Below are 51165 nucleotides of genomic sequence, written 5' to 3'. Positions count from 1 at the left end.
TTAACAGATTATTAGCTTAAAGTGGTTGAAATATTTCTCAAAGTACTTGGAAACGGAATTAGCAGTACAGAAAAGTTTGTTACTGGATATTGAGCCACACGTGGTTGAAGTTTAAAGATAATTGTGTTACAAATGATTTGTTGTTGTTACAGGGCTGAGTTTTGATATGCAGAAAGCTTCGTGGAATGTTTAACACTGTCCATGTTTTAGCAGCATTATCATCTCCTTTTCACACAAGTAGTGTTTGTTGTGTCATGCCACATACTGTCCTTAACCATGCTCCTCAAATTTTAGTAAAGCAAAAATAAATTCAATGACTACACAGATGTTTGAACTTGCAGCTTTAATGTTATCTAAAGTGTTATTTTAGGATGGATGTGTAAGCAATGACAGACATCTGTGATATTGACTTATGAAACTACATCCTTCATGCTTACTCTCTCTTGTTTCTTGTGTCTCATGTTTTTTTTACTCAGCACAGTTTATAAGAAACTTGACTGATTGCAAAAAACTATCATCCTGGTTTTCAGGATTAGTTGTACTTTTCCTGAACATAGTCCTTTGCATTAACTTTTGATTTGTAAACATATAACATGTAATATGCTCAGTGCTGAGAACTTCAGCTGAGTATTTGATATGAAAGGAAAGTTATTCAATCATACAATCTACTTTGACTGCGACATTTCCATAGCTGCAATGCAGGACTTGGGGTCATAAAAAGATAACTGTGCTGCTCATTTAACATGATACAACGGATACATGCAACGCAATATGCTGTTCATAATAAGGCTTGAATAGCATGCTTCAATAAATAACCACAGGAGCAGACAGTATCACAAAGTATACAACTTTTGGTCCACCTTATCTAACATTTTAATTCTTCTCCTACACTGCATTTGACACAAACACCTTTTAATGATTATACAGAGTACATACTGATACTTCCCTTGTCTGTCATATTGGAAGTTATCTAATTTCCTTAGCTTACATAAAAACCATAATAGATCTTATGTACTTACTGTTGTGAATGCTTGAAAGGTATGCTCCGTCTGCCCTCTGTCCTGTTAGACTTCTGTCTTTCTGGGAGATCTTCTCCTCCAGCAGTCACCTGGCACATGATGTCAGACTGACTTCATTTGACTAACTCAATAAGTTCTCTCCCTGGGCTGTCCATTTCAGCAAAAGAGCAAGCAAAGGCCAGAGACAGACAGACTATTCATCTTGTATGATCAAAGATGCACAGTTCATTTACAGTATGGTTTTCAGACACAGGTTTTTTTTTTTTTTGTGAAATGCCTTATCCTCTAGTACTGAATATTAATTAACAAAAAAAGAAAAGAAGTGCAAAAACAATAAAGAGAATGCAGAGGAAATGTTTTATTTCCATGATAAACATTAGACTGGACATCATTTTAACAAAATGTAAAAAAAAAAAAAAAAGAAAAAAGTGCATTACACATGAACAATTGCAATGTACAGTACAAAACACAAAAGGTAACCAAAAAAACAGTAAATGTAACAAAATCTTTCTCCCAGGTAGGTTTTTCATGTTCAACATTTTTCTATCATCTCCGCCTCACATGCTTTGGGGCAGACTTGTGCTCTTTAAATACACTCCATAAATGCATGAATCCCCACCTTTAAACTGCAATATGTTTAAGGTCTTCCTCTTCAATGGGATTGTCAGTTTGATGCCTGCCGTGAGCAAATAATACAAAAAAAATAATTCAATCAAAACCAAACTGAAGAGAGCATAAATTGGAGCTTATTATTTTTTGCTGTGGTACAAACACGAGAACTGAATTTACTCCAACACACAGTATCTGTATTAGTGCTTTTCTTTATATTGACCAAATCTGCAAGCTTATGTACTTCATATCAAATTGTAGAGGAAAAACTATATACAGACTGGTTGATTTCAAATATTTCACGTTTAAATGTAAATGATAGTTCTCATTCCAGCAGGTAAGGTTCTTCAGCCAGCTATTGAACCAATACAGTGTACCACAATATCAAACAAATACCATTTTATTATAGGCTATTGATAAATGGAAGTCTATCCAGTATGCATGTATCAGGGTAGAGGAGGCTGCTGTGCATGAGCTTGTGTTTGTTTGCATACATTATATTGTGTGCAGATTTATATATAGCAGGGAGCATGGTTATTATTGGGAGTTAGGGGGTGAGTAATGTACAAAAAAAAGCCAGACCATCAACAAACTCACAGAAACTTTGGAAGCCTGTGAAGCTTTATGATGGAGCTAAGGCCAAGGTTAAGGCACTTAAATTACAAAAAGATAAACAAGTTCAAAACATGAAGCAAACAAGCAAACGTAGTGCTGTGGTCTGGGACATAAATAGTTTAGTGCTTATTATTCACATACAGATCAGTCCAACCTGTCAGGTCTGCTAATAAACTTTGAACCACTGGTTTTGAATAGAATTGTACTAATGTATTAGGGGAATAGTTAAACGTGTTGAGAATGCTGCTCATTCATGTTCTTGCCAAGAGTTAGATGAAAACACTGAAAATCTATTGTCTTTCAGGTGATATAAAGCTACAACCGGTTAGCTTATGTCAACATTAAGACTAAAGAAAATATCCCACACACTACTCTTGCTAAGCATCACCAATTTATTTGAAAAAAATCACAAGGTTTTGGTCCCTCTGAACCTTTGTCAAGTGTGTTCAGAGGAACCGTAACGTTGTGATTTTTTTTTCTCATAAAGTTGGTGATGCTTAGAAAGATTAGTGTGTGGGATTTTTCTTTTCAAGTGACAGTTTGTTGGCCTACCCACCTACTTCATGAGATAGTTGGACGTGCCAACACCTCCTTAAAAGCATTAAGACAAAAAAAACAACATATTAAAGAACAGTGTAGTTGGAAGGTAAAAAAAAAAATCTGTCCAATTGCCCCTTTAATGCTTACAATTATAAATGTCAAAATAACAACCTGCTTGGGGGTCTAAGCTAAAGTAGCCAGTTTCGAGATCATTTCACTTTCGGCAACAAAGAAAATTAACATTTTCCCCCAAAGTTAAAACACCTCAGATGAGTCTTTAGCTAAATAACCAATTATAACACTTCATAATTCTTAAAGCTGCAAAAATGTATAAAACATGTCACTAATGTCTTTCAGTTTGTAATGGTTCAATGTCAACAACTTCATGTGCCTCAGTTACATCATTCTCAAACAACCACGAGGGTAAAGAATAGGTTGAAGGCTAACAAGATTCTTTAAATTAAACGACTGGAGCAAACCTGCAGCTCCCTACGTTCTAGTTTAGGTAGGGGAAGGAACAGAGGATTTATTGTTAATGTTCAAGATTCTTCTAATCTAACTAAAGAAAAAAAACAAGTAAAATCTACAAAAAATGACACAGTAATCCTGAAGCTTAAAGAGGATAACATAGTCTGCATGTATTCTTCGCACAGACTTCATTTTTCAGATCTTCAAACACAGTTTTAACACTACCATGTGCTTTTCCTGCTTATCAACACGCCCCATTCAGTACCATTCAGAACAACCAGTTAGCCAAAAACAGGAAGAACACAATGTAAATCAAACAGAAGAAAACCCTGTGGCACAGCAACTTTGGAATTCAGGGCACAACTTGAACAAAACAGGCCTCAAGTCTGATAATGTACAAAATGCTTCCAGTGCATTTTTACACAGTAAATATAAATATTTAATTTGATAATTTGAATGTCAGAATAGTAACAGCTGGACTTTTTCTTTTCATATTTCACAAAAGTATCTATTTTGGATGCTTTTTTTCTCCCTAAAGTTTCAGTTTTTGCCTTCTCAAATTATTGAAATATAAAAGCAACGTGAAATGTTTGTGCACTGTATGAATGGATACTAGAGTTGTGCTCAAGTGCTTAGTCTATAAATAAATAGTCTATACTATTCAAACTTTCTGGGTGTAGGGGAAAGGTAGCCTGCTTTTTTTTAAAAACTTTTGATCAAACTGCTAACTGAGCGTGAGGCCCTTGATAAAAAGCCCAGATGTAGTCAGTGTCAGAAAATAAAAGTGTGTGAAATGTATCAAAGAAAAGAGTTTGCAGTGATTAAGTGAACTTGGCAGCACGATATGGCTTTGTTACATCAGGAGTGATCTGACCAAGAAGAGAAAATGAAATGAAACTTGAGCCTCTGAATGTTTCTCGCCATCATAACACTTGATGTCTACGTTTTTTCTTGTATGTATCATTGTTTAAGGTAAAAAGCAGTTGGTTAAATTCATTCCGATTGAAATATCTTGTCATGAATCACTGCACCTTTTTTGACACTAAAACATTTAGCTGGATACCAAAAGTTTTTCGACTATAAAAAAAGGAAAGAATGACGACCTTCATATGTTTTCTGTCTAAGCACGTTGTAGATATGTTACATAATACTGCAAGTCATGCGTGAGCTAAAGTGAGCGCTTTAACTACATGATCACATTAAGTTTAACGGAGGAGGTCGAGTGAACTTAGCCACTGAGCGGAGACAACAAAACAGTCTTTGACCAAAACAGTCTTAGATGCTTATGGTCTGAGGTACGACGCTTTACACAGAGGCATCAAAATGGCTCACATATGCTTGCATCCTTTTAAAAACAGTTATGCATTCACATGAAATGCCCAAAAGCAGCTGCAGCATGAAAAATATCAGTGAAGGTAATTGACCAACCAGTTATCAGTGGTGTCATGAGGGAATACTGAATGCAACCAATCTGCAAACATTCACTGAGCTCTTTCAGAAATACTGTTGAAGAGTTGGATTAAAAACAAACAGTACACTGACAGAAGCATGTTACTCCAGGTTTTTTTTTTTCTTTACATCAACATCAAAGAAATAGCTTTTTCAGAAATTAGATAACACTTCTGTTCTTAAATGTGTTTTGGGGGGTGAAATGGCAGATTAACATCTTCACTAGACTGTGGGAAAGAGTGATGATCCTTGTATGTGGAGGACACAACAGAGTCTACAGTCCTTACCTGCATGGTCAAAACAAATGGCATCGCATGGATCCATGCCAGTAGATAATAGCAGGACTCTCTATATGCAGAGAGAGCTGTTGCAGCTGTGAGGCGGCACAGGTCTAGGCAGAGCTTTGTTTCTGGTACAGCACCAAAACAGCCGTCATCTAAAAAGCCCATAGCCAGAATAATTAACCTGTTGGAGGCAGTGTTTAACTTCCTCCTCCTCTGTCTTATCCTTCCCTGTGATCCTGTATTGAGGCACGGGCCCCACTAGAGTTGCCCCTCCATGGACAAATTTGGAAGCTTCTCCAGCTGCTCTGCCCTCTGTTGCATCAGTTCCAGACCAAATCCCATCCCCAGTCCTGGCATTTGCAGCTGGAGCTCCACTGCACCACCTGCTGTAGTCTCATGAATTGCCCCGATCCCCTTCCTTGATATCTGTTTTCCTATATCCTGTGCCTGGGGATCCTCCATGTCCTCTGTCTCCACTGAGCTACGGTCAAAAGAAGTGTCATCACAGCTCATGGGTGACACAACTTTCTGTCGGATGGTTAGTGGGACACCGGGGATGCAGGTGGCACAGCGGTACACGTGACTACAGGGCTGGACAAAGTTTTGGGGGATGACTGCAGCAGCCTGCAGAGAGTGCAGGATTGGGCTGGAGGCAAAGTGTGTCCCGGGTGGATCTATGCATATGGAAGGGACAGTGCAGTGGCGGGAGGGGTTAAGGCGATGAGATCGGCCTCCTGCTGGACGGTCACACCGCCGTGCTTGTGGTAGACGCAGGCAGTCTTTACAGGACTGGTATGAAGGCTTCACTTTTAAAGGGTTTCCTGTGCTTGCACTGTCCTACACGGGAGAAAGTTAGAACAGAGCACAATATATAGTCAGTGTGGTGCAGAATGTTTAAACAATCTTAAGTAAAAAAAAAAAAAAAGTCTGAAGCAATACCACACAAAAGGAGTGATTTCAAACCAGATATAAGCATGGCTGATAAACATAGCGTGCTGATAATCATAGCATGGCCATATACACTACATATCATATATTAGTTAAAATATCAACTTTATCCATTATTAGATACAACAACTAGTCAGTGTCTTCTCACTAAGACAGACCAGCTGCCTTGGTTTGTGTACATTTATCAGTGTACACAGTGAAAGAGCCCTAAGAAAGTTTCTTTTATGACAATGTCAACAATTAATGTAGAAGAAGACCCATTTGCTGTTAACATATTTAATACTATTCAAAAACCTGAAGCAAGAGATACACATAATGTAGTTAGAAATCCATGTGCTGTTGTACTCTGTATCAGCTCTCAGGAAATGCCTCTTGTCCAATCAGATTATTTTGTCAGAACTAAGGGCGCACTCACACCAAGTAATCCGTTCTGTGCCAAAGCATGTTTGACTCCAAAAGTCCAGTTTGTTTGACAGGTGTGAGCACAGAACACTGCTATGGCTCTGGCATGGTTGGAAGAGAGGGGCTTCGGCACAGTAGCTCGTGCAAGAGTGGAATCATGGGTATGTGACGGGGACATGACATATAGCCTAATTGATTCCGTTCCTCTCAACAATCACTTTAAACAATGGCAGCAAAGGACTCCCGTTGGTCTGATGCCATGGTCGAGTGTTTACTCAAAATTTGGGCAGATGCGAATATTAATAGTCAGCTGGACTCTGGGGTCTTTGGGAAAATCTTGGACTTTAGTATAACGATGTAATGACGTATGTGCAAGAGGTAACTGTGCTCAGGCTCGTTTGGTCCTGGATGCAAGTGCAGGCCAGCAGGGGACTGGGGAGGGGGACAATCGTGATTTGGCACAGTATACGACAACTGGGCATAGTGTGAGTGCACTCTAACTGTTGTATAAATATGCTTCTGAATTAAGGCTCTTTTAGATTTAAAAAAAGTTAAAATCAAAACTTAAAGCTAATTTTCCAAACTCACGTCAAAAGCTGCAGGGCAGCTGCGTTTGGCAGCCAGCCGGTTGCTGTTGTTGGTGTTCAGGTTGGCTAGGCCTATCTGGCTTTCCTCTGTTCTCTCCGCCTCCTTCCCATCTGAATTTCCAGGTGTTTGAGCCAAGGCTGCCATCTCTGCTTCCTCTTTCTTGGCCTCTTCCTCGTCCTCTTCCTCCAAAGTACTGAACTCTAGCCTCAGTCTCATGTCCTCCATCGGATCAAGTCGCCCACACGTTTGAGCTGCTGTACCCTCGCCTGGCAGAGCTAAATGAGCCATTGGGAAACCCTCATCCTCCAGCAGGGCATCCCGCTCCACGTCTTCAATCTCAATGAAAACTCTCTCCATACCCAGCAGAGGGGGGCCCCGCACTGGGGTTGAGGGCTCGCTGTCTAGCGCGGAGTCCGACAGACGTCTGAAGTAATAGTTGTAGTTAAGAGAGTCGAGTGGCTCCATCTCCAGACCCATACCCCTGCAGGGCGACGCCCCACAGCCTCCCCAGGCCTCCTCCCCTCTGAGTACCGGTGTCCCTTCCCCTCCTGTACTGTGGCCAGAGGCTTGCAAATCATCTGACCCCTCTTCATCTGTGTCTGGCCTCCACAGCTTGTTGTGGCGATGTTTACTGACAAGGCAAAATATAATAACAAAGCACCATTGCATTATTTAATTCCAGGAGCATTTATGTTGTTGAAACTACATTTGTAATTCAATCAAATATAAAACTGTTACTGGATGTCTAAATTAAAAAAAAAACACAGGGTTGCAGGCAACTTAGCAAAGTGCTAACCTGAGTGAAACTGTAGGCCTGCTTACCTGGCGTCAAGGATCCCCTCGTATTCTGCGAGCTGTCTCATGAAGGCAGCATTTGGCTGAGCTATACTCCGTTTCTGCTTGACAAAGTTGTAGGCCTTCTCCAGAGACCAGCCGTACTCCTTCATTGCATACGCAATAACTGTGGAGGCAGACCTGCTCACCCCCATCTTACAGTGCACCAGGCACTTGGAGTTGTTCTTCCTATGCACAGAAAATAATGACACATATGACAACACAATTACATCCCATTATGTTGACCTGGTTTGTGACAGTTAGGGTATTGTAGTAGTTTAAAGATCAATATGTCAACATATTAATTTGCAATTTTGGATTTGGTGGTTCTCAGGATTTCTGTATGAGTGCTCCATGTGTCATGAGAATGTTACCGACACAACTTCCAGCTTTGGCTTGCATTTAATTTAGGAAATAAAGTTAATGATGTGAGCCATTCAGACTGATAACTACTACTTGAACAGTTCTTTGCCTGATTTTCTTTCTTTACTCCCAACTCTAACAGCCACCCCCCCCCCCCCCCCCTTTCCGTCATAGCACCCAAAAAGCAGCGGCTTACTGATTCATTTTTGATCACACCTCAACTTTATCCAGAGTTTTTCCTGCAAACCCCCTTGTAACATTTCTGCGGAGTAAGCTGTTGTATGAACACAGCAGGTAATTTTTAGGAAAATTCACCTCGAGCAAGTAGAAAGAAGCAAACATGTTTATATCCCAGAACCAGTAACCAGGGCAATCTTTCTGCATATAATGAAACAGCAACATTGTTTTTTCTGCTCACCAGTTTGTTCTTCTACACTTTTTTTGTTTATACTGTGAATAAGTCCAGTTACATAGAAGGTAGCATAAAGGAAAAATATCCCATATCCCATTTATATCATAGATTGCCTCCTGAGCTCATCCCCCCCTCCTATTAGGACAGGGAAAACTACTCACTGTGAAATAATCAACTCAAGAAGATTTTAGGGGCAGGCTGTCTGAAATTTTCTCCAAATATTAAACGGTGCATGTGTGAAAACGACTGAAGTCTTACTTGGCCTTGACAATAAAGTTATAGGTTTCGTTCCAGTGGGCCAGCAGGTCTGTGGCCTCCTCATCATACACACGGACATTGTGATAAGAGAACAATCCTGGGAAGAAGTTGTCAATCTCTCTTGTAACGTTCAGGATGTAACCCACCCTATAAACAGAAAAAAGGGGGGGTAGGTTTTCTTACAAAACTCTATAGTTAATCAAAAGGTGGAAATAATTCTGTTACACAAAGAATCGAGCTAAATATTTAACATTGAACAAATGACTGACTGAAAGCCCTTCTGATGTGCTTATATTTATTATGATTAAGAGTGAGTTTTAAATTAAGGATACTTCTTTACCCAACAACAAAAGATCCCCATGTAAAGAGAACATTAGAGTACGTTTAAAGTTATTTATCTCATGTATTGTGTAGTAACAGATGTCCATTTGGAAATATGAGCTAAATAGGTACATCATCCAGAGTCAACTGGAGTTATCCAAGAGAGAAGGTGAAAAATACTTATTTAGATATAATCAGAAATTTAAGGCAATTATATACATGTAAATAAATGTAATCTAATCCTGGTCAGAATAAATATTTTTGGATAAAATCGAGAAACAACAGTGTGTATTTCAGCTCACCCGCAGTCTCGAAGTTCTTCTAGGTTGGAAGCATTCCACTCAGAGCCCTGCAGAAGCAAAACATAAACACAAACAAAACCAACTTCATCAGAATAAATGTTAATAATTACAGTAAAAGGAAATGTATTTCAATGCATGCGAGTTTAAACTCCACACTACGATACCACACACTGTTTTAAAAATATGATATACAAACAATTAAAAAGGTAGAAGAAAATACAAAATGCCAAAAAACAACAATCCTACCAAGTAAACATGGTCAAAGATGAGTGTGGCCTTGTCCATTTGACCGAGGATCAGCAGCATCTCGTTGTCTATGAACTCTTTGTACTCTGTGAGGTTACAGCTCATATGCTGCTCCAGCTCGTTACGGATCTGTGGACGAGGATAGGACAAGAAACTCTGAGAAGAACAACAAAGCACTTAAAAAGACTCAGTTTTAACTTATAAAAGAAGTATTCCCTGGTTCCACTCACTAATTTCTTTAAAAAGTCAACTAGTAATGGTTGAACTTTCATTCCTTTATAAATGCAAAAAAGTGTTTTTCAATCTTTCATGGCTTAAAATCTGTGCCAAAAACCCTTAAAAACAACTCCTTTCTAAACACTTCACATGAGCATTGTGCATTTTACTACACTACATAACCTTACATCTATTTTCACAGCATTCAAACTGTTAAATTAACAAAATGTGAGAATGTGTTGTGTCTTTTCCTCTCATCAGGCTGTTGCAGGATTCAGCTCATACCTCTTTGGAGGTGATGTTCTCCAGGTCTTGAAACGTCATGATGGTGCGTAGTTTGGCTTTAATGAGACACTCAGTTCTCTCGCGCTCAGTCGGCCTGCACATAATGAGTCAATGCGTTAGAGCTGCTGTCTGAAAATTAGCATAACAGCGTAACATGTTTTCACGGCTGAAACAAAGGACAGTGACAAAAGGACACCTGCTGGTGTCCAAAGTATTTAAGTCTATACTATGACTCAGGGTGTTCACACACCAGATGTGTTAGTCATCACCAGAGAGGGTTCTGGGTGGTTGTATAATGCTTTATATCATACTGCACTTTAATTTATTCAAACTGTGATATTAAAGAGTTAGCTGCATTTAGGGCCTCACCTGTCGACAAACATGGTGGGCGAGTCCGGCCGTGTTGTCTCCAAGTCGGTCATAGCGTTCCACTCATTGATGCAGCTTTGCTCAGAGGTGATGCAGCTCTCATAGAAGGCCATCCACGTGAGAGCAATGCCTCCTGGGAAGTAGTTGAACCGACGTGACACCTCGCATGCCTTGTGAAGGACCTGCAGGGCAGACCTGCAGAAGCAAACAGGAAACACTTCACTATCACAAATCATCAGCTAGATGGATGTGTGATGGCAGGAGCGAAAGTGAATATGAAACCTATTCCAAAGGGACAAGAAACAAGACAGATTTATTTTTGTCAATTCTGATAGGTGATCTGATAGGTGGCAGAACTATCAGAAGTATGTAGACAAGCATTGTTACAAACATTATATTTTAAATATTCTAATGTGTGAGGCTTAATGAGTCTATAGACTTTAAGGCGCCATCCAGCTTTACAAGGATAAATATAATTATTGTGGTCTGGTTCATGTATGTGAGCTGTTCAGACAAACTGCTGGATGTCTTTGGGAAAAGGGCTGCCACCAAGGCAGGAGAATTGTGTGCAGGATTAAACCGCCATCCTTGATGGATTGACAATACTATAAACATGTTGCAATTAAGCCTTTGATTAGGTCCCATTTTTTTATCCCACTTCATTAGAACAGAATGTCAGAAAGCCTTTTCAGAATAATAAAGTACCATGTGACATCTGATTTCTGATTTTGTGTTTTCTAAACATGAATATGTTAGAATGACACATTGCTAACATTTTATTTTTCAATTGTTTTGAACCAAAGTGTTATTTGTATGTTGACTTGTCCTACCACTCAAAATAAGAAAAGCCATCCAGGAGCCACTATATTGAACATTTTGATGACATTCTCACTGACTGGTGTATAGGGGATACAAAATCTAAATTCAGGGGAATTCAGACATTTTCTCAAAAGGACTCTATTTTTTAACATTTGAGGGTCTCCATGCTTAGCCACAAAAAGCTTTGCTCCAGCTGATTGCAGCCAGCAGCAATGTAAAAAAAAAAGACGTGACACATTAAATTGAGTATGCTATAAGTGCTTGTTTTGCCACTGACCGACTCAGATTGTTATTCTGAGTTTCGGACAAACCTTATAGAGACAGACCTTTTTGTTAAGGACAGTGTTTTGTTTTAAACAAAAAAGCAGTTCGGTCTCCATTAACTACCGCAATAATGTTAACTTGCAAATACATGTTTGCTGGATTACCCCTCCTTTGGTTGGATTGTCATTTGTTTGAATTTACAGGTTGTGTTTGGTCCGTCTGAAACACCAGACATCATCACACAACTTTACAAACAATTAGCTGGTCAAGGGAGAGGTTCACAATCAAGTCATACTGTGTTTGAGGTAGAATGGTGGTCTTTGTCATTATAATCCACTGCTTTTTCAAATTCAATTGAGCAGCTGGCTGTTATTAAATACAAAGCACATTTACCTAACAAAATGTTCGATCTTTCACTTTAAATACCAATTAGAGCCAGGCAAAACAAGCAGTTTTATTTTGAATTGAAAAGATTATATTAGAGCTATAAAAGCCTGTTTTGTGGCTGCCTGCTGAAGCAATCTATCAGAGCAGTTTCTAAAATACTGATACCTGTCAATCATTTAGTCGCCAAAATAAGTAAACAAAAATGGCGCCCAGGTATAAAATACTGACCACAATAGTTCATTTGTTTCAACGAGGTCAACCTAAAGGATCTACTCACCACATGGCCTGCACGGATACAGGCTTGAAGACATGTGACCGCCCTGCTGTGTTCACACTGAAGCCTCTGGTGAGGAAGAGGAGGAGAAAGGAGATCACTAAGAGTCTGGACAGAGAAGATGAGTAGGAGTGTTCATGGGAGATGTAAACACAGACTGGATACGGCTCGTTCATGGAACTATTCAGGTCCCTGACCAGTGGAACATTCCTCCAGCATACAGAGACAGAGTTAACAGGTCAGCAAGAACAGTACCCTCACTCACGCATACAGAGAAAAATGCCTGTCATTCACTCTTCTGACACTGGAGGGCAGTAAAGCCTAAAAGGCCAAACACACAACTTGAGGTCTGCATGTGTGATATGAAAAAGAGAAGTGCAGAATCTTTTGCTTGTGTTTTTTTTTTTTAATAATCAGACGATTTAAATTTAAAAAACAAATCCATCTTATACAAAAAGGAAAAACTTACCCGTCTCCATCTAGATGAATGTTGGTGTCACTCCACAGAGGCAGCACCATCCCAATAGAGCAATCTTTACTGCAAGACAAAAGAATTAAAAGAAACAATTAAACAAATCTAGTACTGAAGAAAACACTTAACATAACACTAACTTCAAGACTGCAGAGAAAGTACTTGCCTTTCTTTGTCTGTGATGTCCATTCCAAGGACAATATTTTCCTCTGTATCTTGATGGCCGCTGGTGTAGATAACGACCATGTAGCGCACTCGCTCTGACCATCCGCTTTCTAACCGTACAGCCTACAGAACAAAGGCCATAAAAGATATCCTGTTTACTCCTGGTTCCACGCAATAATTGTACAAAATAGTATATTAGTGCAATACAACCCTTAAATCTGAGATCAAACAAACAGACTGTAAAACAAAGCAAATGTATTCAAGTATTATACTGACCAGCTTTATGCGATCCTCAGACCGGAGGATCTTAAACATGACTTGCAGGTGTTGAGGTAAATCCCCTGAAAATGAAACACGCAATATCTTTTACACTTAATTTCTTCCTGACAAATTAGCCGGCTTGAGATAAACAGCACAAACACATCTCTATCCACACAAAATGTCCTGAAAGAGAAAAGGGTTGCAGTGAACAGAAACCTTATCTAAGTTAAACATAATTCAACATATAGGAAACACTACACAGCAAACTCCTCTGTAGATTTTCTTTCACCAGCTGATCATTCCTCCTCTGATGTGTGATCATTTAGGTTTTCTTTCTCATGCGAAGAAAACATGTTAAGAGATTACCCTAAATAAAGACACATCTATATCCTGTGGCTTTCCAGCTGTGAGCAACACCTCACGTAGAAAACCTGCTTCATTCTCATTCTGCTTCTGTCCTTAAACGACTTCAGGCTGAATGTGAACTCCACATCAGAACCTTGTGAGTAGTGAGTATCTACAAAAGAAAGCTCTTTGAAGGATGTTCAAACCCTTACATTACAATTTTTATTTTTAGATTGTGCACGATTGTTCCACATTTGAACGTCACTTTGATGTGCAGACCAACATCAGCAGCAGCCTGAGTGTGTAGTAACACTTTGCTAAATGTGCTGGAGTCAACAAAGAGAGTCGATCAGGCTGGAGCTCAGATAAGAAATAAATGTTGTACTTCAGGCAAAGTAAGTGTCAACGCATGCTCAGAGCAGGATGAAAACATCAGTGTCCTACAGGAAGGATGTTTTCTGAACCACAAATAACAAAGTGAATGTTCTTTATTTGTATGTTCTTCAGTATTCAACCCTTGATTTTGTTTCAAATAGAGCTGCATCTTGAAATCTATTACCTACATGTTTCTCAACATTTATACTTATATCTTAATTTTAAACTTCTATATAGTTATATAGTTAACATTGAACATGGATGAGTGATGCACTTGATTGTTAAATTAAAGTAGGGGAGACCTTTCTGACTTAAACATGTACAGCTAAGGTGAAATCAGCTAAGAGATAAGAGGCACTGTTTTGTCCACTGGTAGAGTCAAACTCTAACTGTTAGTTAAAGTTACTCTTCAGAGCTTTAACTGACATTATCATCCATTCTAAAAGCCTGAGGAAATTAGGTTAGCAAAATCAGTTTAGTAAATGAGATAAAGACATACTTTATTTATCCCGTGAGGGGAAATTCAATTTTAAACATACTTTCATGTAATTAATAGTTTGATTGAATCTAGTCCCAACTTCTATAATATCTTAATTTGTTATGCCTGTTTGATCTCTATTTTGGACTGTTGATGTTTTTGTTTTGTTTCAGTTATACTTAGATATTTTGCACAACACCCTTAATTTAATTTATAAAAACACTTAAAAACACAGTTAAAAACACTTTGAAACTTTTTTTTAAAGCTCTATTCAAATAAATGTATTTTTACTATCATTACTCATCAAGTGCCAAGTATTCAAATAGCTAGACAGTACAAATTACATCTGTATATTTCTTTGAAAACCTTAAAGAAAAGTCTAAAAACTTTCTTAAAGGATTTGTGATCATCCCGGGAGTTCAGCTTAGCAAGTTCCTCTTTTGTCTGGATCTCTTCTGTGGCAGTATAGAGAGTCTGAGCACAATGACGAGACACAAAGCTTCTTCTGTGTGCGTTTGTTCCTACCTGCATGTTTGTGATGGGTCGTGCTCTGTGGTCCTTGTGTGCTGCCGCCCTGCTGGAGGAAGAGGGCGGCTCCTTTGACCATGAAGAAGCTCTCACTGAGGCTGGGAAAAGCAGAGTTCAAATTCATAAAGCTTACAACTGCGCAATCATTTTACCTGACACAACTCTCACCCAGACTTTCACTCCTCCACACGTCTCAAACTTCTGACCTCTTCCATATCACTAAAACCTATCTGTTGTTTTATTGGCTGTATGAATGAAGAAAAAGGATAGGTAGGAACATAAAGCAGATGCTTAAAGAGATGCTGTACATAGCCAAAAATTCACTCAAGCGTTAAAAAAAACAAAACATTCTACAATAAAACTGCAGAAAAGAGGGCACATTTTCATTTAGAACAACTGGAAACATTGCAAAAGTTATGTTCTCTTATCCTAAAAGCAAAGCCCTACTTATCATCTTTGGCTTACCTCAATCAACAATGAACCTCTTGTTATCATTTTTTAAAAGGGACGGACAAAGTTAAAGACTAGGATGAGAAATGGCTGCAGCAAGGATGCTGTACATACAGTGTGCAGTTGTTGGCTGAGCACTTACTGAATCCTTATTGGTTCATTGAGCAGCACAGAGGACTCATCAGACTCTGAAAGTCAGCGAAGTCCTGATCCAAATGATTAACTGACTTTACATGACCTCTGGTGCATCGAGTGTTGCACACTGCAACGGTCCATATGTGATCAGGCTTTAGAACTCGCCCTCGTGTCCCACCTGTGTAGGACTCAGCACTCCTGGGTCATGACTTTGTAGCAGGAGGAGAGCTTTAGCGTCTTTTCTCTCACAGAACAGAGTGCGGCTTTGTTTCAGAGCACCACACTCCCATTCCCTGTTTAACCAACACTCACAAAGCCTGGTATGACTGAGTGGGACCACCACAAGGCCTTTTGTTAGCTTGTAAGCTCCAACTTCCATGTGATATCCTTTTTATAAATCAACATGGAAGACAGATGATTTGGAGAGAACTTGTACAAATTTTACTCTTAAAGCTTTAAGAGTTACTAATCTATCTCAAGACACGGAAATCAATCTAAGTTTTGGCCTCAGATACTGCCGTAAATACAGTCTCAGGTATTGGGCACTATTGGCAGGTATGCCGGTGAATTCACCAATCAGATACAATAACCAGTTAGCCCTCCAAAAATCAACTGGTTTCAGGTAAATATTCATACAACATGAAAAACAACAACAGTGTGCTGCTATCATAGAGTACAACTGATACGACGAGCAGCTGCAGACTATTCTAAGATTTAGGCTTGTGTGATATGGACCAAAACTCATATCGCCATATTGTTTAGCTGAATCGCAATACTCAAAATATTTATCAAAAAAAATTTCCACAAAAAATGATAAAAGCAAAGTTATTTTATAATGTGTTTCATTAATAGTCTGCTGCACAAAGTCAACACGTTCATGAAAAATGACATAAATATCAACAAAAATAGGTGAACTGGTGGCTCTACGAAAGACATGTGTAACATTATTTTAATGCAACATAAACCATATCGATATAAACAATATCGTCTTTCCCAATATCTTGTTTGAAAATATATCGATACATCGCCCAGCCCCACTGAGATTACTGTGAAGCCAGCAGATACCAATAAAGGACAAACGCTTCCCTTTCTTTAAATGATCATTATTTACAGTCAGACTAGCTACTGGTAAAGTGAAATTGGAGTTGGTGACAGAAAAGGATGTTTCGAGGGGGAATTTTTAGTTACACTTCCAGGAAGATTTCTCTTTAAAAACATTTATTTAAGCTTATTGGATGTTCGATAAATGCAGATGAATTTGGGATGCATTATGCCAGACTGCTTTCTGCCCCTTTTGCTTTCCGAAGGTCTGTTTTCCTATGTACATTTAATGCCAGCTGAAACACTAGAAGAACACTTTCAATACCCAAATCCTGTCCTACTTGTTCAGATGCTGCATTTCTTTTACTGAATCTATAGGCGCTCTGCTAGTGATTAGAAGACACTATAATGAAGACTTAAGCTGGAAAATGCTCAGCAATCAGTGTTCTTCAATAAAAAAGAGGTACTAAACTAAACTGCAATAGTATCAAAGCGGTACTCTGTATTGCAGAAGTGTTGTACCATCCCTTATAACAAAAAAAAACTCTCTTAGGAAAAGATACAAAATGTAAGAGTTACTGGACACTTAATTAAAATGGGACATTATGATACATTAAACGTTGAACCTTTCGTTCGTCCCTCAGTGAGAATCACATGGGTACTCGAGAACAACTGATAGACAACTCTAGGTGTAGACATTGAAATCAGGAAGCTTAAGAAAAGTATACAGTATATTAAAAATGTTGAGCTTAACACAGTCCTCTTAAACTGAACACACACTGTCACATTGGTTCTCAGCTAGTCTAGCCTCAGGAGCAACAACCAACCCTGTCATGAAAAATCACTGTCCAGATTTCTGATATTTTACAACCAATCAGATTTATTCACTGAAAGTGTGCGCGCTTTGGACCCCAGGCGGTACAAACCATGAAACTGAACAAAGAAACAGAACTAAACAAACATGTTTCAAAAGCACTTCAAAAGCAAAAAATTATTTCCAGGAACACATTCATGACCCACTGAAACAGCTCTACGACCCACTTTTGGGTCCTGACCCACCAGTTGAGAAACACTCTGAAATAATCATAATTGATTCAACTTAATAAACTTTGAACTTACATACGACAGATTTCCCTCTGATCAACAAAGTGAGGCAGCACAGAAAACACGGATTTATGTGAAGGTTTCACGACCAGATGCATCCTGTGATCAGTCAGTGGACTCCTAAGAAAAAAGAAACCTCCAGTTTTGTCTCCTCTTTTTGAGATCCTTCCATCAATATTCTACACCCGTGTATTCGTGTCCAATTTTTCGGTATTGGAGCCCTTTTCAGTTTTTCATAATGGCCTCTCTCGTTATGTTGCCGGTCTGAGAGGACCGCAGCTTTCTTCTCGTCTTTGTCCTGGAACCCCTTCTTCCTCACTTCCCTGTCCTCTCTGTATCTGCTCTCAAACTCCTCTTCACAACGTGTGCTTCTAAAATCAGCTCTCCCGATGCAACACTGCCACAATACCATCATTCATTCGAGTGTTGGGAGGCGTTGGAAATGCTACTTGGCGTCAAGCTCCAGTCTGACATGCAGAATCCTAAATTAAGACTCCACGCTGATGAATTACCGAGCGACAGAAACATGTAACTCATTTAGACAATCCCGACGTGACGTGACTTTTCAACTGTGAACAACCCACTTAAACAAATGGAACACACACACTCACACACAAAGAGTGAGAAAAAACACAGAGTCTGTGCCAAAGCTTTGCTGACAAAAATCATGACTTCTGTGACGTCGGGCGGATTAAAGAAAAGCTTTGTTAGCGCCCAGGAACAACAGTTGATTTATTCTCTGTTATGTAACTGAGTTAAGGGAAGCATTCAAAAAGCGTGCCACGTTAAAACAACTGTAATCCAAGCAGGTTTTTTCTCAACAACTTCAGAGTGTAAAAAAAACGTACCTACCTTATTCTGAACAAAAGCCAGATATGCCGAGATAACTAAATGTTTAGGACCGAGGACAAGACAACCAGTTTCATTTTAGAAAGTTCAGAAAGACTTTTAAAGGTAATTTGTGCTGACAATAACACATCAATCCTTTTTTGGGAAAAATAGTCAGTAAGTAGTTGTCATATCCTCGTCAAACTTGTGTTATTTTAACATTTGTTCAAATTACAAAACCATTAAATACTGAAACTGAATAATATATACAGTAATAAGCAGCCAGTTAACAAAACTAAGTGACATCTTAAAAGTACTATATTTCCTTTTCTTACTTTTGTACTATCCCTGTAAGGGTTCTAGATGGGAGCATGTGTGCAGTAGTTTATGTGTGAGTTTAAATTAATCTCACACACTACATGACCCATTCGTCTATATATTTTTAATGAATGTATATCCGCTTTCTCAAATGCCTCTCATGTTGGAAGTGCTTTTCAATCTTTAAATAACCTAGTTTATACTGCCATTGATTGATAATAACCTCACTCACTTATTGGCCACTAGGGGGGGGCACATAATTAGTTACAGCTTCAACTTCAGATATTGTTCTTCCCTTTGGACAATATTCTTAAAGCTATAGGTACAACATACAAGGTGAATACGATGTGTTGATGATTGTAACCTCACAGGGAAGAGTGTCACTACAGGGAAAATACTTTGACAGAACAACAGCTTCCTTACAACCAGGATGGCAACAAGATAAAAAAAAAAAAAAACAGAGCTAATCAATTTTGTATAATAACTTTGGCAGATTGTTACAGAATGAATATCAAATGTATTTACCACCTTCATTTCACCTCTGAAATTCAAGTTTATTATGTAAAGCACCTTTTACAGAACAAGGTAACAAAGTTCTTCACAAAATATAAACTTACAATAATTATAAAAACAATAAATGTACCAAATAATAGAAAAACTACAACTGTATAAATTACATCAGATGTTTGCAAGCCAATATGAAAAGATGTGTCTTGAGCTCCTTTTTGTAATCATCAGAAGATTCTGCCGAGCCTAATTGCAACAGAAGAGTGTTTTTAAGTGTCTCAGTCACAAACTCAAAGGTAAGCTCACCTTTAATTTTCAGACAGACCCAAAGGGACAACAAAAAGACCCTGGTCAGAAGACCTGAAGGATCTACTGGGATCGTACTGCAACACACTCAAGCTTGCATTACCTGCCCCAAAACCCACCTGACCATTGCACTCACAACAAAGTGTTCATTTTTACTGAACTGGACAAAAGCTTCCATCCATACTTTTACCTCCAGCTTGCCAATCCAGTAAAAGTTTTTTTATACCACTTTTTATATTAGTTTCAAACTGTGTTAAGATAATACCTCTATTCACCTCCCTTAATAAATTTGAGTGCTTTTTTTCAGCTGTCCTTGTATTCATACTGTCTTGGAAAATGTGTCTGTTGGATTTCCCCCCTGTTGCTACAACAAAGTCGGCTCGTTCCAGGTCGGAAAGTCCGCTGACCACAAAAAAAAAAAAATGAAGTGTGCAGCCAGAAATACTATACATCTATAAACCCTTTTAAAAAGGTGCCACAAGCAAGCTTCAAATACACAACTTATTGAGCCAAAAAGCTCTTACCTCTGATTGTTTTTCCGGTCATCATCACTCCCAAAGTCCTGAAAGACAAAAACAAAGTAGACATTATAAAAAAACTACAGAGTACTATGTTATGTTATGTAACTGCAGTTGTAGGCCTTCTGTGTCTGACCAGTGTTGAGGAAAGAAACAAAGTGTAATGTTTTTTTCGAAAATGTTCCACTTCCTCATGAATCTTATGTTGAACTGCAGTCCCACATAATGGGAGTGTTTTTAGTGTTTAATTTACATTTACATAGCCTACTGCACTGTAGGTCATCGTGAACATGAGACATCATTACAGGGTCAAAAAAACATCTGAGTGTGTGTTTGTAAGAGCTACAGATCCAAATGGTCAGAACATGTTCAGCGTCTGACTAGACCTTCTTTGAAACATTAAAACATCCCACTGGTTCACTTTTCACTACTGAAATGCACAAAAATGATACTGAAACCCAACTTCTCATCAGAGGAGGAATGTCGCTGCTTATTTTTGTGCCAAAGCTCAGTCAGCCTTTCAGAGTGCATAATCCACCCTCCTAAAACAAGAGCGTAGCGCACTAACACTGATGTTATGATTTCACTGGGCTCTGCTCCACATTTGAATGTTTGACTTAGTTTGCAGCTAAGATTTGCAAATGGGATTTAACATCTGCTACACACAAGCCTCAATCTTCCACAACATTAGCCTACTTATTGTCGGAAAGAGAAACTGACTGATGTTGTGCAACGCTACAAAATCAGATGGAAACTCTTTTTTTTTTTTTTTAATTCAAGACTATGAGTTGAATACCGACTAGTAAGATGTCTGAGGTCTACCTGGCAAAGACCCTACAGGCTGTCTTACATCACGTATTTTCTATCTCAGTGACATCACTTGGGGAGTGTTTTTCCTCACGTTTCTACAAGTTGATGAACGCCCTCCTCAGGGGCACACACTTCACAACTGTAACAGAAGTGTAGCCTGATTCCTCATTAAAGTCTCCTCCCCAAACACGATAGGTCGGCGTTAGGCTACTGCTGATTTAAAAAAAAAGAAAAAGAAAAGAAAAAAAAGCCCACTAACAAGGAAGGACAACCTGAGTTCAACGCAGCAAATGTTAGTGCAGCAGCAAAATGAGCACTTTGTTTTAACAGCTAAACACAGCAGTCTCCCCCTCCCCCCCGCGGGGCAGGATTTTGTTTACAAATCCGCAGCCACAAACAACTCTCTGCTGGTAACAATGAAACCATAAATCAAGTTTTCAACCTACAAAGAAATGACGGGAACGAGGTTAACCCTTCACATTTTAAAAGTCTGTACTGTGACGAACTCCGGAGCATTTTTCCCGTGCCGCGTACACAAAGACACCTCCCCGGCTTTTCGACCTACCTCCCCCGCGCTGCTGTTGGTCGTGCTGGCCGAGGATGCTGCACTCGGGGTGGGGGAGCGTTGCAGAGTCACCAGGGCCATGGTCGCTGTGCTGCAGCTTTGGAGGGCAGCAGAGGAGGAGGAGGAGGAGAGGATGAGAAAGGGAAAGGAGGGGAGGAGAGGGGGGGGGGGGGGGATGTGGGAAGATGCGCGGCTGAGGTTGTCTCTGTCACCGGGGAGAAAATGCCTAGTCAGACTCTCATCCAGCAGCACCTGACTCCACAGTCCACCGGTCCACGGGGTTCCTTTTCGGTCCTAAACCGTGCGTCCTCCGCGGTTACCGAGGTCCTCATTAGCGGAGAAATTTCCCGTTTTCAGCGAGTCAGCATAGACAGCACACCCCGCGAATTCATCCCTGGTACGCAGACAGACAAACAAAACACGGTGCAGGTTGCGAGTGGGGCAGAAATGACATGCAGCTTTGCCGGACGCCTGTGATTGGCTGGCCTAGTTCGCGTGCGCGCTGTCATTGGGCCAATGTTGTCAAGGTGACTGGCCAGACTAGGAACTCCCAAATACAAATGATGAAATTATTTTCTGCTCTTGTTGTGAAACACACTGAGGACATGATGTTGATTAAGCCATTCATGATATTCATATACGATTAATCTGCTCATAACCAGTGTGGTCTGAATGCCCACAATTCTGATTAAAAAAGCCATATAAAATCTTGTTTAGTTTCAGATGATGTCACCAATGTGTTGTCAATAAAGGGCTTATGTAATGTCAATAAAATATAAACAGACAGATTGTCACATTTTAGAAATATGTCTGGGCTAGTTTTCCCATTGATACTGATTCATCATTTACTAGGCTAATTAATTAATTAAGAACAAATAAATAGAAGAGCCCAGGGTAAATTAAATAATTTTAATTAGAAATAAACCAGATTAATAATAATAAAATAGTACTTTTGATACAAATTGTACAAAAATATATGCTGAGTACCCACAAGTATTTAGGCCTACATGTAGCCACAAATGGAGCTTGAACACTGGATTATTGTTTTCAAAAATAGTCCGTCCTTGATTAATCTACTGGTACACAAACCAGTCCAGGAAAAAGTTCACTTCCATTCACATTAGACATGGGAAGTAGGCCTTTCCTCAGGTATCACTCCCTGGCTGTAACGACATTGTCCACCGTTTTTCTTCACTCAAAATTGCTCAGAGGATTCAGTCGTCTGATGCATATATGGAGGTAGTCGATAAGTCATCCTATCACTCCTTATTTTAGTTCCTTCTCCTGGTGGATCTGTCCTCAGGAGTGTGTGGTACCATTTACTGTTGTGGTGTTTGTATGTCCGGTCTCTTGGTCTCTGTGTTGGACTCCTGAAGACTCCTGCCCAGTGTCTCAATAGGCAGGATCAAGGCTGTGATGCCAGCCAGCAGACAGCAGCCGCAGTACATCGACAGAGTCAAATAAACAGATTTCCTAAGCATCACCTAGAAACAAAATGTGAAAAATAAGGAGCCAGGCAGAGAGAGAAAATAACAGCCTTATCTAACTGTCAATTTCAGTGCTGACTGGTCAATGGGGAGCACTTGTGAAAAAAAGTGAAAATACATAAAGGCTTATTTGCATTTGTTAATGAGAAGGTAAATATATGATAAAAACTGCAATAAAAATTTAGATTCAACATGTCTAGTAGTCTAAAGTTACTGATTGGTCACTTGAATATGGCCCAGGGTTCCATTGATTTTTTCATAGAGTTGTACATGAGTTTTCTCTCTTCTTCAATACAAGAGAGGGGAGCTCCTCGGGGTGCTGGAAAATTGCGCCCAAGATGTATTACACATCTCCACCCAAGAGGTGGCAAAAGAGGGACATGAATGGAGACATAAACTGTTGTCATGCAGTTATTATCATACATTTGGTCCATCTGTGAGAAATCACCACCACATGCACCAGCCGCCACTGGTTGACATTAGACTTGTAGTGACCCTGCCTTTGCAAATTAACAGCAGAGAAATTACTTCTGCATACCTGTGCCACAAAGGGAGTAATCAGGGCACCCAACCTGGCCATCGCACTGCAAGTCCCCATTGCCAGGGCTCTGTTCTCTGTAGGGAACACCTAATGAAACAGACGAGTGAGCATTTCATCTGAATCAAAACAATCCAAAACAAATACTTTCTTTTGGAAAGTTTAGTAGACATACTTCTGGTGTGTAGACAAAAGCAACTTGGTATCCTCCAGAGATGAAGGCTCTGGCAATAAAGATGAAGATTGTGAGAGCTATCCTGTAGGGACAGACAGAGAGATCAGTCTAAATGTTTGAATATGTCGCCATGTTCCAATATAACAAAATATCACACCGAAATATACTCACCTTCCAATACAAGCATACAAGGGCAGAATACACAAAGAAAACATGAAGAAACATAGAGTCATGCTCTTCTTCCTGCCAATGCGGTCAACAACAAGGAGGATGACTAACAGCCCTGAAACAAGCATGGCGAGACATTACAACTTTACCGCCCAAGCCACTCCCTTGAACAACACACTGTGTATCTCAGGTTCCTGTTACTATTGAGGCATAACAATGAAAGCTTAAACCATCAAACCAATATGATTAAAACCGGTTTAGATAATTAAATGTCATAAACAGCTTCCAAGTTGAGAAAATTTTGAGGAAGTCGGATTGCCCAACTGAGGCCCTTACATTGAAAATATTTATAGTGAGCTTTTTACCTGGGAATTCAGCCAAGGTCGTCCATAAAAGGTCCTTGTAGTCAGCTGATGTCAAAAGTTTGCATTCAAGGCTACAGCTCGGTTCAACTTTTGCCCCCTGGGTTGCTATAAAGAGTAAAGTGTAGACTTTCTATGTTCAAATTTATGATGCAAAATGACATATTCTATAAAGGATTATTTTGGAGCAGCTTTTACTTACATCCACACGAATCTCCAGCCTGGAATAGCTCCGTTGTCAACAGGACTATCCCATAATACGAGAAGGCATTTGAAAACCTTTCGATGAAGGAAAAAAAACGAATAAACACAAATAAACTAAATTGTAAAATATCTAAAATGCCTGGTGACCGAGATACCAACCAATACGTGTGACCTTAGCCCAATGTTTGGCATGCCAAATTAATTTGACTACGTAAAGATTCCTCAACAGTATATATTGTTTAACCACAGCTCATATAACAGTCTGTGATATGCACTCAGCCATGTGATCTCAAGCAAGTGACACACTCCCTTCATTAAATAAAAACCTCTTAGATAAATACATGGTTAAGGAAAGTTAATAAAAAGCACAGACTGAACTGTATATATCCAGCTTACCATATAAACCACAGAAGAAGAGTAGTCCTCCAATATTGAGGAGAAAAGAGATCTTTAATACGTCCACGGCCAATCTATGAGAAAAAGAGGAAGATCCTTATCATACATTTTAACTGAATAAATTGTGTTGAATATACATCTCCATTTCCCGGAAAGGAAAAAAAAGGATCTTTAAACCTGAGGCCTCACCTGTTTATAGTCAGTCAGCTTCCCTTTAGGCATGGCCTTTCCATTCTCTTTGGCCATGCGTGTAAAGGTTGCCATGGCCGCTTCTCTATTTCCTGTCAGCACGTCAAAACGAGGACTTTCAGGCAGCCACTGTAAAACACAAAGAGTTCAGCTGTGACTTTAATTCAGCTGCTTTGTATGTTCTCTCATAAAAACACTTACATACTGAAATACTTACAAAGCTGAAGGAAAGAAATATAACCACTGGTAACGTGGACAGGCCAAGCAGCCACCTCCAGCCAAGCGTGGGCATAATCCAAAACGCCAGAAGGACCTCGAACACAGCACCAATCGCCCAGAATGCCTGACGCATAAAAACACCAACCAATGAAAAACACCAACCAATAATTGATCTGATCAGAGCTACACCTCCTCCTTTCACACAGCAAAAGTTACCCCAATCATCATGATGCTGATGCCTCTGGCCTTCGCCGGGAGGAATTCTGAGTACATCGTCACCCTAAAAAGAGACTGATTTTTTTAGTGTTTGAATGTGTAAACTGTTATTTCTTTATCTTGTTATATAAAGAGGAAAACTCACGCCTGAGGAGCTCCTCCGATGCCAAAGCCTACCAAGCCCCGCAGGACCAAAAGCCAGCCATACACGGGAGCGAAGGCACTCAACAGGCCATAGTACAGAGTCCAGCACATACAAGTGATCAAACCCTGCAAAACAAACGGGGAACACACAAGTTTAACATCAACAACGTACAAAGCTCTTTTGACTGTATGTGAAAAGCCAGATTTGAGACTCACAACTCTTCTGCCGTACTTGTCCGACACATTCCCCCATATAGGTGAGCTGAGCCCCGTCCCGATGAATACCACCTGAGCCAGAAAGGGTATGATTTTTATTTATTTAGTCTCTGTGAGTTTATTTGAAGTATTTCCAAATATGACTACTATTCAAGTTAGAGGATAACAATGTGACTAACAGAATAATTTGACTTGAAAAAAAGCCATGTAAATGAATTAATTGAACTTGAAGTTGAACTTACCGATGTGATGAGAGCCACCTGATAGCCGGGCAGCCCCCACTCGCAGTGCAGCTCAGGGGCCAATATACTGAGGATCATCATCTCCATGGCGTCTCCTATCTGCTCTTAGGGATGCAGAGCACTATACATGAAAAACAAACACTGCAAATAAGAGGGAAGACGTTTCTTAAAGTTGAAGGATTCTTACCCACGACAGTCCGCTGAGGAAACACATCTTCCACTGGAACTTCCCAAAGCCGATGGCCTCTAATGCATCTTCAACTGTAAACGTTTCTGTAAAAAGGGACACAACATCGACTTAAGTTCACCATCTCCTGTGAACAAAAGTTCCGAGAACTGCTCAAAAATAAAAAGGAAAAAACAAAGATAAATATGTATAAAAATAAGGATTTAAGTACAGTTTATATCTTTTCCACACTTAAGAGTTTACATTAAGGTAGAAATAGAAGACAACAAAGTAAGCAAGATATGAAATTGATGTTGAAACAATGACTTTGGGGTTTTTAGTTGGATAGAGACACAATTCTTAAAATGTTACCTTGATCAAGTGTGTTTTTTACATTTCCAACCTGCAAAGAGAGAAAATTCAAATGTGTTTAAACTACAACAATGTTCTAATAACCATCAGTTTGATCAAATCCAGATCTGGATGAAAGCTTTCTTACCCCAATGTCGAGTGCTGCAGCTATAGTGCAGATCTCATTGTCGGTGCACTGAGCTTCATCACTTTGACCCACAAAACTGGGATCAACCCTACATGTCAGCATGCAGACACAATAATACACGCTTTATCAAGCACATAAGGTTCATTTTAAAGCACTTCAGGTCAACATTTTCCATAAAATAAGCTTGTTTCAGCACGAAAATATACCCTTGCTAACTCCACAGTGTACACAAAGCAAGCAGGGGTTTTTATATGGTGTGTTCCCATTTAGCATCACAGGAAAAAGAGAAAACAGTAATCTTGTTGGTTTGTTTTTTTTACCTCTCTTCAGGGTTTCTCCACCGCTTGTAAGTGACCCTCTCCGGTCTGCCCCAGTTCTCCATTTTTCTGTGTGTAAGGTCAAGAGAGCTGTGAACCTCACCAAAGATCACAAGATCAAACCAGCGTTGTGTTGAAACCTGCCGGAGCAGTTTCTCCAGGTTTCTGTGAACCACCCAATCAGAGAACAATACCTCAGCTGAATAAAAGGGAGGGGTTAATCCAGGAAACCAAATGTTGCTCCTTCAGGTGTGAATGGACAGAAGCTTTAGGTAAACACCCAACTTTTGGCAAAGTTCCTCCATATAATTAGTTTTGTCAAGTTAAAAGGTCCACAGGGTAAAATTGAAAATAATGAATCCACACTTGAATCCAGCTGTATCACTTCATATTGTCTAAGGTTTTGAGTGTTGGAATAGAAGTAGTGAAAACAAGATAACACTTCTGTCAAACTGTGAGTAAAGCACAACAGACAAACTACAGGTTTTCTAAATAAAATGGTATTTGATTAAATTACAAACAAAAGCAATGACGTGAGAAACATTAATCTGTATTAATGTCTCGTCCACCAATTCAAGGCTCTCAGCTTGTTTTAGTGGTTCTTACAGTAAGTCTAACAACAGGTTAGGCTGAAAAAGCACCAAAAGATGAAGCTAACAGAGAGTGAAGATTTGATTTATTTCACAGACAGAAGGGTGAGATCAGCTTCAAGCTACAGCACAATGTTGCAATAGCTCTCTGACTGCCATGTGGTGTCGCCAACAGCAGGCTGTGCTGTAGTCTTCTGTTTTCTTGATGGTTGGTTGTGTATCCGGTGAGGCTGGTTTATGTTCACCATCGCAAAAATCATATTATGTGATTATCCTTTCCAGAGCACTTTTTTTTTTACTTTACTTTTACGGCATTATCCTCCATATTTCTTTGATTATCCTCAAACAACATTTATATCCTGAAGCTGGTTTTAGTGTTTAGGCTCCAGTGAGAAAATGTCCCAAGTGAGCTCAAAGTAAATATTGCAAATTAAACAAATATTTGAAATAAGATTAATAGGTTATTAAATCAGGTGTTAGTCTGTGACTTTTGAAAGCTCTCTGTCCTTTTCATCCCAGCGAATGAATAAGGCCAACCTGAAAATAAAAGTAGGACACTATGAGGACATGCTGAGGCTGCTTTATTATGAGACAGCCATAAATACAGGTGAAATACAGGGTTGAATACACATCACATCTCTCTGTCCTCACATCCTCATCAGCTGCTGGTACAGGAACAACAGAGAACACCGGCAGAGCTTTTTAAACATGAACTCAGAGGTAAGATTTGATATCTTCAAAGCAGATTGACTAACTATAAGTATCCTTAAAGGTTGATTCTTTATTTTCACATATGAATGACAGATCCTGCTTGCAGTTATTTAGTGTCAGATTGTTTTGTGGTGCTTTAATTATAGTGTGATGTTTTCACTGGATGCTCCACTCCTGAAACAGATATCCTCACAGCTCATTTTGGCCTTGTCGTGACCCGTTGACAGCAATCTGTTTGCTCACATAAATAAAGGATAAGTTAAAAGTTTAGTGGTTTGAGACCCACTGGGCCAGTGAATATTCTTTGTAAGAAGTGGTTAATCTAGAATACGTTGAGGGTCCCACCTGTCCTCAAATCTTTATATGCGAGATGGTAAAAGGTCATAGGGAGGTCTTATGGAGATGTTGAGATTTTTAGGTGTGTATTCTTGTTTGTGGCAGTTCTAACGTTACGGTGAGTGGTCAGAAGAATCAAATGTGTTTTTCTACTAAGTAGGGCTGGGAAATATATTGTATTTTTAAGATATATCAATATATTTTCAAACAAGATATAGGGGAAGACAATATCGTTAATATCGATATAGTTTATGTTGCATTAAAATAACGTCATAGAGCTACCAGTTCACGTTTTTCTCATCTCACTGATGATGATGATGATGACTGACTGTCCCTCTTAACCATGCTCCTCCTCTCTCTCTTTTTTATTGTATTTAAGGAACATCTTTATTTTATGATATTTTTTTTTTAAATTCACAAACAGGTAGTTTATTTTTCACAAGTTTTCACTGTTAATAAAAGACATATCGAGTATCACCATTCAGCTAAACAATATCCAAATATGAGTTTTGGTCCATATTGCCCAGCCCTACTACTAAGGTACCCTACTAACTGTATAGCAGGAGGGAGCTTGTGCATGAAACTAATGTGAAACTTGAGGAACTTGTGCATTATTCTTAGGGCTAGGTGCCTGCAAGTTTAAAAAAATACTAACTTGTGTCAGTTCTACCAAATACCTATGATACTGCAATTTGACAGTTAAAACCATTTGAAAACGCTCTACATTGTTTTTGTTTAAAGAAAAACGAAGAAGAAAGAAATATATAATCTGAGTATTTTTATACACACTGATATGATAGGCATTAATACACTGGACACTAATGTATACCAAATGCTAGGCTAATGTCTTCATGTTTCTGCTCACAATAAAAGCTATTGTAATCTTTTGTATCTCTAGCTCAGACATCAGATAGGCACATGATTGACAAAGCTGGTTTGTGCTCATTTGTTTGGCTTGGTTTTGAATTCCTGAAATACTTGCCATCCGGTTATAGCTCCTACTAGAACTTTTGGTTTGTGTCTAACTTTGGCGCCCCTTGTGGACATATGACCTCATATGACCTCTTTTTTCCAAGACCAGAAAAAAACATCCTGTCAGCTACCTGTCTAACACACAGGAGTTGATTGTATTTATAGGTATCATGCTCCGCTATTGCATTAGTATTTAGTGTATGTGTGTGTTTGTGTTTAGTCATATGTTTATGGTAGAGCAGTGGAGGGCTACTCAATGTATTGAAAGAGTGAGTAGATGCTAGGAATTCCTCAGTCATTGCATAATGGATTACATTATGTAAATTTTTCCCTGCATGCTCTCTTATGTCATAGCTTGTTTCGGCCAATCTATAGGCAAAGGAAACGTAAGACGTCTTTGTTGATGCTTACAGGAAGTACGATATTAAAAAGTAATGAGGCGGAATGAGAGGGCAACGTTACGCTGCCCGTAGGCCTGTTACAAATGAGCCTACTGAGCCACAAGAAAGCTATAAATAAAATGACCACAGTGCAATGATTCTTAGGATGTCCATGTTAAATTGGTTCAAATGTATTAGATAGATTTGGTGAATAGGGGGAACTTTGCCTTTATCTCTTCTCCTTACCAACAACTCTGCTCACTTTGAGTATTTTAAATGAAGCAAAAATGTAAGATTACTTTCTGGCAGTCATGCTGATTTGGTAACAATAACTGGAAAATAACTTTTCAATAATACAACATATAATTTGAATATTGTTTTTTATCTTTGGTTCCATCGATTGTGGTTCTACTGAGCAGTTAATTAGCTTGAAATATATCTGTCTAATCAAAGATCAGTAATCCAATACCTGTGCTGTAATTTTGTTGCAGGAGGGTGAGGACGGGTCTCTGGGAAGATAGAATTACTTCATCCTTGTATTACATATCTACACACACACACACACACACACACACACACACACACACACACACACACACACACACACACACACACACACACACACACACACACACACTTCTTAAACACATCTGTTCAACACTCAGGCGAAGCGCCGAATGAACATTTGCTGCCTGGGCTCCATGAATGTTTAAGCAGCCCTGTGTTTCCTGAGCCAGGTAGCTCATTACCGTCTCATTACCTACAATGTAGGGACACCAGCTCAGCAGTAAGCAGGATGGTCACGCTCCTCCTCCTTCTCCTCCTCAGACTCAGCCTCACTGTCTCTGGCCCTGGTACCAGGCCTGCTCCGAACCAGTATATGAATCTAGGACAGATGCATACCTAAGCAGCAGACGAGACAGTGCTGAAAGTAGATTATCTGTACTGACCAACAGAGGCTCCACTATGGGGGGACTCATCAGAAACTAAACCCCTATCACATGCCGTGTCTGTCCGACTACTAAACCTGAGGACTAAAAACTATTTTGGATTCATCATATCAGACTGGTTACATCATGATGCACCAGGCTTTGGAAATGAAGGAGGTAACTACATGATCATGGATTGTGTGTCTTTGCTGCAGTTGTGTTATCCTATTTAGAAGCCATTTTTTGATTTAGACTGGTTTAGACTTTCTACTACTCTGTGGCCCAAATTATTCACTTTCCAGACATGGATGATAGGTCTGCCTAAATGTCTGCTTTACGGTCTTTCTTACATTGGAGGACGATCTCAGGGGGCACTGCACTCAGAAATGCTACAACCTCTCCCATAATGTAATGGAGCAATGTTTTGATATTGATAAAATGATGACGTGTAATGTAACAGGGGTAGCTAAGTGTGAAAGGGGAATCGTTTGACTAAGGTTTCACTTTCCCTCAGCTTTTTGCAGCATTTAAGATTCTTCAGCTTGTTGTTTTGGTTTTTCAGCTTCATTGTTTTGCCTCAGCACTAATTAACCTTGATTTTGTAGCTGCAATGAAAAAGCTCAACTCGTGCCAACTGTAGCATTTAACCGCTTAATATTTCCCTCAGGACTTCTAAGACAACAACAAAGTACTCACAAAAAGAAAACATGGACTGCAAGATGGCTAAAAACAGACTCAAGATAGAACTAATGTTGTGTTGCTCAGTAAAATACTGGCTAAAGAAATAAGAAACTGTTAGCTAAAATGTTCACAACAGTGATTTTCCAGTAGCGTCAATATTTGAGTGCTAGTTATTTAACTTTTACTGACTGCAAGTGTAAAAAAAAGTTTTACACTGTACATTAGTAACACATCTTTAGTAGTTTCTTTACCATATATGCAGTACAAACATTCAGCCAAACAATACAACACATTTCTATATTCTTGTGTGAATCATTAGCAACAGAAGAGGTACTGTGCTGGACCGGTGTGTTGGAGGCCTGTGATGGTCAGGTTTCTACACACCTACAGCCCCCTAAACCTGTGTTGCCCCGGGCGGTGTGTGGTGTCAGTCAATGGCCCATGAGGAGTGCTATCTCTTTCAGGAGCCTAACTGCCACTTTGTGGCCGCGTAACAGGATCCAGCACCATGCTGGATAGACAGGGACAATGGAGCCCCCTCTCAGGTGATGGTCAGATAGACTTTCCTGTTCCGCTAACATCAAAATTTGATGTTTATGGCAGTTTTTCATTTGGGATTTGTCGGAGTTACCTTACACCTGACTGTTTATCTATGTTGACATATTTGCTTAAAAACCCTAAACATCCTTTCGACTATCAGATCTACAAAGGCAAACAAGACCATCAGGACAAGATCAATTATTTTTCTGTGGTTATTTATAATTGCTAAAACTGCTACAGAGGGGTGGGTGTCAGTCGAAACAATTTCCAGCAACCTGAAGAAACAGACCTTTTTTTTTTTTCGCATTTTTCACTGCAAACATTTACAATGACAGCAAAATTCGATTATTTTTGGTCAGAAGACACGACCACATAAAAAGTTCAGCAAAGATATTAGACAAACTGTTTTGTCCAGAGGGGGCAGCAAAATCAACACAAACTAAAATTTTCTTTAAATGACACTCTGTCCTGCATTATGCAATGCAAGGCCTCCAGTCTTCTCAAACAGTTACTAACACCTGTTTTTTTAGTTTAGTGTGTTTTGTTTTTGATGAAGACATGAAAAGCTTTTTCCACAAAGGCCATTGATCAAGTAACAAATGCCACACTTTATAAAAATGACCATACAGACATTGTGAAAGTTTGGAACCACTTCTGTCATGAAATTACAAAAAACAGCTGTTTTTTACTGCTATATTATTGAGGTTGCTGTCTTCGGCCAGCCCCTAAGGTAAATCTTAAGCATCTAAATACATGTTTAAAAAGGCTCAGTATTGTTTTAATATATTTATGCTATCAATAAAAGTCTGAAGGAAAAGCTTTTGCGTGTGTAATACTGATGGAAACACAATATTAAAGAGGCGGTAAAAACAGCTGTGCTTTAAATAATATTCAAGCATTAAAAATGTATATTGTACAGAGTAATGATGATGAGCAACATTGCAGTATTGTTCTTTAGACGTTCGCATTAAGTTGGTTTTAGATAAAATTCGTTGGTGAGAAATATATTGCATAGCATCTGGTCGTGAACCTTATATATTTTTTTAAAACAGGGATTGTTGTGTAAATTTGAATTAATGTTAAAAAAGAGTAAGAGAAAACACAGTCAGGCAAGCAGCTGGGTGTGGTCAGTGAACAACACTAACTTATCCCTCTCACCCTCTTCACAATTACATATTTAGACAAAGATTTGCTTCCTTTGCTGCAAACTCGCTACATTATTGATGGTTTCCTATTGAAGGAAGTACAGAATGTAATCTATCAGTGTTTCCTGTCGTACTGCTGTCATTTCCCCTTCAATAAAACCAGATGTTCAGTCCAGAAAAGTTACAGAGACACACACACATCAGGCACCTTCAGGGTAGGTAACTTTCAGCACTTTTTTCCTGCAAAACTCCATTGAACATTTTGATGATTTTGGGAGATGAGTTTTTTACATTTTGTTGTAAATGCCAGCTGGGTCAGTAGAACAGCAGCTCGTTTTCCTGGAGCGTGATCCGTGAGTGTCGGTTACCCCGATGTGGTGACTGACGGGTCAACTTGGCAGTGATGAGAGCCAAACTGATGAAGCATAGTAGTGCCTGGCTCTTTCATGGCACCATAATTAAAGTGCATTGTGTTTGCGGATTATTTCATCTGGCGCTTCCTCAGTCGTAGCAGCAGACCATATCCTGCGTTTATACATAATATAAGGCTTGTAATTGATTCTCCTTTCCATCCCTTAATTAAAACCTAGGCTCAGTTATTGATTAATCTTGTATTAAATAAGAATGCATGAAGCGTCAAGTGTAGGTGGAGTCTTTTGTGTTCGTTCTGCCCTCGCGATGAACAAGACTGATGGCTCTTTACAGAACACAGAAGCGGATTAGATATCAGCAGCTCAATTTAGATTTATCATGAGCATTGAGGATGCAGCCAAGGCCACTTATGGCTCAGACTGGAGGTCACAGATTTAGAGACAAAACAGGCAGGATGTGAGGGAAATAAATATCCCAAGTTGTACATGACTGTCAATAGTGGGTGTATGTGTTCTTGAGTGGTGGCATACAGATAACTTTTGAGGAAAACAGGACACATTGGAAAAAGGCAGGAAATACACACAACGAAAGAAGGAATAGGAACTTGGGAAATAATGTGATATCTGTAGATAAATTCAAGTTCAAACATCAGTGTTTATATATAGTCTCTCATGTTAACTAGTTCTGCTGTGATTTGCTTCTGTTACAGAGCCTTGACGAGCGCTGCAGCAAGATCCTGAGGAACATGGAGGCCTCCCTGACAGCTCGGGATCGCGTGGGTATCCAGGATTTTGTTCTCCTCGACGCCTACACAAGTGAGAGTGCCTTCCTGGACAACCTGAGGAAACGCTTCCACGAGAATCTCATTTACGTGAGTCTTCCTGCGTGACATAATATCTGACAACCTAGCTCTTTCTCTTACTCTGATTAAACGGCATGCCCTAGAACGTTTGACCCCAAAAGGTCCCAATGCTGCTTTGACTCCTGCTGAATCTGACTTCGTGTGTTGCTGAAACAGCATCTCTTGTTCTTTCCATTTGCAGACTGAGCAATCTAAAGGTCGTCAATGTCTGTGAGGTCGCGAAAAGCGATTATCCAAACTTATTGTGTTTGATAAGAGGAACAAAATAGCAAATCAGCACAGTGATACATGGACAACTCTTTTTGTGATATAATGTCTTAGAAAATCTCCTGTATCATCAAATGTGAAGGGGTTGCTGATCATTATTTCCTTTCTTTGTGTTTCTCTGCAGACCTACATCGGGACTCTGTTGGTGTCGGTCAACCCGTATAAAGAATTAGATATCTACAGCAAGAAGCAGATGGACACCTACATGGGTGTAAACTTCTTTGAGCTACCACCTCATATGTAAGATGTTTTATTTATTTTGTACTGATTATACTTTTGCATGGCACACAGTTAGCATTAAGAGTTGGGTCCTTCTTTTCTAGATAAATCATCTCTTTTAGACCGTCATCACTTCAGACTGAAATAACTACAACAATTAGAGGGATTGTTATTAGATTTCTGCAGATATTCATGGTTTCCAATGAATGAATCCTACTAACCCGTCTATCTCCTGACTCTTGCTGTATCCCCAACATGAGGTTTATTAATTTCAGTTTATTCTATGTGAAATATTTTCACCAGAACTGGATAGACTTCCATCAAATCTGCAATGCACATTTATGCAACCCTTTAGGTTGAATTGCAACAAATTTCACCCTTCCTCTTGTGCTATAATATCTCCAAAACTTTAGTTGTAAAGCAAAACCTGGCAAACAAAGTCCATTCATACTTCATAGAGTGCTAATTTTGTGACTTAGAAGTGACACTGTACCCATTTTTCTTGCTTAAAATTCGGATTGCCATTGTGAGTGTGTAAGCAGTTTGGCATAAGCATTCTGGTAGAGAGATGCTTTTAATTTTATCATTGAATCATAACACCAGAGGCCAAAAAGACAGGATTACAATATGACATGTGAGTTTATAGATTATAGATGCAGGGTATCATGGTATCATGTATATGTTAAGGAGCCAACCATGACCTGTAACATTTGTATTCGACCGTGGGACCATTTTTTCAGGTCATGTATCCTCCCTCTTTCTTTCTTCATTTTACTTAGAGGTAGCGCTTGAAAAAGAGGTAGAAAAGTTTACTTTAGTGTTCTGATGGCAAAAAGAAGTCAGGATTTTCTAAAAGGGCTGACTGAACATATTACTGTCCTTTTAGATATGCTCTGGCAGACAACGTCTTCCGCACGATGCTGTCTGAGTTCAACAACCACTTCATCCTGATCTCAGGGGAGAGCGGGGCCGGCAAGACCGAGGCCTCCAAGAAAATCCTCCAATTCTACGCCGTCAGCTGTCCAAGTACCAAACTTCTAAACAACGTCCGGGACAGACTTCTTCTGTCCAACCCAGTGCTCGAGGTCAGTGACATGGATGCTTCTGACGTGAAATACTTTTTTTCAGTGGAAAATATCATAACTATACACATATTTATATCTTGCAGGCTTTTGGAAATGCCAAAACCCTGAAGAATGACAACTCAAGTCGCTTTGGGAAATACATGGACATCCAGTTTGACCATCAGGTGGAGTAAATAAACTTAATTAAATGAAATTACAATTTCAAGATAATAGAGCCAGGGTTTAAAGTTTACCTTTCCCCCTGCAGGGTGGTGCAGTTGGGGGGCACATCCTGAGCTATCTCCTGGAGAAGTCCCGTGTGGTGCATCAGAATCACGGAGAGAGAAACTTCCACATCTTCTATCAGATGGTGGAGGGGGGAGAGGAAGATCTGCTTCGCTGGCTTGGTCTGGAGAGGAACTGCAAGAACTACAGTTATCTAGTGCAGGTCTGCGGACCCCCCCCACACACACACACACACACACACACACACAAAAAACAAAACGTCATTTATCTGGTTTAACAACAATCTCAGACATTGTTTTGTTTCCTGCAGGGTGGTTGCCCCAAAGTGAGCTCTATCAATGATAAAAGTGACTGGAAGACGGTGCGGAAAGCCCTCTCCGTCATAGAGTTCAGTGAGACTGATATTGAGGTGAGGCTGTACAGTGAAACTTGACACATTAAAACTATCTGAAGCTATGTATGAACAGTTAGGCCTGTCTTACATGAAGTCTTTATTTCTGTGTATACAGAACCTCTTTGGAATAATTGCTAGTGTGCTCCACCTGGGTAATATCAAGTTTGCGGCAGATGATCGAGGATATGCTTCTCTCAACAACAACCAGGAGATGCACTGGGTGTCAAAAGTGAGACTGAAACAAACTGTTGATAATTTAAACATTTTATTCATCGCTGTGTGACTCTCTGATTGGGCAAGGAAAACATTTTGGTGTTACACTTTCTTTTTTTTTCCCGCTTTTGTTGTGCAGTTATTAGGGATTCCTGCTCAGGTGCTACAACATGGTTTAACCCACAGGAAGATTGAAGCCAAATCAGAGGAGGTGACTTTTTTGTTTGATTTAAAGTAGAAAGTATTGTCAAATGGTTTGTGTTTAATAGTTACTATTCTTATGTTAAAGGTGTTTAGTCCCTTCTCTGTGGACCATGCAGTATATGCCAGGGATGCACTTGCCAAAGCCATCTATGGTCGCACTTTCAACTGGCTGGTCAACAAGATCAATGAATCTTTAGCTAACATGGTGAGATGAAAGCTACTCTGTCTCATTACAGTCAAAGAAAATAGGAATACAATTGGGAAAACAAGATTTTAGTACGCCTGAGGCTGCTGTAGGACTATTTGTGAGACTGGAAACATCAAATTATAATACCAGATTTGTTTTTGGCTGAGTTTCTCCTCATTGTTTTTTTTATAAACACCAACTCATGAGCTGAAGTTTAATCAAAGAGTTCTGATAAAGGTAAAGGGTAAAGACAAGAAAATAATTTCAATGTATCTTATCCGTAGGATTCCTCTCGGAAAACAGTGATTGGTCTGCTGGACATCTATGGGTTTGAAGTCTTCAGTGTGAACAGGTGAGATCATTCACACAAGAGCTTATTCTCCAACAGCAAAACTATTAAATCAAGATTGTGAAGCTAACAGCGCCAATTATTTATTTTAGCTTTGAGCAGTTTTGTATCAACTACTGCAACGAAAAGCTGCAGCAGCTTTTCATCCAGCTGACCCTGAAGTCAGAACAGGAGGAGTACGAAATGGAAGGAATTGAGGTAAAGAAGCTTTTATCAGATTCTTTTTTGCTTAATTCTTTGTGTTTCACAGTGTTACTAATGTGTTACACTCCTCACAGTGGGAACCAGTGCCATACTTCAACAACAAGATAATCTGTGATCTTGTGGAGGAGAAACACAGAGGAATCATCTCTTTGTTGGTAAAGAGAATATATAAAAGACAATAAACTCTCGTACAAAACCAAAGAGGGGTTCAGTTATTGATGCTTTTCCTCTGGCACAGGATGAGGAATGTTTACGTCCTGGTGAAGCCACAGACCTCACCCTTCTGGAGAAGATGGAGGATAAGATTGGCGGTCACCCTCATTTTGTAACGTGAGCATTACAGTTTTGCTCGACAGAAAATGCATTTTATTTACACAAGCTAATGAACACTGGCAAACAACTTAAGCGGCATAACACATAATACCAGTAATCCTAAAACGCTCCCTCCTGCAGACATAAGCTTGCAGACCAAAAGACGAGGAAAACGCTGGAGAGAGGAGACTTCCGTCTCTTGCACTACGCTGGAGAAGTTACATACTGTGTTGTTGGTAAGAGATCAAATTGATATATGATGAAAAATTTATTTTTCTTTTATGATTCCCTTAACTAACCATATAGAGTGGCTGCAGTACTGCGATTAAGTATAACAGTAGAGGAAGTAGCGGAAAGCAAATAAAGTCAAATAAATAAATAAGAGATTACATAGGGATCATTTTATGGTTTGCTAGCATTACCAAATGGAGCCTGTATCACTAAAAAAATCCCACACATTTTGACTCACCTCCATTCTCAGCTCATAATAAATGCTCAAAGGAAAATCCAGAACTTTGGAAAAGTATTATACTGTTAATTTTTTTAAAGTCATACAAGAAAACTAAACTGTAGCCTATCAATATTTCTACTAATAGCATCTTTGCTAAGCTCTTTCATAAGCACTGCATGCTCCTGTCACAGGCTACCTGACTAATATACTGAACTAAGCGACTGTATTACTTTTAAGAAGAATAGAAAGTTGTATTATATAAAGACAGCATATCTTCCCATTTTTTAAAAGTTTCTCCTCTTTTAACTTTTAGGGTTCTTGGACAAAAACAATGATCTCTTGTATCGGAATGGGAAAGAGGTAACTTTGTTTCTCGGTGACTCCTTGAGAATGAATGCATATGAATTTGATTCATTCATTGTATAAACAAAATACTTAAACACATATACTTCACTGCTACAAACACAAAAAAATAAAAATAAAAGCATGGTAAAAAGAGCCAAAATAGAGCAAAAACTCTTGCATTACATAATTATACCTTAATCTGAATAGTTCTTCTGTTCTCCTTCAGGTCATGCGTCAGTCCAAGAACACTGTTATCAAACACTGTTTTCCTTCTACTGAACCTGACAGCAAGAGGAGGCCTGAAACTGTAAGAAATTATTCAGAAGACAACATCCAGTGACCCACTGATTACATGTCTTCTTTTAACTGCCCTTCTCCCGTGACTCCTCAGGTGGTGACTCAGTTTAAAAGCAGCCTGGTGGGCTTGACTGAGATCTTACTATCCAAAGAGCCCTGGTACGTCCGCTGCATCAAACCCAATGAAGCTAAACAACCAGGTGAGGCCTTGTGAACTAGAGATCCCCCACTTCTTAAATTACTTTTGAGGCCTACACAAGCTATCACTGTTTACTGTATGTTGTGCTTACTTTTATCCAGCACATACAGTATAAGTGAGACCAGCCAGTTTTGACCTCTAAACTATCTAGATGAATCTTTTGTGTCACTTGCAGGGCGCTTTGATGACGTATTGATAAGACATCAGGTGAAGTACCTGGGGCTGATGGAGCACCTGAGGGTCAGGCGTGCAGGGTTTGCATACCGACGCAAATATGAAATCTTTCTGCAGAGGTCCCTAAGCACTCTACCATTGCTTTATTTTCATCCAAAGTCCACATACTCTTTATCTTGCATGTTGTAACTTTTTTCAACACACATTCCTGCTATTTTTTCATCTTTAAATCGGTTCGTTTTCTCTTTGCTCAGGTACAAGCCCTTGTGTCCAGACACCTGGCCCAACTGGAAAGGCACAGCAGCAGAGGGTGTGCATTGTCTTATCAAACACCTGGGCTACAAATCTGATGAGTACAAGATGGGCAGGTAGGCAGATTATCATACCATGTCTTTCATAGGTGCTGGCTAATATTGAATGCATAACAAACTTCTCACTGTTTGTCTCTTTCTGGCAAGGACGAAAATCTTTATTCGGCACCCAAGAACTCTGTTTGCAACTGAAGATGCATTTCAGGTTTGCAAACACAAGCTAGGTGAGATGTTGAACTGCATATTAATCTTAACTGCTACATTAAGCATCATAACACTTATAAGAGTGAACTTTAACTGTGGTTGATGCAGCAACAAGGATTCAGGCCAAGTACAAAGGTTACAGGGTGAAAGGAGACTTTGTGAAACAGAAAGAGGCTGGTGAGTGTTTTTTCACCAATTTTGACTAAACAATGGTACAATTTTAGTCATTTTTTAGATCTTACTTTAGGTTAATGTGTACTATCCAAACAGCCACAAAGATTGAGACCTGCTGGAGAGGGCTGATGGCTAGAAAGGAGCGGGAAAAGAGGGCTTGGGCTGTCAAAGTCATTCAGAAGTAAGTAAACACTATGAAATCTATTGACTGATGGCGACACAGTCAAATGAAGTCTTTGTTGTGAGTTTCCTGTCTATTGATTTGTTGCAGGTTCATTAAAGGTTTCATGACCAGAAATGAGCCCTCCTGTAATGACAACAGTGAGTACCTGGCGTATGTGAGACAGAACTACCTCATACGGCTGAGGGAAAACCTTCCCAAAACAGTCCTGGAGAAAGACTGTTGGCTCACCCCTCCGCCTATAATGAAGGAGGTAGGTGATACATTTTTTAACACCAACTATTTCAGATGTAGTTATAATATCCAGCATCAAACATCTGGTGTTGTTGGGGTGCCAATGGCCTGGGTGGCCTGGGCTGGGTCCCACCTGTAGCTACTTTCCCACACGTCATTCCCCACTCTCTCTCTCTCTCTGGTTGCTGACTCTATCTACTGTCCTATCTCTAAAATAAATGCATAAAAAGCCCAAAAATAAATCCAAAAAACAGCAACAAAAAACAAACATTTGTTGTGTTTTTTTTAGGCCTCCCAGCTTTTGAAGAAGCTCTATGTTCGCCAAATGGTGAAGAAGTACATACGAGGAATCACTGCACAGAGGAAACAACAGGTACAGTCAACCCTCTTTAACACAGAATGAAGGAGCCTTAAAACATGCACTTACAACATATCCATTATCCAGTTTAAATAACTAGACTTTGTAAAGAAAGTCTCTGGGCAATGCTTCAGTCCCAGAAAAAGAACAACTTTATTATTATGTACTCTTTTTTCCCAGTTACTGCTGAAAGAACAGACAAGCTCCATGTTCAAAGGAAGGAAAGAAAACTACCCTCTCAGTGTATGCAGACCATTTCTGGACACCAGGATAGGTAAGAGAATACAGAGTTTTACTATTTTCTTTGAAGATACTTACAGGAACTACAGTTTAAACTCTTTATAACCAAGGGAATCATATTTGATGCACAATTTGTTGAGACTGCAACATGTTTAGTAAGATAGCTTTTTTCCTGAAAAGTCCTGATGATTACTACCAGATATACTTTTAATGTGCAGATAATCTTCCAGGGGGAGGGGGAAGGCATGCCTGTTGGACCTTTGTATGGCACATACATACTGCCAACCAATGGCATATATGGGGGTTTTTAAGGAGTTTTTTTGGTTTCAAATTTTGATTAAAAAAAAATAAAGCAAGAAAAACATCAAATAAGTACAGTGTTGAAGATGTCATAAATAAAAAAGAAGCATTCGGCAAGGGTCAAATAGAAAAGGAAGGAGTATCAAGTTTGGTTGAACCTGCAGGGGTAAAAGTATTATTTCTTTTTTTACAACCATTATTTTTGGAAGGTTCTCTAATGATGCCAGATTAATATAATTAAAATGTTAAGACAATTATGTAAGAGTATCTGCCTTACAGAGTTAAAACACAATAAAACAGAACAGTACAATTTTTGCTTGCACTAGTGTTCCTTGCAGTATTTTTGTACCTGTGTGTTATTAAGCGCTGTCATGGATTCTGAATGCTGTCCTGTTTCCTTAAGGTCCAGAGGACATAAGCATTAAAGTACTTCAGATGATTCGGCATGAGCACATCAGGGTAAACTAGATTCCTTTTTGCATTTTTGCTGTTTTTTTTTAAATCCACTCTGACCTTGTGCGTGCGTTCCTCACACAGTACAGCGTGCCAGTGGTGAAGTACGACAGAAATGGGTTCAGGCCTCGTGTGCGGCAGCTCATCTTCACTCAGGAAGCGGCTTACCTAGTCGAGGAGGCCAAGATCAAGCAGCGGATTGATTACAGCTCTCTGAAAGGTAACAAATTAGACAAGATACACGTAAGGAGAGTTTCAAGCTTGCCTCTAAGTACATGTTTAATTTCAATTCTGAAGATCTGTCTATGTCTTATAGGTGTGTCTGTCAGCAACCTAAGTGACAACTTCCTGATCCTTCATGTCACATTTGACGACATCAAGCAGAAGGTATCAACAGACTATTGGATATCTGACACTTAAACACTCTTTTCAAAAATTACAAAAAATACTAATAGCTTGATAACATGTTACCACATTAAATCACAAACTGGACTAAAAAAGTAAAAAAAAGTTGTTCTCGAAGTTTCAGCAATAGTATACTCAAAGAACTAGTTCAGTTTTTCAAAGCTTGACCCAAAGGCAACTGGACATGGTTGAAGATCTTGAAGATGTTTCACCTCTCCTCCGAAAGTCTTCCTCAGAACTGAACTGAACAAACCAGAATTTCAGTTGCCTTTGGATCAAGCTCGATTTTACCATGACCTGGATCACTGAGAACCTTCATAGTTCAGCTTTAGCAGCACAAGTAATGCCTCTGTATGACCTTAGAACAGCAAACAAGTTAATCAGGAAGAAGATTAAATATCTCTAGTTATTAAAGATGTTTTTTAGTGCCTGAAAAACTGATGCTGCGGGGTAGGTGTCAGACAAATTACATTACTGCGTATTTTCACAATGAGTGATTGTAAAAAGAAAGTGGGAGGACATTTTTTTGTCAGAAAATGCTACCTACACATGTACACAACAAGATCAGCAAAGAGATAGGACATACTACTTTGTCCACAGGGGGCGCCAAAATCATCACAAACCAAAAGTTCCTCGCTGGAGCTTTCAAAAAATACATTTGGACATTGTAGAGCACAAACCTTAAAGAGTTAACAGGAAAGAAGAGATGAGATCTTTAGCCAAATGTGAGACATTCATTTTTGGTTCATGGTTTGTAAAATTTGCTGTGGTACTGTCCTGCAGCAATACTGAATATGCATTTGGACTATTGTGCCTCTTGTGACATTTTGTTTTGGAGCCACAAATCACAAAACAGACAAACCTCCATCTACCACTAAGATCTAGTGGATAAGGACTTTGTTCATAAATAATATAGTATGTGACTTTTAAGCTGGACCCAGATTAGAACTAAAACATTAATTTAATGAATCAATACATTTCTGAGTTGGTTCAGTTGGTAGAATCACCATGCCATTACCTTCCACATAATAACTTATTGAACAACTAAAGGACTGACGCAATGTTATCGTACAGGGGGATCTGGTGCTGCAGTGTGAGTACCTGTTTGAGGCCCTGACCAAGATGAGTGTTATTGCCAACAAGCAGAACTGCATTAAAGTGGTCCAGGGCAGGTACAAAATCTCAAATTTACAGATTAATGTAAATTAATGTAATTAAAAGATAATAACGGTTGTGTTGTAACTTAGTGTTTTGTGTGTTAAATTGCAGCGTGCGTTTTGACATCCAGCCCGGCAGAGAGGGGTTTGTGGATTTCAAGAGTGGTCAGGAGTCCATGGTCTATAGAGCAAAAAACGGCCATTTGATGGTGGTAAGATTGATGTAAACTAACTCATTACAGTTGGAAAATAGCTGAAGAAAAAGGATCCAACTTTACTTTCCCTTTTAGGAATCTACAAGAACCAAGTCCAGGTGATGCTGCCGCTGACTTGTGTTGTTGCTGCAGATTGTAGTGACCGCCGTGTTCGTTCTGCTATACTGCTTCATCGTTGCTGCCAACTTGTTTTACATTACTCACATTTTTTTATGCAACTTGATGAAAATAATATCCAACCATGAAAATACAATAAAACATACGCACTGCCAATTACTTAGCTGTAGATAGTGGACAACAAGCTCACTTGCCTTGCCAAGTGAGCCTTGCCAGAATATGTGTGTCTACTAGTTCCTTATATGTGGAAATTGATCTCAGTTCACATTCAAGTCATTGTCATGTCATTTATATCAATAGAAGCACTTGTTATCCTCTTTTTGTATTAAACCTATCTGAGATCTTAAAATAAGATGAAAGAATTAGATTTGTGTGCATCAATGTATGTTCATGTTACGTCACCCTGTTACATTAAATCATGTTAACCAGACTGCATAAAGCATCTGCGTTTTTGTTTTGAAATCATTTCAGTTCAGAGTGAACTCAGACACCAGCACATTTTAAATGGATCTTTAATAATCTACAAACAAGACCATTTTGTAATGAGATGATTGAAAGGAAGAGCTCCCTCTAATGTTCTGAACTGGCATTACAGTGCCTTTCATATGGATAATTTAGGTAACTTTATGAAACTTCTGCAGAAAATATTAGCTTTTCTGTTCTGACTAACAGACACTCAAATACTGAATTAATTTCCCATCTACACTGTAAAAACAAAAAGTCATGATAACATAAAATTCTAAGTGAGTTTTACTTCAGGTCTATGAAAATGTTGTGTTAACTCAATATTATATGCTTATCTCACCTCAACTAATTGAAAGTTTTCCAAAAGTGATTCTCGGGCTTCGACTGGGGGGGAGGGAGACCTCTCGCGCAAGATTTCTCCCGAAGCCCCCTGTCTCTAACCCACCTCCTGAGACCGAGGGGGAGGGAGACCTCTCGCGCAAGCTCTTTCCCTCTTCTTTACCGTCAAAAGCCAAAAAAGCAGAAATAACAGCTTATTCTTCTTCTTCCTAAACAGAAGAAAAAAAATTCTGATTCTATTGCAGATTTTGTGTGTACATTAAGCCATGAAGGTGTCCAGAGGTGTTACGAGCTAACACAACCCCACAGCTAAATGCTATCCAAGCGCCTATGCTAAGGCCAGTGAGCCCGTAACCTAAATGCTTCTCCTTACGTGTTGCATAAATGTGAATGTGTTTCCTGCCTTATCGGAATGTGTGTGCAACTGTCCTGTCTGTTTGAGGGGTGTGTGTAGGTGACTCACCCCAGAGATCCTCGTAAGTGCCGCGACCAGCTCACTCGAACAGCCCGATCCACGAAGCCACTTGGGGTCCAATCCCCTCCGCCAGCCCTCTCCTTCAAATCAGTTTAGTTCATGTGTAAAAAGCACCTGTGAAGTGTTGAAACAAAAACAAACGTTACTTCAGATTCAGTCTCTCAGGTGTCTGCGTCCTCGTGGCGTCTCTTCGACTCGAAACCAATTTCCCCCCCCCCCCCCGGCTCCTCCGCAGGTGCTGCTAATTAAAATTACAGAGACAGAGCCACCACACCCCCCTCAGGTGTGTCATCAGTACTGACCCTGCGTCTCCTACTACTAACCACGCCTACCGCTAAAGACACTGAAGTGGATCCTCATAATGCATTCCCATAACAAGAGGGTACATGAAAAAGACTCATGCAATCAAATGAAAGTTGTTGCTAGTCTATCACATATCCAAGACTCTAATCACTATTCAACTAATAACCTTGCATTTAAAGGGTTACAATCCAGAAAATAACTGAATGTTTGGTAATTCTGAGCAAGTCGGAAGTTGTTTAACTTCACAGCAGAAAAATATAAATTCATGTTTGGAGGGCACAAGTGTTTATGTTCCAGCAGTGTTGTTGTTTTACCTTGATATACTGAAGAAGCTCGTCACGAGGCAGGATACTACTCTCCACTGTAGCTGCGAACCGCTCTGGAGCCGGCTCTTTGTCCAGCATGAAGAACTCCACACTCCGTACACTTCCCTGTCGAAGTCAGTTCAATTAAAATGCAGTCGAAAAAACATGAGTAATAAACTTATAAGATGGACGTGCAAGTAACTGCAGTTACATCCTTATCCCAATGAAAGGATTTGCAACAATCATCGCTATAGTCAGAATTTATCGTAAGAAAAAAAATATATTTATGCAGACAAGCAATGCTTTCTCACTCAGCATGTAGCCTGTGGTTATATGTCAGTTACATACAAAGGCTGCACATTTAATTACACTATCATTCAGAGCCAGCCGACAATATCTGCAGGTATGAGCGTATCCAGTGACTATCGGTATTGGCTAATTTTATCGCAGATATGTAATAGACACCTGTATCCCATTTTGCATACTTTTTGAATCTATTCTGTTCTATTTAATATAATACTGTAAAGAATGAAAAAAGGTCATTCTGGAAGCTGTCACTAATGATGATAATAAAACCATTTTTAATACAATGCAATACAAAATAATGTTGAAATAAATGTGATTCAGAAAATCTTTTTTTTTTCCAGAATCACACATCAAAACGTTTTTCATTACAGTGTACAATAAGGCCGAGATAGACAGATAGACAGGGAGACAGTCAGTCAGACACTTACCTCTAAATCCAGCTCAAATGTGATGACAAACTTTTCAGCCTCTTCAAACATGTGTTTGTGAAGAATCTCTTCTAAGTCTGGGACTCAAAGAGAAGTCAACTAAGTCAAAATAATAATACAATTATTTTACAAAATGGAAGTAAATGCATCCAAATGAAGTTCTCGGGCAAAGCCTCTGTGAAGCATCTGATGACGATGAAGAAATCGGCTCTCTTCGAATATTGTTGAGAAACAAAAAAACAAAAACCGCTTAGTATGTTAAAACTTCATCATATTCTTGAGTAGTTATTGAGCAGGCAAGGAAAGTAAATACAAAATCTGCACAACAAGAAGCTCCCGTTTGAAGGATTTATGAAGTGACATTTTAGCCAACTGAGGAAGAGCATGTTGGCACTATGGCGTCTTGGTGTGTGAAATCCGAAAGATAATATGCAATAAGTGTCGATTGTTTACCATGTTTATTTTTGTCTGGACGATACAGGAGACTGAAGAAACATCCAGAGAGTAAAAAAAATAGTCATTGAGGGTAGAAATCGCATTTGCAGTAAGTTGATCTGAAAAATCATAAAGCTTTATGTTGAGTTCAGAACAGCCTCGTGAAAATCACATATCACATAGTCCCATTTCTCTGTATAAATCACAGATGAAGTATATTTTAAAACACTGATACATACGCCACCATGGGAGGCAGATCGAGCCGCACTCTGTGGTGAGTTCAAAGTCATGAACAACCAGATCGGCCAACAGTGAATCATGACCAGGAAGTGAAGGTCCCAAAGACTCAGGGTATCCTTACATAGACAAAAAGAAAACAAAAATAGGCTCAAATACTTGTCCAGATGTGTATCACAGCTTTAAGCGAGAGCACAGAACTCACCTCACTGTTAAGAACATACAGGAGCTGAATGTTTGAACGCAAAGAGCCACATTTTTTAAGTCGGACTTCACCCAGAGTTTCTCCTGCCAGACCCCTAGTATGTTTTCCGCAGTGAGCTGATGTGAGAACGCAGCAGGATATTATCCGGAGAATTCAGCTCGAGCCAATAGGAGAGGGGCAAATATTCTTATTATAGCATTGTACAGCAGACTCTGTTGCTCCGTCCGCTACTTCCGCATTGTTTTTATCCTGTCATATCTTACCTCAGGAGACCCCAGCCACCGGGGCTAAGGGGCGCTATAGCCCCATCACAAATCTATTTCATTTCATAAGTGTGTCGATCACCCCCACTATTCTGAACCCTCTGCTCTCCTCCAGCGGCACACCTCCAACCCCTCTCCACTTGCGTTCACAGGAAGGAATTATCAATTAGAACACACCATAATTAAGCACCATTTAGAGCAAGTGGCGGACAAAATTGTCCTTTGTTGGAGCTGCAATAACCTGTGGCCTGCACTGTTGTTAGCGGGTTGTTGTTAGCGGGTTAATGTTAGCACACTCGGTTAACTCATAGCTTCACATTGGACATAAATTGACAGAATGACCTAAACACACTTACGTGACATCCAAATAAGCAATGAGTATTTTATTCTTTTCTCTAGTCCATGTAAACACGGCTCCAACAACAGTACTGCTGGGGCTTCTCACTCATTGTAGACAGTCATGACTCAGAGAGACATTTACAGAGGATATACTTGATTTCTGTTGTATTTATGTGTAAAATGTTGCACATTCTTTCTTTATCAAAACTTGTTTTCTTTTCAGTTGGCATACACATTAATTTGGCTTACATGTGTTGATTTGAGGAAAATGTATACAGTATATAATATGTTTATGAGAGACAAACCTTGTCGGAAGAAGAAGATATCTTTATTAATCCCATGGGGAGAACTTACTTCTTCACTCTATTATTGAGACATGCTACTCACACATGAAATACACACACACAACATGCACTAATGAAGAGATGTTAGAGTGAGGGCCTGCACATGAAAGAGTGCCTGAGCAGTTGGGGTTTCGGTACCTTGCTCAAGCACATCTCAGCAAGATTTAGGAAGTGAAATGGCACCTCTCCAGCTACCAGACCAATTTCCAGACTAGGTCCACACTGGTTTTGGAACAGGCGACCCTCCGGTTCCCAACCAAAGTCCCTACAGACTGAGCTACAGTCGCTCAAACATTAGCATATTCAACTTTCTAAACATGACTAGTTAATGAATAAGCAATATAGAATGTGGAAAAATCCTACCTTTATGAGTAGAAACAAATTGTATATCCCTGTTGACAAAAACACAACACATGTTACCATTACATCACACCGAGAAAACCATCAAACGTTTCAGAGAATAATCCTGAAAAACAGATGGCTCAGATTCTTAATTCCATGTGTTATATTGCACGGCTTTTTCCTTTTTTTAATGAGGTGGTCATAGTAAGACCACCTCATTAAATGTGTAAATTATTGATTTTACATGTTTATTGCATCTGAAAATGCTGAGAAAAGTAACCAATAAATGGTAAATGCAGCAAAAGAAAGACAACTGTTTTTTTGCACATTCTTTTGGGTGGAAATGTGTTTACCAACAAGACAGCACAGTATTTTAGGTAAAAACATTTGTAAATGTTTAGATGTGCTATTTGATCTGATCTCCTATTAAAGGTTTAAGAACTAAAATTAGTTTGTTTCTATGATAAAACAAATAACCTGTGATACCTTTTATTTAAAAGGAAGTTGAAAGTTTCCACTAAAGCAAAGAGAATCAATAAAAATGTATAAACTACACTGATTTAAGTTGACTAAAATAGAAATATATATTCAATTTAAATTGATGAATTCATTTAACTCAATATTTTAAGTGGATTCTACGACGGAGGATTAGGGCCACGTAATTTATTTTTTTTTTTTTTTAATTTTGAGATTAAAGTCGTAAATTTACGAGAATAATCTTGTAAATTAACGAGTTTGAGACCAGCCTGCGCAAAATGATGAAAGTAGAACTCTTAAAGTATTTTCCTCTGCAGACAACTTCCTCCAAGTCAGTGTGGTTCTTTATTCGGAAAAGCCACAGTTTCTTGCAGTGTCTTTTCAGGGTGTTGATATTTTAAAGACAATGTGAAGATGATGATGTGCCAAAAGCATGTGTAGTTTCATATCTGCATAAGTAAAGCCCCAACACAACTATTTGTGTCTGTTATCGGTCTTGCAAGTTGAAGTGAAAACTTCTCTTGAACTGTTTTTACCGACTACACAAGGAAGTAGCCTATTTCCTTATTAGTGAAACCTTTAGGACAAGATGCTCTATGTTTGTCATTTGAGAACAGGATGCTGCTGCTCTTCTGATGTAGACTAAAATAACAACTTTATCATTTTATTCTTTAAAGACTTTAAGAGTTCTACTTTCATAATTTTTGCGCAGGCTGGTCTCGAACTCGTTCATTTATGAGATTAAACTCATAAATTTATGAGTTTAATCTCATAAATTTAAGAGTTTATTCTTGTAAATTTAAGAGTTTAATCTCGTAAATGTACAACTTTATTCTCGTAAATTTACGACTTTAATCTCGAAATTTAATGTAATTTTTTTTTTTAACATGGCCCTAATCCTCCGTCGTAGAAATACACCGATCACAGAGACCTTTAATTGAACACATTTCCAACATGGACTGGTTGTAGCCTACAATACAAGGAGGGCAACTTGAAAAGGGTTGTGGGGATACTATCAACAAAAATGTCACAGCTGCTCAACAGTTGTTAAATATTCCAACATTATTGGTGTTTATTTTCTTATATGGGGGTAATAAACAAATACATGAGACTAAGCAGAGTAGCAACAACACAGTTGAAAATAAAACATTATTGTATAATTTAGGTCTCAGTTATTGCTTAAACTTGCCATCAGACTCAGTGCTGTGATGTAACAGAATGAAAGGCCTGTGAGGGATGATAAATGGTTAAAATGGTCTTACCTTTTGTGTGGGTTTGACTAGCTTTGCACTTTGTGACATTTTTTTGAGCAGGTAAAATATTTTGGAAGGTGGATCTAAAGAAGAGTTGACTCTCAGTTTGTTTGTGACCAGATTGAGGGTAGAGAGACTTGATAAAATGACTGGAAGGCTTTTATTTGCTTGTCCTTGGAGCTGATAACTCCTAGATTGTGATTGTGTGAATGAACTGAGGTCCCTTCAACACTACACCCACACACACAATTACAACATTTAAAAAGGGGTCAGGACAGTTCCCCTCATTAACAGATGTCCCAAAGTATTTTCATCTACATCAGGTTTTTCCATTTTATTTTTAGTACAAAACTATTACAGAAATGAAATAAATGGTATGCGGAACATATTTGAATCCTTTCAAAAATGTTACACTGTGAAGGAATCAAGTACAAGGAAGATTAAGTTTAAAGATGGAATACAAAGTAAACTACTTGATACTTTCCACAAGTGCAAAAGAGCAATCCTGGAATCAAGATATTAAATATCAAAATGAATGAATGTCTTACATTTTATGCAGCTTGTACTCTAAATCATATTTCTCTGTATCATTAATGTTTTTAACTTCTGGTCTTAAGGAAGTCATGATAACTGAAACAACA

The 51165-nt window shown here is 39.1% G+C and overlaps 3 protein-coding genes across 7 annotated transcripts; 1 reads left to right on the top strand and 2 right to left on the bottom strand.

Annotated features, from left to right (window-relative positions):
* Positions 1-1355: 1355 nt before the first annotated feature.
* On the bottom strand, positions 1356-22023 carry ssh1b (slingshot protein phosphatase 1b). Of its 2 annotated transcripts, XM_020658143.2 has the most exons (15): positions 21479-22023; positions 20110-20147; positions 14894-14994; positions 13186-13250; positions 12911-13032; positions 12742-12810; positions 12276-12341; positions 10529-10723; positions 10160-10253; positions 9659-9787; positions 9413-9459; positions 8790-8936; positions 7745-7945; positions 6923-7553; positions 1356-5821 (listed from the first exon to the last, which is right to left on the bottom strand). In XM_020658143.2, the coding sequence occupies exons 1-15, from the start codon at positions 21557-21559 to the stop codon at positions 5243-5245; spliced, it is 2565 nt and encodes an 854-aa protein (XP_020513799.1). In that variant the 5' UTR covers positions 21560-22023; the 3' UTR covers positions 1356-5242. The 2 variants fall into 2 exon arrangements, with proteins under 2 accessions (XP_020513799.1, XP_065821861.1); XM_065965789.1 differs by lacking the exons at positions 20110-20147; positions 21479-22023 and adding an exon at positions 17642-18395.
* Positions 22024-22373: 350 nt separating this feature from the next.
* On the bottom strand, positions 22374-27174 carry svopb (SV2 related protein b). Of its 2 annotated transcripts, XM_065965646.1 has the most exons (17): positions 27020-27174; positions 26700-26787; positions 26573-26603; positions 26222-26307; positions 26035-26133; positions 25793-25864; positions 25578-25702; positions 25433-25496; positions 25215-25340; positions 24998-25126; positions 24809-24882; positions 24411-24487; positions 24212-24316; positions 23850-23961; positions 23679-23760; positions 23504-23593; positions 22374-22962 (listed from the first exon to the last, which is right to left on the bottom strand). In XM_065965646.1, the coding sequence occupies exons 1-17, from the start codon at positions 27079-27081 to the stop codon at positions 22798-22800; spliced, it is 1587 nt and encodes a 528-aa protein (XP_065821718.1). In that variant the 5' UTR covers positions 27082-27174; the 3' UTR covers positions 22374-22797. The 2 variants fall into 2 exon arrangements, with proteins under 2 accessions (XP_065821718.1, XP_065821719.1); XM_065965647.1 differs by lacking the exons at positions 26700-26787; positions 27020-27174 and having other exon boundaries at positions 26035-26138; positions 26573-26600.
* A 670-nt stretch (positions 27175-27844) lies between these two features.
* On the top strand, positions 27845-44438 carry myo1hb (myosin IHb). 3 transcript variants are annotated; one of them, XM_065965954.1, is made up of 32 exons: positions 27845-28326; positions 34382-34543; positions 34926-35041; positions 35907-36105; positions 36189-36269; positions 36353-36532; positions 36641-36739; positions 36840-36953; positions 37077-37148; positions 37227-37346; positions 37613-37680; positions 37770-37875; positions 37956-38036; positions 38120-38211; positions 38335-38429; positions 38958-39004; positions 39216-39296; positions 39381-39486; positions 39661-39778; positions 39914-40027; positions 40118-40194; positions 40283-40351; positions 40445-40529; positions 40620-40782; positions 41053-41136; positions 41302-41395; positions 42065-42120; positions 42199-42334; positions 42431-42501; positions 43594-43691; positions 43789-43888; positions 43967-44438. In XM_065965954.1, exons 1-32 carry the CDS (start codon positions 28315-28317, stop codon positions 43991-43993), a joined length of 3123 nt encoding a protein of 1040 aa, XP_065822026.1. In that variant the 5' UTR covers positions 27845-28314; the 3' UTR covers positions 43994-44438. The 3 variants fall into 3 exon arrangements, with proteins under 3 accessions (XP_065822026.1, XP_065822025.1, XP_065822027.1); XM_065965953.1 differs by lacking the exon at positions 27845-28326 and adding an exon at positions 30224-31111; XM_065965955.1 differs by lacking the exon at positions 27845-28326 and adding an exon at positions 33497-33515.
* Positions 44439-51165: the final 6727 nt, after the last annotated feature.

This window comes from Labrus bergylta, chromosome 17 (assembly GCF_963930695.1).
Source record: "Labrus bergylta chromosome 17, fLabBer1.1, whole genome shotgun sequence".
NCBI lineage: Eukaryota > Metazoa > Chordata > Actinopteri > Labriformes > Labridae > Labrus > Labrus bergylta.
This window is presented reverse-complemented; position numbering and strand designations above follow the sequence as displayed.

Bases quoted from the DNA above. Each gene is read 5' to 3' on its own strand.
- myo1hb (XM_065965953.1), top strand. From the start codon at position 31,082: ATGATGCACCAGGCTTTGGAAATGAAGGAG. The intron at 39,005-39,215 runs GTAACTTTGTTT...GTTCTCCTTCAG, and splicing joins TGTATCGGAATGGGAAAGAG to GTCATGCGTCAGTCCAAGAA. The intron at 43,692-43,788 runs GTACAAAATCTC...GTTAAATTGCAG, and splicing joins ATTAAAGTGGTCCAGGGCAG to CGTGCGTTTTGACATCCAGC.
- ssh1b (XM_020658143.2), bottom strand. From the start codon at position 21,559: ATGGCCCTGGTGACTCTGCAACGCTCCCCCACCCCGAGTGCAGCATCC. The intron at 8,937-9,412 runs GTGAGCTGAAAT...TTCTGTTTATAG, and splicing joins GAAGAACTTCGAGACTGCGG to GGTGGGTTACATCCTGAACG. The intron at 5,822-6,922 runs GTGAGTTTGGAA...TCTCCCGTGTAG, and splicing joins GCTGCCCTGCAGCTTTTGAC to GACAGTGCAAGCACAGGAAA.
- svopb (XM_065965646.1), bottom strand. From the start codon at position 27,081: ATGGAGAACTGGGGCAGACCGGAGAGGGTCACTTACAAGCGGTGGAGA. The intron at 25,127-25,214 runs GTAAGTATTTCA...TGTGTTTTACAG, and splicing joins TATTTCTTTCCTTCAGCTTT to TGGCTGCCTGAAAGTCCTCG. The intron at 23,962-24,211 runs GTAAAAAGCTCA...TGCTTGTTTCAG, and splicing joins GACCTTGGCTGAATTCCCAG to GGCTGTTAGTCATCCTCCTT.